The 72,089-nt window shown below is 47.1% G+C and overlaps 1 protein-coding gene and 1 pseudogene across 1 annotated transcript; both read right to left on the reverse strand.

Annotated features, from left to right (window-relative positions):
• Positions 1–31,459: 31,459 nt before the first annotated feature.
• LOC125532048 (uncharacterized) lies at positions 31,460–34,124 on the reverse strand (annotated as a pseudogene).
• A 13,741-nt stretch (positions 34,125–47,865) lies between these two features.
• On the reverse strand, positions 47,866–53,406 carry LOC125508250 (protein NRT1/ PTR FAMILY 5.2). The gene is made up of 3 exons (XM_048672882.2): positions 53,157–53,406; positions 52,827–53,044; positions 47,866–49,493 (listed from the first exon to the last, which is right to left on the reverse strand). The coding sequence occupies exons 1-3, from the start codon at positions 53,263–53,265 to the stop codon at positions 48,039–48,041; spliced, it is 1,782 nt and encodes a 593-aa protein (XP_048528839.1). The 5' UTR covers positions 53,266–53,406; the 3' UTR covers positions 47,866–48,038.
• Positions 53,407–72,089: the final 18,683 nt, after the last annotated feature.

Consider the following 72,089-nt stretch of genomic DNA (forward strand, 5'->3'; position numbering starts at 1 on the left):
TTTATTTCTGCACAAAAAATAACACCACGGTAGTTCTGCTGAAAACAGCGTCAGTCCGGGTTAGTTCCATGCAAATCATACCAAAACCATATAAAATTGTTGTAAACATGGCATGAATACTTCATAAATTATAGATACATTGGATATGTATCAGCATCCCCAAGCTTAATTCCTACTCGTCCTCGAGTAGGTAAATGAGAAAAGAAATAATTTATGAAGTGTGGATGCTAGCAAAGTGCACAAGTTTGATCAATGACAATTTCAACCACTTTCCTAGCATCATAACAACAATTCTTTCTTATAAAACTTCTCATGTTATAGTAACAACCAATTCACATGTTAAGGTTCAAACAATGAATTCTCTTGAAACTCAACAACCTATGTTCTTAGTCACCAAGCAATTGCAATTCAACTTATTCAATGGAGTTTAAGTAAGAGCCCCACATACTCAACCATCATATAGTCTTCTATGATTGCTAACACTCACCGCATACACATGAGCAAAACGTTTCAACGGGACACATAGAAAGATAGGGGCTTATTGTTTTGCCTCCCAACGTATTCACCTCAAGGGTGATGTCAACAATAATAACTCATGCTACCCATGTTCAACTGGACATATGTGCCTAGATCTTTCTTCACCACATGATGCTTGCCAAAGTAGAAAAATAAAAAGGAATAGAGAGAATAACTTTGACTCTTTGTATAAAAATAAATACTGAAAATTAAAAGATAGGCCCTTCGCAGAGGGAAGCAGAGGTTGCCATGCGCTTATTTGTTTGTATGCTCAATCCCTTAGTGCAAAAGAACGTCATGTTATATAGCCCCTTATGATAGCAACCTTTATTATGTAGTCTGTCTCTTTTATTGCTTTGCCATCATAAGTTTGTACAATGTTCAATTTTCTCTTACACTAAATGATCTAACACTTTTAGAAGCAATTTTTATTGCCTTATTGCATCGATGACAACTTACTTGAAGGATCTTGCTCAATCCTTAGGTAGGTATGGTAGACTCTTGAAAATAAGATTTGGGTTTAAGGGTTTTTGGATGCACAAGTAGTATCTCTACTTGGTGCGGAATTTTTGGCTAGCAAAGATGGGGGGCAAGCACCACATGTTAAAGGATCTATGACAATATGACTTCTATGTGAATATGAACAAACATAAATCATTATTTGTCTTCCTTGTCCAACGTCAACAATTTTTGGCATATAATATTTTGATGGGGGCTCACAATCACAAAATATTTCCATGATAGTGTATTTATATGTGAAAGTTCTCTTCCTTATACTAATTATTTGTGAATTGCTTGTATGACCAATATTGTGATTGTCAAGCCTCAAAATATTTCATTTTATAAACCCAATGTGAAGCTACCACTAGGCATGATATGATTTCAACTTCATGACATTCAATTTATTCAACAATTTACTCATAGGATATAAGTGAAGCACAAGATTAAATGACAAGCTACTCCGATAAGATATAAGTGAAGATCAAGCGAGTAGTTAAGTAAATAGGTGGCTAAGTGATGAATTTCTTTTATTTAAAAACTTCTAGATCTAAGTATTGTATTCAAACAGCAACAAAATAAAATGACATTCCAAGGATAGCACAACTCATGTGAAGAAGCAAAAACTTAGGTTCAACAGATACTAACCGATAATTGTTGAAGAAGAAAGGTGGGATGCCTACCGGCGCATCCCCAAGCTTCGATGCTTAAGGCTTCTTGAAATAATATTTTGGGATAACTTGGGAATCCCCAAGCTTGAGCTTTTGTTTATCCTTAATTCCTATCATATCACAGTTTTCCTAAATCTCAAAAGCTTCATCCACACAAAACTCAACAAGAACTCGTGAGATAAGTTAGTTTAAACCAATGCAAAAACCTTATCATTCTCTACTGTAGCAAATCACTAAAATTATTATTCAACATTGCATACTAAATGCCTCTGCATATTTAATACTCCTATCCTCAAATAGAATCATTAAACAAGCAAACATATGCAAACAATGCAAACATAACAGCAATCTGCCAAAATAGTACAGTCTGTAAAGAATGCAAGAGTTTCAATACTTCTTTAAATCCAAAATTTATGAAAATTTCCCACACTGTAGAAAATTTATCAGAGCTTATTTTGCAAAGAGTTTCAACATTTTATCACATTCTGACTTTTCTAGGGAATTTTTGCAATATCGATAAACTTTCTATTTTGAAACAGCAACATGTAGACTTGCAAAATAAGCATAGTAAAGGCTATCACTGCCACTTTTATTGAAATAAAAGATGTAAAACATTATTCTAAATAACAACAAGTAAATCCTAACAAAATAAATTGAGGCTCCAAGCAAAACACATATCATGTGACGAATGAAAACATAGCTCCAGGTGAGGTTACCGATAATGTTGGAGACAAAAGAGGGGATGTTTTCCAGGGCATCCCCAAGCTTAATTGCTTGGATATTCCTTGAATATTACCTTTGGGTGCCTTGGTCATCCCCAAGCTTAGGGTCTTGTCACTCCTTATTCTCCTCATATTGACATCTCACCCAAAACTTGAAAACTTTAATCACACAAAACTTAACGGAACTTTGTGAGATAGGTTACTATGATAAAGAGCAAACCATTTCACTTTTGGTACTGCCAAAGACAATATTCATAATTGTTATCACACAATGCCTACTATATCATATCATTTTTATAATTTATATCGATCAATATAAGCCATAGAACTAGAAAACAAGCAAACTATGCATTGAGAACAAAATTTGTCAAAAAAGAACAGTTGTAGTAATATGTACTCAAACCATACTTCTGCTACTCCAAAAATTCTGAAAAAATTAGTACAATGTGAGAAATTTGTCTATTAATCTTCTGCAAAAAGAATCAGCATTTTATCACGCTTCTGTTAAAAATGAGAATTGTTTTCCTGAGCGCAAAAGTTACTGTTTTTCAGCAAGATGAAATCAACTATCACCGTAAGCCATCCCAAAGGTCTTACTTGGCACTTTATTAAAACAAAAGTAATAAAACATGATTACTACAATAGCCTAATCATGTGAACACACAAAAACAGTAGGTAAAAGTGTAGTGGTGTCTCCCAACTAGTGCTTTTCTTTAACGCCTTTTAGCCAGGCATGATGATTTCAATGATGCTCGGATAAAAGATAAGAATTGAAACATTTAAGTCTAACGCACTTCCTATGCATACGGATTTTGTGAGCAAACAACTTATGGGAACAAGAATCAAATAGCATAGGAAGGACAAGCAAGCATAACTTCAGAACTTTCAACATAAAGAGAGGAAACTTGATATTATTGGAATTCCTAAAAGCATATGTTCCTCCCTCATAATAATTTTCAGTGGCATCATGAATGAATTCAACAATATAACAGTCACATAAAGCATTCTTTTCATGATGCATAAGCATAGAATTTTATTACTCTCCACATAAGTAAATTTCTTCTCATCAATAGTAGTGGGAGAAAATTCAACAAAATAACTATCATGAGAGTGAAAATTAAAATCGTGATGACAAGTTTCATGGTTATCATTATTCAATATAGCATACATGTCATCACCATAATCATCATATATAGGAATTTTGTCGTCATAATCAATTGCAACCTCCTCCAAAATAGTGGATTCATCATGAAATAAAGTCATGACCTCTCCAAATCCACTTTCAACAATATACTTATCATAAATAGGAGTCATGCTTTCATCATAATAAATTTTCTCATCAAAACTTGGGGGACAAAAAAGATCATCTTCATCAAACATAGCTTCCCCAAGCTTATGGCTTTGCATATCACTAGCATCATGGATATTTAAAGAATTCATACTAACAACATTGCAATCATGCTCATCATTCAAATATTTTGTGCCAAGCATTTTATTGACTTCTTCTTCTAACAATTGATCACAATTTTCCGAACCATCATTTTCAAGAAAAAAATTATAAAGATGATCAATAATATAATGCAACCTAAATTCCATTTTTATGTAGTTTTCTTCTATAAAACCAAACTAGTGATAGAACACGAAACTAAAAGATTCAATTGCAAGATCTAAAGATATACCTTCATGCACTCACCTCCCCGGCAATGGCGCCAGAAAAGAGCTTAATGTCTACTACGCAACTTTATTCTTGTAGACACGTGTTGGGCCTCCAAGCGCAGAGTTTTGTAGGACAGTAGCAATTTTCCCTCAAGTGGATGACATAAGGTTTATCAATCCGTGAGAGGTGTAGGATGAAGATGGTCTCTCTCAAACAACCCTGCAATCAAATACAAGAAATCTCTTGTGTCCCAAACACACCCAATACAATGGCAAATTGTATAGGCGCACTAGTTCGGCGAAGAGATGGTGATACAAGTGTAATATGGATGGTAGAAATATATTTTTATAATCTGAATAAATAAAAAAGAAAGGTAGCAAATAGTAAACAGGCCCAAAAACGGTATTGCAATGCTTAAAAACAAGGCCTATGGTCCATACTTTCGCTAGTGCAACCTCTCAACAATGCTAACATAGTTGGATCATATGATTATCCCTCAAAGTGCAACGAAGAATCACTCCCTAGTTCCTATTAGCGGAGAACAAAAGATAGGAATTGTTTGTAGGATACGAAACCACCTCAAAGCTATTATTTCCGTTTGATCTATTTAAGAGTTCGTACTAAAATAACGCAAAGCTATTTTTTCGTTCGATCTATCCTAGAGTTCGTACTAGAATAACACCAAAGCATATTCATATTCATAATACTCAATCCACACAAGGAACTACAAAGAGACCCCAAAGTTTCTACTGGAGAAAAACGTGCATCAACCCCTATGCATAGATTACCCCAATATCATGACGAGAATCCGCGAGTTGAATGCCATAACATATATCAAGTGAGTCAATACGATACCCCAATTGTCACCTCAAGTATTCATACCGCAAGACATATATCATGTGTTCTCATCTCTGAATATTCAATCCGACATGACAAAACTTCAAAGGGTAAAGATTCAATTCATCACAACGAGAGTATAGAGGGGAGAAACATCATATGATCCGACTATATTAACAAAGCCCATGATATAGATCACGAGAGAGAGAGAGATAAAACACATAGCTACTGGTACAAACCCTTAGCCCCGAGGGTGGACTACTCCCTACTCATCGTGGTGGTTGCCGGGATGATGAAGATGGCCACCGGAGATGATTCCCCCCTCCGTCAGGGTGCCGGAACGGGTCTAGATTGGTTTTCGGTGGCTACGGAGCCCTGCGGCGGCAGAACTTCTGATCTAGGTTAACCCCTGGGGGTTTTGGTATTTATAGTAATTTTTAGTGTTGGAATCACGCGAAGATGGGCCTCGAGGTGAGCACAACCCACCGACGCACGGACGGCCCACCAGGCGCGCCCTGGTGGGTTGTGCCCTCCACGTGGCTCTTCTGGACCTCTCACAAAGCGTCGGGGGTCTCTTTTGTTCCAAAAAATCATCAAAAAGTTTCATCCAATTCCGAGAACTTTTATTTCTGCACAAGAAACAACACCACGGTAGTTCTGCAGAAAACAGTGTCAGCCCGGGTTAGTTCCATGCAAATCATACCAAAACTATATAAAGTTGTTGTAAACATGGCATGAATACTTCATAAATTATAGATACGTTGGAGACGTATCAGTCAGCACATGGAATATGCTGGCAAGATCACACTATAGAGCAATGATGAACAATAGCTATCACTACATGCATATTTGGCTGGTGGAGGCTCTAAGTTTAACATTTGCATAAAGCTATTTTTTCCTACAACAAAGGAATGGATTTTATTTCACTACCAAGTTTATACCATTATTGGGAAGGTAACCCCAACTGAATCCCGAAATTAATCAAGTATCAATAATAATATTAGCAACCCAACAGATTTATTAAGTAAAGTGATGAGATCAACCAATGACTCAAATACCAGATACTCAAAATTGTCCATAATCGGGACATGGCTAATCATGATTAGTTTGTACACTCTGCAGAGGTTTGCGCACTTTTCCTCACAAGACTCGATCTCCTTCGTTAAATTCCTCGCACTGCTTGATGTTTGAGAAATGGATGATCAAGACATAGTCTTTCCGAAGAGGTCCCCTTAACCGACAGATAGGTCGGTACACCTACAATCCACCTACATCTGCTAGCCTATCATGGAAAAGTTTCCCACAACTTACTTAAGTATGCCAGAGCCCATAATGGCTTGTGGCTACACACGGAAGTTTCTAAGCATGAATAATCTTATGATCCCTTTGAGCATGGGTGGCATTCCATAGGATGATCACACGGATACCCCGGGATCTCCTAGGACAACACTGTATTCCCCAGGTGCCCGCAACCAATCCACCCAGATGTGTATGAAAGTAGCCACCTTAAGTTTCTTAGTTATTATCTCTCACAACTTGCATGATTCCCACATACCAATCCCCATCTATGAGCATGGTTAAGCAATATGAGCATAACGTATATTCCCGGGTGATCAAAGGTATTAGGTTCCTACCTCATCAACTACATAACAATAACCACATGTTCCCAATCCTACGCATGCAATGTTTGAGGGTGTAACTAATGCATAAAAACTGGGTAATAAAAGGGTATGATCAAAGTTTAACTTGCCTTGCTGACGATCGGAAAACCCTAGAGATTCCTAGTAGCAAGCTTCGCACTCCGGAAAATCTATCGTAGACAAACAATAACATACATAAGCACTCAAGCATGAAGATGCAAATAAAACCAAAAAAATATCTTAACAGAAAGTTTAAGTCAAGAACTTCGATTTGCAAAAAGAATCAACCAAATCGGAATTACGAAACTCAAGTTACAATCAAAAGAAATTCAAATTCAAATCTGTTTGAAACCAAATTTTAAACTTTCAAAAATATTTTTTAAGTTGGTTATCTGAATAGAGGGGATCATAACAAAGAATTTTGCGTTGGTTCTATTGTATTTGGACAAACGAGCAAAAAGTTGTGATCGTTTGAAGAACAGAGACTAATCTACAGAGAAAATAATTATGAATAGGTCCCTGGCCGAAAATAAACTGAAAAAAAATCTATCAGGTGAACGTCCGCTAAAGAAACTAATTAACGAATCTGTTCGTCAAAGATCCTAAAAGAATGAACATTCATTAAATAAAACCAATCGGGTTTTTAAAGAAAACCGACGAAAACCGTAACTAAAAAAATAAACCAGACCGGGGTGGTTTTTACCGGCTCGGTCTTCGACAGCAACGGCGGGCTCCGGCAACGGCGAGTCAACAGTAGCGGCGCGGGCGGCGGCGACTGCGAGCGGCAGCGGCGTGGCGGCGGCGGCTGCGGTGGGCGACGGCTTGGGAGAGAGAGGGGGCGGGCGGCGGCTTATAAGGAGGGGAGCGACTTGGAGAAGGGGCAGGGGAGGAAGAGTGTGGCGGGGAGACGGCGGCGGCGGACTCCTCCCTGGAGTCGGTCGCGCGGGGGACACGGGCGGCTGGGCTTCGGCCCAGTTCGGTCCAGAAACTTTTTTTAATAAAACATTTTTGCCAAAAATACAAAAAAATAGAAAAACACTATAAAAATATTTTTAAAAGTCGCAGAAAAATTCGCACGTACTTAGGGCCTTATTATTGACCTGGTGAACATTTTTCTGGGCCTAAATGCCTAAACTAAAAATAAACTTTTTGCACTAATAAAAAATAATTAAACACGCAAATAAAATAAAATAAAATATATTTTTGTTCAAAAATAAATTTCCAACATTTCTTTACTGTTTTTGAAGAAGTCATATTATCTTCTCTCTTTATTTTATTTATTTGAAATTATTGGAAATATATTTTGAATAAGACTCTTTGATCCAATTTGCCAGTTCTGAAAATTCAAAAATGGATTTTTGTGAAAACCTCCAACTCTCTCAATTGGTCCTTGAGTTGTTGAAGGTTTCTAGGATCAAAATTCAAATAATAAATAAATTCCAAAATGCACAAATGATGAATGCATATGAATGATCTAAATAACATCCAAATTGAAAATTAGGATGTTAAAACTTTACTAGTGTTCATAGTAACCCCAGGGTATTTGATACCGGTTCAGTTGCTAAGATTAGTAACTCGAAATAGGAGTTGCAAAATGAACAGAGACTAGTTAAGGGCAAGGTAACAATGTGTATTGGAAATGATTCCAAGGTTGATAAGAACACCATCGCACACTCCTTTTACTTTCGGGATTAGTGTTGAAACCTAAAATAAATGTTATTTGATGTTTGCGTTGAGCATGAGTATGATCGGATCATGTTTATTGCAATACAGTTATTCACTTAAGTCAAAGAATAATTGTTGTTCTGTTTACATAAATAAAACCTTCTATGGTCATACACTTAATATAAATGGTTTATTGAATCTCGATCGTAGTGATACACATATTCATAATATTGATGCCAAAAGATGCAAAGTTGATAATGATAGTGCAACATACTTGTGGCACTATCGTTTAGGTCATATTGATGTAAAGCGCATGAAGAAACTACATGCAGATGGAATTTTTGAATCACTTGATTATGAATCATTTGATGCTTGCGAACCATGCCTCATGGGCAAGATGACTAAGACTCCGTTCTCCGGAACAATGGAGCGAGCCACTGACTTATTGGAAATAATACATACCAATGTATGCGGTCTGATGAGTGTTGAGGCTCGCGGTGGGTATCGTTATTTTCTAACCTTCATAGATGATTTGAGCAGATATGGGTATATCTACTTAATGAAACACAAGTCTGAAACATTTGAAAAGGTTCAAAGAATTTCAGAGTGAAGTGGAGAATCATCATAACAAGAAAATAAAGTTTCTACGATCTGATCACGGAGGCGAATATTTGAGTTACGAGTTTGGCCTTCATTTAAAACAATGTGGAATAGTTTCACAACTCACACCACCTGGAACACCACAGTGTAATGGTATGTCTGAGCGTCGTAACCGTACTTTATTAGATATGGTGCGATCTATGATGTCTCTTACCAATTTACCACTATCGTTTTGGGGTTATGCATTAGAGACAGTTGCATTCACGTTAAAGAGGGCAGCATCTAAATCTGTTGAGACGACACTGTATGAACTATGGTTTGGCAAGAAACCTAAGTTGTTGTTTCTTAAAGTTTGGGGTTGAGATGCTTATATGAAAAGCCTTTAGCCTGATAAGCTTGAACCAAATCGGAGAAGTGCGTCTTCATAGGACACCCAAAAGAAACTGTTGGGTATACCTTCTATCACAGATCCGAAGGCAAGATCTTTGTTGCTAAGAATGGATCCTTTCTAGAGAAGGAGTTTCTCTCGAAAGAAGTGAGTGGTAGGAAAGTAGAACTTGATGAGGTAATTGTACCTTCCCTCGAATTGGAAAGTAGTTCATCACAAAATCAGTTCCAGTGATGCATACACCAACTAGAGAGGAAGCTAATGATAATGATCATGAAAACTTCAGATCAAGTTACTACCGAACCTCGTAGGTCAACCAGAGCACGTTCCGCACCAGAGTGGTATGACAATCCTGTTCTGGAAGTCATGTTACCAGACCATGACAAACCTACGAACTATGAGGAAGCGATGATGCGCCCAGATTCCGCAAAATGTCTTGAGGCTATGAAATTTGAGATGGGATCCATGTATGAAAACAAAGTATGGACTTTGGTTGACTTACCCGATGATCGGCAAGCCATAGAGAATAAACGGATCTTCAAGAAGAAGACTGACGCTGATGGTAATGTTACTGTCTACAAAGCTCGACTTGTTGCGAAAGGTTTTCGACAAGTTCAAGGTATTGACTACGATGAGACCTTCTCACCCATAGCGATGCTTAAGTCTTTCCGAATCATGTTAGCAATTGCCGCATTTTATGACTATGAAATTTGGCAAATGGACGTCAAAACTGCATTCCTTAATGGATTTCTTAAACAAGAGTTGTATATGATGCAACCAGAAGGTTTTATCGATCCTAAAGGTGCTAACAAAGTGTGCAAGCTCCAGCGATCCATTTATGGACTAGTACAAGCCACTCGGAGTTGGAATATACGCGTTGATAGTGTGATCAAAGCATAGGGTTTTATACAGACTTTTGGAGAAGCCTGTATTTACAAGAAAGTGAGTGGGAGCTCTGTAGCATTTCTAATATTATATGTGGATGACATATTGTTGATTGGAAATGATGTAGAATTTCTGGATAGCATAAAAGGATACTTGAATGAGAGTTTTTCAACAAAAGACATCGGTGAAGCTACTTATATTTTGGGCATCAAGATCTATAGAGATAGATTGAGACGCTTAATAGGACTTTCAAAAGCACATACCTTGACAAGATTTTGAATAAGTTCAAAATGAATTAGTCAAAAAAGGTTCTTGCCTGTGTTGCAAGGTGTGAAGTTGAGTAAGACTCAAAGCCTGACCACGGTAGAAGATAGAGAGAGAATGAAAGTCATTCCCTATGCCTCGGCCATAGGTTCTATAAAGTATGCCATGTTGTGTACCAGATATATTGTGTACCTTACCAAGAGTTTGGCAAGGGGGTAAAATAATGATCCAGGAGTAGATCACTGAACAGCGGTCAAAATTATCCTTAGTTACCTAAGAGGACTAAGGAAATGTTTCTCGGTTATGGAGGTGATAAAGAGTTCGTCGTAAAGAGTTATGTTGATGCAAGCTTTGACACTGATCTAGATGACTCTAAGTCTCAATCTAGATACGTATTGAACGTGGGAGCAATTAGCTAGAGTAGCTCCAAGCAGAGCATTATAGACATAGAAATTTGCAAAATACATACAGATCTGAATGTGGCGGGCCCGTTGACTAAAACTTCTCTCACAAGCAAAACATGATCACACCTTAGCACTCTTTCGGTGTTAATCACATAGTGATGTGAACTAGATTATTGACTCTAGTAAACCCTTTGAGTGTTGGTCACATGGAGATGTGAACTACGGGTGTCAATCACATAAAGATGTGAACTATTGGTGTTAAATCACATGGCGATGTGAACTAGATTATTGACTCTAGTGCAAGTGGGAGACTGAAGGAAATATGCCCTAGAGGCAATAATAAAGTTGTTATTTTATATTTCCTTATATCATGATGAATGTTTATGTGACCGGAAACTTGATACATGTGTAGATACATAGACAAAACACTGTGTCCCTAGTAAGCCTCTACTAGACCAGCTCATTAATCAAAGATGGTAAAGTTTCCTAACCATAGACATGTGTTGTCATTTGATGAACAAGATCACATCATTAGGAGAATGATGGGATGGACAAGACCCATCTGTTAGCTTAGCATGTTGATCATTCAGTTTTATTGCTATTGCTTTCTTCATGTCATATACATATTCCTTCAACTATGAGATTATGCAACTCCCGAATACCGGAGGAATACCTTGTGTGCTATCAAACATCACAACGTAACTGGGTGATTATAAAGATGCTCTATTGGTATCTCCGAAGGTGTTTGTTGGGTTGGCATAGATCGAGATTAGGATTTGTCACTCCGAGTATCGGAGAGGTATCTCTGGGCCCTCTCGGTAATGCACATCATAATAAGCCTTGCAAGCAATGTGACTAATGAGTTAGTTGCGGGATGATGTATTACGGAACGAGTAAAGAGACTTGCTGGTAACGAGATTGAACTAGGTATGAAGATACTGACGATCGAAACTCGGGCAAGTAACATACCGATGACAAAGGGAATTACGTATGTTGTCATTGCGGTTTGACCGATAAAGATCTACGTAGAATATGAAGGAACCAATATGAGCATCCAGGTTCCGCTATTGGTTATTGACCGGAGATGTGTCTCGGTCATGTCTACATAGTTCTCGAACCCATAGGGTCCGCACGCTTAATGTTGGATGACGATTTGTATTATGAGTTATGTTTTTTGGTGACCGAAGATTGTTCAGAGTACCGGATGAGATCACGGACATGATGAGGAGTCTCGAAATGGTCGAGAGGTAAAGATTGATATATTGGACGATGATATTCGGACACGGGAATGGTTTCGGAATGGTTCGGGTATTTTTCGGAGTATTGGGAGGTTACCGAAACCCCCCGGGGAAATATTGGACCTACATGGGCCATAGGGGAGAGGGGAGGCAGCCCACAAGGGGTGACCGCGCCCCCCTCCCATAGGGAGTCCGAATTGGACTAGGGGAGGGACGCGCCCCCTTTTCCTTCTCCTCTTCCCTCTCCCTTCCCCCTTTCCCGAGAGCAACTAGTAAACGAGCGCTCCTTCGGGAGCCTCACAACGATCAGCGCCACTTGGCGCGCTCTCAGCCATTCGCCACGTGTCGCGCTCTAGGCGCTCCCTCCGGATTTTATTTTATTTATTTTTCCGCACAAGTTTTCGCTTTTTAAACGTTTTTTCTGGGTTTTTTTGATGTTTTGGTTTTCCACCGGTCTTCCTCAGCTTTTCAATCAAAAAAATTCAATTTTTTCCATGAAAAAACGCGTTTTATTTTTTTCCCTTTCGCGAGAGTCACGGTTTTGCTTCCGCGCGAGGCACGGTTTTGCTTTCGCGAGAGTCACGGCCGTGCCTCTCGAAAACGAAATAAAAACGCGTTTTCTGTTTTTTTCTTTCGCGAGAGTCACGGTTTTGCTTCCGCGAGAGGCACGGGTGTGCTTTCGCGGGAGTCACAGCCGTGCCTCTCGGAAAGGGAAAAACCGTGTTTTCTGTTTTTTTTCTTTCATGAGAGTCACGGTTTTGCTTTCGCGAGAGGCATGGTTGTGCTTTCGTGAGAGTCACGGTCGTGCCTCTCGGAAAGGCAAAAAACGTGTTTTCTGTTTTTTCTTTTCTTTCGTGGGAGTCACGGTTTTGCTTCCGCAAAAGGCACGGTTGTGCTTCCACGAGAGTCACGGCCGTGCCTCCTCAGAAACAGAAAAAAAACGCGTTCTCTCTCTCTTTTTTTTCCTTCCGCGAGAGTCACGGTTTTGCTTTCGCGAGAGGCACGTTTGTGATTTCGTGAGAGGCATGGGCGTGCCTCTTTCGGAAAAGGAAAAAACCCGTGCTTCCGGTTTGGTTTTTCGTCCGGGTTTTTTCGTGAAAAAAGTTTGTCAAAATCTATCAACATGGGATCTAGTTTTGAAGATCTCGACGCAAGGAATCCAACGGTGAAAGAGGTTCGAGATTTAGACGCACGGTTTAAGAGATAAAATGTTTTGAATAAATGAATCTATGAAAAAGGAAAAACTCCTAGGTTGCGACAAGTGGCGTGATGTGCGCCACTTGTCGCAACCAGGAGAATTGGAGTGATCTTTGCAACGAGTACTCCTCAGTTAGTGATTTCGCCCTTTCCCCCTCCATGAAGAGGAAAAGAAGGGGGGTCGAATCCTACTAGGACTTGGAGTCCTAGTTGGACTCCCCTCTCCTTGGCGCGCCCCTGGTGGCCGGCCTCCTCCCCTCCTCCTTTATATACTGGGCAGTGCACCTGAGGGAGTCCTGGATTAGGGGGTGTCCGGATGGCCGGACTATACCTTCAGCCGGACTCCTGGACTATGAAGATACAAGATTGAAGACTTCGTCCCGTGTCCGGAAGGGACTTTCCTTGGCGTGGAAGGCAAGCTTGGCGATACGGATATGTATATCTCCTACCATTGTAACCGACTTTGTGTAACCCTAACCCTCTCCGGTGTCTATATAAACCAGAGGGTTTTAGTCCGTAGGACAACATACAGAACAACAATCATACCATAGGCTAGCTTCTAGGGTTTAGCCTCTCCGATCTCGCGGTAGATCTACTCTTGTACTACCCATATCATCAATATTAATCAAGCAGGACGTACGGTTTTACCTCCATCAAGAGGGCCCGGACCTGGGTAAAACTTCGTGTCCCTTGCCTCCTGTTACCATCCGGCCTAGACGCACAGTTCGGGACCCCCTACCCGAGATCCCCCGGTTTTGACACCGACATTGGTGATTTCATTGAGAGTTCCTCTGTGTCATCGCCATCAGGAAGGATGCCTCGCCACGTCTTTAAAGATGGCACCGTTGCTAAGGGAGCTTTGGCTATCAGCCAAACCCTCCGGCTAGGTGGTTTTCTTATGACCGCCTGTTCGGCTTCTGCGCCGATGATGACCTCTCGAGCCATCGAAAACAATCTTCATGTCAGCTCGGAACTCGCCGAGCAGTTAGATCCAATGGAGCTCTCCTCCATAAACGAGCTCTTGGATCGCATCGCCGCCCTGGGAGTCGCTACAGATTATGACCAGATTGCGCCTAAACCCGATCTGAGAGAGATTAACTCTCCCCAAGTCACCCATCATGTTGCCGTGGTAGAGGGACAGTGCGGCGACCCTTCATCTATCTTAAGGACTAGCTACGTACGGATTCCCGATCCCTCCAAGATGGATACCCGCGGAGGGGAGGATATCACTCAAGATCTGAACTTAGAGTCAGGCGACGGGCTGGATTCATTGGACAACATCCAGGAATCCAAATTTTTGAGTTCGGAAATTCCTCGGTCTCTGAGCCTCGGATTGGGTGAGGCTTCAGATTTAATTCCACCCACCCACCCGAACATAAGCGATCTATCCCAAATCAGGCAAGAGCCCGATGAAACAGTACATCATTACTGGGCCAGATTCCTCCTGGTTAGGAACAGGATAAGGGACTGCCACGAGGATGACGCAATCTCAATCTTCTGCAATAATTGCACGGACAAGGGAATCCTCAACGCCATAAGTCGCCGTGATATTACACACTTCACTGACTTAGCGTCCATTGTACGAAAGTACTGTGCGATGGAAAGCGCCTGGAAAACCGAAATAAAATTTTGGGATGATCCGGCCCTGAATACAAACCCAGTCCGAAATAAAAGGGTGCATCATCGCCAGACACCCGGGTCAAACACCAAAAAGCAAAAACCCTCTACAGGGCATGGAACCGTACTGGAAGGATGGCTTAATGGACCCTGTAAAATTCACAGTAGAGAGGACGCCACACCAACTCACAGCCTTAGAGCATGTTGGATACTCCGGCAGGTGGCCAAAATTAGCGAAGATCTCCTAATTCCGGAGGCCACGGAAAGCCACCCCAGAGACACCAATATGGTATTAATAGTCTTCGAGACTTTCGCATCAAATAATATGCGAAAAAGGACACTCCACAGCCTTGCCAAAGTCTACCAAGTAGCAACAATAAACCCATGGAGTGACACGGCTATTACCTTTAACGCCAGTGATGAACCTAAATTCCGAACATCCCGAGCACCAGCCGCATTGGTCCTTAGTCCAATAGTGGACGGCTTTCGTCTTACCAAGGTACTCATGGACGGCGGCAGCGGATTGAACCTCATTTATGAGGAAACCCTTCAAAAATGGAAATAGACTAGAACCGCATTGAGCGAAGCAGCACAACCTTTAGAGGAATAATCCCCAGTCGGGAAGTGCGCTGTACAGGAAAAATCACACTAGATGTGGTGTTCGGCACGCCGGATAATTACAGGTCCGAAGAGGTCACGTTCCATGTGGCTCCGTTCAGCAGCGGTTATCACGCCCTGCTAGGGTGGGAAGCGTTTACAATCTTCCAAGCAATACCCCATTACGGGTACATGAAGCTCAAGATGCCCGGGCCTAACGGGATCATCACTCTCGCTAGTGATCCGGACATAGCACTCCGCGCCGAAAACAAGACAGCCGCACTGGCCCTCGAGGCACTATCCGAAGCCCTAGCGGCTGAGGAACTGACTGCGCTGCGCTCCATGGTGAATAGGGACGATGTGGTACTCGACAAAAGATCCAAGTCCACCTCCTTTAAACCGGCGGACGAAATAGTCAAATTCCAGGTCCATCCAACGGACCCCAATAAAACAGCTTCCATCGGGGCACGGTTAAACCCTGATGTAGACGCCGCACTGCGAGAGTTCCTACGAGAGAACTGGGACATTTTCGCCTGGCACCCTTCAGACATGCCAGGAATCCCACGCAGGCTGGCCGAGCACAGCTTAAATATCCTAAAAGGATTCAAACCTGTCAAACAAGCTCTTCGGCATTTTTCCGAACCTAAGAGATAGGCCATGGGAGAGGAGCTAGCAAAGCTATTGGAGGCCGGATTCATCAGAGATATAAAACATCCGGACTGGCTAGCAAACCTGGTGATGGTACCAAAGAAGGACAAATCCTGGCGCCTGTGCGTTGATTTTAAAGACCTTAACAAGGCTTTCCCAAAGGATCCCTTCCCCATCCCCCGCATCGATCAAATTATCGACGCTACCGCAGGACACAATTCGTTGTGTTTCCTCGACGCATATTCTGCCTACCATCAAATCAAGATGGCAGAATCAGACCAAGCCGCAACGGCATTTATCACACCATACGGCCCATTCTGCTTCAACACAATGCCCTTCGGGCTCAAAAACGCCGGCACAACATATCAGCGCATGATTCAGACATGTCTGGCAAACCAGATCGACAAAATAGTGGAGGCATATGTAGATGATGTGGTCGTCAAAACAAGACATGTCGAATCTCTAGTAGACGACTTGAGGATCACATTTGATAACCTCCAAACATACGACATCAAGCTCAACCCGGAAAAATGTGTTTTCAGCGTCCCAGCCGGAAAGCTCTTGGGCTTCATTGTATCCGGTAGAGGAATTGAAGCAAATCCAGCCAAGATCCGAGCTCTGTCACAATTGGATATCCCAAAGGACCTCAACAAATACAAAAGTTAACCGGATGCGTGGCGGCTCTTAGCCGCTTTATCTCCCGCTTGGGAGAAAAGGCCCTACCCCTTTACCGCCTCCTTCAGCGCACCGAACACTTCGAATGGATGGATGCAGCCACGGCCGGACTCGACGAAATAAAAGCCATATTGGCAACAAACCCAGTCTTGGCCGCGCCAAACATTGGCGAACCAATGCTATTGTACATTGCAGCAACACATCAGGTTGTAAGCGCAGTGCTCGTCGTCGAACGAGAAACGGACGGACACAAATTCCCCCTTCAAAAGTCGGTCTATTATGTGTCCACTGTCCTCACTCCGTGCAAATCACGGTACCCGCATTATCAAAAGATTGCTTACGCGGTATTCATGGCATCCCGGAAGCTATGACACTACTTTCAAGAGTGTTCAATAACAGTAGCCTCGGAAGTACCACTTAACGATATTATAAACAACTGTGACGCAACGGGCCGGATTGCAAAATGGACCATTGAGCTCCTCCCGTTCGACATAACTTATAAGCCACGGCGAGCCATCAAGTCGCAAGTTTTGGCCGACTTCGTCGCAGAATGGACGGAGGTCGAACTCCCTAAAGAGTACGGCACATATTCAAATTGGATCATGCATTTCGACGGCTCCAAGATGTTGCCGGACTAGGGGCTGGCATCGTTTTGACATCCCCCACAGGAGACACAGTTCAATACGTAATCCAGATTATGTACACAGACTCCAACAATGCAGCCGAATATGAGGCCCTTTTACATGGTCTCCGGATGGCAGTATCCATGGGCATTCAACGCCTAGAGGTGCGCGGGGACTCGAACCTCGCAATATCCCAAATAAATGGAGACTTCGATGCCAAGGATCCAAAAATGGCAGCTTACCGCAACGCCGTCCTAAAAATGTCAGCTCGGTTCGAAGGGCTTGAATTTCACCATATAGCCCAGGAAAATAATCAGGCGGCAGATGTCCTGGCACGCATCGGCGCAAAACGCGATGTAGTCCCCCCCAACATCTTCTTGGAAAGGCTGTTCAAGCCATCCGTAGTGTGGGAAGGGGAGCCGAACAATAACAGCCCGGACCCAACCGCACTGCCCGACACCGAACATTCTGACACAATCGGAGGCTCTGCCAATGAAATAACACCTTTAGCCCATGTAATAATGGTCGTCATCGCCCCGTGGACAGAACCATTCCTCACCTACCTTACTAGGCAGGAACTCCCCGAGGACCAAAATGAGGCACGCTGCATAGTGCGACGATCCAAAGCCTACAAAGTCCACGAGGGAGAGCTTTATAAGAAAAGCACTACCGGAGTCATTCAAAGGTGCATCTCCGAAGAGGAAGGGCGGAACCTCCTGGCTGAAATTCATGCCGGACTCGGTGGTCATCACGCTGCAGCTCGGTCCCTTGTAAGCAAGGCCTTCCGTACAGGATTTTATTGGCCGACGGCCCGGGCAGACGCCCAGGACTTAGTCCAACGATGTGTCGGTTGCCAGCTCTTTGCAAACCAAAGCCATATGCCACCCACCGCCCTCCAAACTATCCCCATCACTTGGCCCTTCGCGGTCTGGGGGCTTGACATGGTTGGACCCCTTAAAGGCGGAACCTACAAGAAAAAATACTTACTGGTCATGGTGGATAAGTTCACCAAATGGATAGAAGCCAAGCCTGTTAAGACGGCCGAATCCGGACCGGTGATAGACTTTATATCCGGGGTTGTGCACCGTTACGGTGTCCCCCACAGCATCATCACTGATAACGGCACGAACTTTATGGCCGACGAGGTAAAACTCTCGTGCAAAAACATGGGCATCAAGCTCGATTATGCTTCCGTCTATCACCCACAAACTAACGGCCAGGTTGAACGTGCAAATGGTCTTATCATGAGCGGCATCAAACCCAGATTAGTGCGGTCCCTCAAGGAATCTAACACACACTGGGTAGAGGAGCTCGACTCCGTACTCTGGGGGCTGCGGACCACGCCGAATCGCACCACCGGATACACACCATTCTTTATGGTGTATGGCGCAGAGGCAGTTTTGCCTTGCGACATAATTCATGACTCACCTCGAGTGCGCATGTACGAAGAAAGAGAAGCCGAGCTCGGTCGGCAGGACAGTTTGGACGCATTGGAGGAGGAGCATGATGTGGCAAAAGCCCGTTCCGCATTCTATCAACAGCAGGCTCGAAGATACCAAAGCAGAGAAGTACGGGACAAAAATTACAACGTTGGCGAATTAGTTCTACGCCTGCCGGACAAGAAAAAGGACAAACTCAAGACGAAGTGGGAAGGTCCCTTCATAATTGACCAAGTCCTGACTGGTGGAGCGTACCGCCTGCGAGATGCATCGGATAACCGACTCGAGCCGAACCCATGGAACGCAGCCCGTCTCCGAAGATTCTATGCCTAGCGCCGGACTCTGTGTTCGTCTCCTTCCTTCGTCCATTTTTTATATACTGTCTGTCTTACATTTCTCTCCTTCTCCCCTTCCTTTCTCTTATAGCCTTTAAAGGCTCATCAAATGGCGTGCTATTCGCACTCATTAAACCTGGGGGCTTTTTTTAACAGAAGCTTATTTATACGGGCTTCATGCCCAACACATGTGTTACACTTCCGCATATACCTTTTATTTCACCATTATATGCATTGATATGACTTAAGTTTTGGCCAAGCTGGGTTGCCTGGCTCCTATGCTTACCCCTACGTTCCCGATTATTTGGCTAGGCGGTAAAGGGAGCACCTCTGCGATTGTTACTGCCGGATCAACCGGATGTGTACCTCAGACTGGATGAAGCCGAAAGCTAGCGTTCTTAAGGGAATATTTGGTCGGTGACCTAAAAGATGATCTTTTCACTTATTTATTTATGCGCCCCCAGATGCTTTTTCCCGCGTCTTTTTCGCAGAATGGGCATGCACTTTAGGGCATGCCTCCCAGGGAAAGGAACCCCTAATGGAACTATTCTCCTTGGAAGATGTTTCTTACTAACCATGTAATATAACATAACTAGTCGGGCACTTGTCTGTTCACGCACTAATGACCCCTACGCCTGGTATCCATGCATTCCCCGGTTCTTATATAACCGCATGGGAATTCGGACACACTCCAGACCATCAGGTCCCGAGGCTGAAGCGAAAAGGTCGGCCATGACAAACGATCTACAATCCGGCTAGAAGGCATTATAAATGTCAATTAAATTACATAGTCATTCTGACTGATTGTATTCCTCTTCAATACCAGCTAACAGGCTGTCTAATTTACAGTCCTGCTGGGAATACTTTGCGGCCAATTCTACTTGGCCATATACTAAGCTTACAGGGATCTCCTTCCCATCGGGCCCCACAGGACCGACCTCGGCCATGTGGTCGGGGTCAGCCTTTGTGTACCGCGTCTTCACCATGGCCCAGGCCTCCCTAGCGCCTTGACGACAGGCCGATATCTTCCACAATCGGAAGCGCCGCCGTGCTCCCTTTAGCTTCTCCACAAGCTCTCCAAGACCTTCGGGCATGGAGATGGATGGCCACAAGGCCTGGGCGACGCCTTGCATCGCCTGCCGAACTCGCTCGAGAAGTTGCGAGAGCTCGGGAAGAAGATCACCCGTAGAACCGGACATCTCCTCTGCAGGACGACCTGTTAGCACACCTACAGACATTACTCTGTTAGTCAACTTCCCCACCAAACTTTTTTCAAAGGTTCGTTCAAGCACTTACTAAATATGCCGCGCCGAAGCCGCTGATTCTCCTTAACGGAGTCTGATAGCTGGGCACGAACATCTTTCAGGTCGACGCCCAGCTTGGTGTTGGCATCTTGGAGATCGTTCTTCTCCCGCCTCACCTTTGTCAGCACCTTCTCACTAGCCTTCAGCTGGCGTAGGAGTTGTTGCCTTTCCGGACTCAATCCGGCGCCATCTGCAATTTCATTTGTCAGATTCGCACCCATGCCGTGCTTCGCAAAATACTTATCTTTCGAAGTGTATATTACCAGAGGGGGTCTCCTTGGGCTCCCCTGCCGCGGCTAGTGCGGCCTCAAGTTGGGCTTTGCACTCTTCCAGCTCCTGGGACAGTAGGGAATTCTTTTCTGTAAGAACCTGCATAACAAATGATCCTTAAATCAGTTATCCTAACTGTTTCAAGTCTCGGGGGCTACTGGTATATATATATAATTACCAAAATTTTCTTACCCGTATGTCTTTTACATATTGCTCCGTGGCTCTGGCTAGACCATTTTGAGCGGCACAGAGGTACGCATCTCCCGAATTGAAGGCATCTAATGCCTCTCGGGAGAAACAAGCGTCGCGAAGAATTGTTCGGTGACGCCTGTGGTTCATGGCACTCTCCACCTCAGAGTTGGTGGCAGGCAACATGTCCACATCCTCCGTCGGAGGAGCGTCCGGTGCGCGCCTTGTGTTCGCCTCCGCCTCCGGACCAGGCTTTGGAGCCTGGCTGGTGGAGGCGTGATTGGCAGCCTCTCCGGATATAGTCCGGCGAGGTCTCTTTGTCCTGAAGAGAGCACGAGTGTTAATATGCCTTGAAGGTATAACACCTGGGATAAGGGGGGCGCGCCATACCTTTGCGCTGACGCCTCGGTCCGGACTGCACCTCTTTTCTGCCCACGGGGCCCTGCGGCCCCTCGTTGGCTTGTCGCCGCAGGTTCGGCCTCCCGTCTCAAAAACCTCCCCTGCAAAGCTCGGTTGTAATCAGGAAACTGAAAACACGAGAGGGCGGACCCCTATTCGGGGTACTGGGACTTCGATCTCAGTTACCTAGGAGGCCGAGATTAGCCTTGGGTAATCGGCCGTAATGGCCACCAAGGCGTTGTCCTTACTCAATTGATGGAACACTCCATCAATCAGCTCCACAGATAAGTCCGTATCCTCTTGAGAGGCCGGGTCGAGGGACCGTCCTGGGTCCTCGGGTTGTGGAGGAGGGTTGTTTATTTCTTTAACAGCCTGGCGCAGTTCCTGCGTTGAAGTCGTTAGACTGAATATTTAACAATGGGAATATAAAATGGATGGGCAAGTAAATGTGACCACTTACCCAGCTTGGGGGATTGTACATAGAAAATCCACCCTGTGGGTTGACGCGGAGAAATTCCTCCTCTTCTCCCGTGTACAAAGCGGACAAGGTCTTTGTTAGGGCCGCAGCCGAATCCGGTCCCTTACGGCCGTAGCGGGTGGCGTCGTCCTCCCCATTGAAATCCCACATGGGGTGGCCTCTATACTATAGCGGCTGCAACCCTCGCATGATGCATGCGGCCATGACCCCGATCATGGTCAGTCCGAAATGAGCTAACAATCTTATCCGGCCCATTAGGTAAAGGACGTCCTTGTCACTTTCCCTCTGAGGGCTCCGTGGACGCCAACTTAGGCGCTTCTTTAGTGGAGCACTGTCGAACTCAAGGAGGCCGATCTGTACAGGATCCGGCAGCGGGACGTCCTCTATGTAAAACCATTTCGAAGGCCAGTCCTCGGACGCCTTCTTTGGGGTTCCGGATAGATATCCGGTCCCGGCGATGCGCCACACTTCGGCTCCGCCCACTTGATATATTGACCCCTTCTGAGAACGGGGCACAAGGCAGAATAGCTCTTTCCACAACCCGAAATGATCCTCAACACCCAAAAACAGCTCGCAGAGGGCTACGAAGCCCGCGATATGCAATACGGAGGCAGGCGTAAGATTGTGTAGCTGGAGGCCATAGAACTTCAGGAGCCCTCGGAGAAACGGATGGATTGGAAATCCGAGCCCTCTTATTAAATAAGGGACGAGTCATACCCGCTCTCCTTTGGAGGGATTAGGGGCACTCTCCGCTTGCTCTCCGCCATTATAGATGGCAAGACCGGCTCGAACCGGGACCATATAGGCCGGGGGGAGAAATCCCTTGGTCTGGAGCGTCACTAGCTCGCTATGCGGGATGGAGCATCTCTCCCAATATCTAGGCTGAGGGCTGGAAGGGCGAAAGGAGGAGTTGCGACGGCTGGCCATGGTGGTATGGACCTTTGTCGGATGCGCTCTGATGAACACTCTCGAGGGGGAGAAGGTGTGGTTTGGATCTAAATCCTTGTCCCCTTAAATGGGCAGCTCATTTACGCGGCTAGGGGTGTGGATGTAAAAACACTCAGACTTTTCATATTCGTTTGACACGTGGGAGACGACCATTATTGGGCGTAGAAGCCAAGGAGCGCAACATTTACAAGAAGCCGGACTTTATTCAACAGGTACATGGAATTTGGAGGAGAACCCGCCTTGCAATGCCGAAGACAATCTGCGCGCCGGACTCATCGTCATTGAAGCCTGGTTCGGGGGCTAATGAGGGAGTCCTGGATTAGGGGGTGTCCGGATGGCCGGACTATACCTTCAGCCGGACTCCTGGACTATGAAGATACAAGATTGAAGACTTCGTCCCATGTCCGGAAGGGACTTTCCTTGGCGTGGAAGGCAAGCTTGGCGATACGGATATGTAGATCTCCTACCATTGTAACCGACTTTGTGTAACTCTAACCCTCTCCGGTGTCTATATAAACCGGAGGGTTTTAGTCTGTAGGACAACATACAGAACAACAATCATACCATAGGCTAGCTTCTAGGGTTTAGCCTCTCCGATCTCGTGGTAGATCTACTCTTGTACTACGCATATCATCAATATTAATCAGGTAGGACGTAGGGTTTTACCTCCATCAAGAGGGCCCGAACCTGGGTAAAACTTCGTGTCCCTTGCCTCCTGTTACCATCCGGCCTAGACGCACAGTTCGGGACCCCCTACCCGAGATCCGCCGGTTTTGACACCGACAACACCCCTTGGAGACACACCTATTGTTCCAAGCCATGTGCGGCGTCTCCCTCCACTGTTTACTCCTCCGGTCATATTCACGTAGTGCTTAGGCGAAGCCCTGCGTGGATCACATCACCATCACCGTCAGCACGCCGTTGTGCTGACGAAACTCTCCCTCGACCCTCTGCTGGATCAAGAGTTCGAGGGACGTCATCGAGCTGAACGTGTTCTGAACTCGGAGGTGTCGTACGTTCGGTACTAGATCGGTTAGATCGTGAAGTTGTTCGACTACATAAACCGCGTTAACCTAATGCTTCCGCTTTTGGTCTACGAGGGTATGTGGACACACTCTCCCCTTCTCGTTGCTATACATCTCCTAGATAGATCTTGCGTGATCGTAGGATTTTTTTTTTGAAATTGCATGCTACATTCCCCAACACAATGCACCGCGAGGTAGGTAGCGCTGGCGAGGAGGGTCCCGCGTCCTTCATTGGGACGTCAGTGGCCTCCGGCTGCTCATTGGTCTGTTAGCCGGCAGCAATGGCAGCCATCTCCTTCTTCTGCTCTGGCGATAGCCCGTCCCACAAAGTTTAGGCGTGCGAGGAGGTCATGATGGGAGTGGTGCAAAAGAGAAGAAAGGGACCAGAGGAGGATGAATGCGGCTATGCCCGGGGCTGCAGCTTATATAGCGGGCGAGGCGGCAATAGTGGGTGGCAGAGGGACGAATGGGTGGCGTCGGAGTAGGTTCCTCGTCAACCGTGTGTCATTAATGCAGGCGGCACACGAACGGACGGGCGACCGTGGTGTAGTTTGAATGCGAAGCAGTCACATGCACCGAGAAGCGGCTCGGGCGGCGCTCTCTAGGTCGGTGCGTCGCTTCAATGTCAGCGCTAGTGAGAGGTCACGTCCGCTCTGACCGGACATGAATGTGGCACTAGTGTTCTGGAGCGGCGCTAACCGTTTCAGGTGATAAGCACGCGCAGGTGGGGGAGGGGGTTTGGGTTGACCAAGGTGGCCAGACGCGGTCGTGGTAGCGGCCCGGACTCCCGCAAAGCCCCCCAACATTTGTCTCCGATTTGCGGGAGAAAATGCGTCTGAATTGGGCAGATACAAACCCACGTTAGATGGCATAACACGCTCGGATCTGGTTAAATAAAACACGTCTGAACAGCATGATCCTATTAGCGATTTGAGGGTCCGTGTTGGACTTAAGCTATATTAACCTCCATACATCAACAAGTTACCAAATTAAGTACTCCGATAAAAAGCTAAATATCCGGGAGAGTTACAGATCAAAAGCAATGAACAAAACGATGAGGAACCGTAATGTTAGACTTTATGGGGACTGGCTTAGCATGTTAATTTTGGTCCGCCGAGAGGCACTACATTCAACAGCCGAATAACGATCTACTTTTCAGTTGCCAATCGAGTCTTTGGACCTGTGCTAGCTAAAAGTAAACAAATCCAATTGTTCTCGGTCAAGCCTCCCACTGATTGATATAGGATGATGCACGAAGTGAGACTTCTGGACAGCACGAGTTCGACCGTGATTCGCCGGACCCGTCAACCTCCCAAGATTCTAGATAAAGAATCTGATCCATATAGCCAGGGAGAAAAAGACACACCGAACTTCGGGCAAAGCTAACTCAAAAGTTCAGTAACCAGCACAAGAAACAAAGGAAGAAAAAAAAAGGTAAGCATAAAAAATCAGCTCCTAGAACTGTCCCGCACGTGAGTATGCTAGTAGTACTGTATATTTCTTTTTCTGAAAAGGCTCCTCGCTTTGTAGGGCTGCCAATCTGCTTCGCTTTTTGTTTGAGAGGTGTAAACGGCTGCTAATCTAGTAGATACTCTTTCTAAAGACATCTCAAAGGCATAGTAAATTTGATAATTATGACCCGGAAAATAGTCAGTACAGTACAATGGACAAAGACATAGAACGATCAGTAAAAATAAAACTATATTCAAAATCATATTAGCATTCTTCTACTTATCATTGTACGCTGTAGTCCAAGATGAAAACTTACACTGAATAACAGCAAATAAAGATTAAATAAATAATTTAGTGCCAAATGACACTTTGAACATAGAACATAGCCAACAATCAGCTATAGGAAGTTGTCAAGTCACATATAGCAACCTAATAGCAACATGTCTTATTATTAGTTACTCCTCCGTTCCTTCCTACAAGCTGTATTTGTATTTTCAAAAGTCAAATGGCTACATGTTTGACCGAGTTTTTTTTTAAAAAAAATATCAATATCCACAATATGAATTTGTTATCATTTGATCCATAATTAAAAATAGTTTCATATTTTATCTATTAGATATTGCAGATTTTTTTTAAAAAAAGAAGGACGACTCCCGGTCTCTGTATCTGGGCGATGCATACGGTCACTTTATTAATTATTCTCAGAAGACCTTACAAAGTCATACAACAATAAGACTAAAGCCGCCGTCTAAGCAACAAATTATCGCTACACCTATCCAGTTGATGAAGGAGCGCAGATAGCCTGAGCCTAATACCAAACAGACATCGCAGCCAAGCCTAACATCTAAGTCCTGAGACCCCAACCTAGCCACTTGTCGGGTCTGGGGTACATAATGGTCTGGCGTGCTCTCAGAGGCCGCCGCCGCCAACTGCCACCGCTCCATCTTCAGAACTGTACTGCTGCATCAACCTTACTCAGTCTAACTATCATCGACGCCACCACGGCGCCCAACGGCACCTCCTCTCTGCGCGCAAACAGCTGAGCACGTCGCGGTCGTCACTGATACACCTCAGTGCCATGCTGTCAAGTACCACCAGTCGACACAGCTTGAAGTCCTTGGAAGATCTGTCATGCGTAGCACCTGCCGACCAGGCATGACAAAGCGTAGCACCTGTCTGTCAGGCATGACTTGACATCTCCACCGAAGCTCCGTGCAAGACGAAGCCACTCCACCTCCTGCCTCTCACTTCCAGCGCTGCTCCAAAAACGATGCTCCCAAGAGAGAAACGACACCGCAGTGTCGTCATCGTCTGATCTGGAACACCAGATCCTAAGGTTTCCCCGGGAGCAGCACGAGTGGGTCGACAATATTTATTAGATATTGCAGATGTTGTTATTTTATTTTATAATTTTGATCAACCATTCAAATGGTTGACTTGCACGAAATCAATACATCTTATATTTTGAAAGGGACGGACTACTAAGAAATACCACACTACTTTATTAATATATGACTCATATTACACTCTCACAATGTTTTTGAAAATCTGTGTTGCAGTTGGTTATTAACCCAGCCCACTTCTCTTCTTTTCTCTCTTCTTTTTTATCTAACTCAGCAAAAATAATATTTTAATCTTTACAACCCGCTAATTGTGTCTTAATATTTCCACGACAGAAAAATTGTGTCTTATTAGTAGACTTTGCTCTAATCCTAGTAGATGAGCTATTTCTGTGACCTATGACACACCCTATCAGTTGCCTAGAACATTACCAGCGGACGAGGGCACACAAAGACAAAGCTTCGTTCAGCACTAAATTAGTCAAACATGTCTATTAGGAAACTATTTAGTCAAAGACAATGCCGTGGAAGTCTAACCGGATCTGTGACAGCGACCTCTTTTGACAAACTCGTGGCCAACTTTTTCAACCGCGAAAGCCACATAATCGTATCCAGAGCAATAATACTAGCCAGGTGCGCCAACTGCTACATACACGAGTATCAAGCAATGCAGCTCAAAAACAAAAAGAGTATCAAGGAATGCATACTCTTATAAGCAGGTCAGGGGAATCTTAATAATCAGCAGCCAGCACCTTATATGAGTTGCAGATCTAATCGTGCTTATCTACTCTAGTTAGTCACTCAATCAGGATCATCAGCTGGCTGCACATACACGTGGATTCACATTATTGTCCTTTAATAGGAGATCAAATCACAGTTATCGAGAAATAAAATCGTTTTATATTGCAACTGCCGTACGCGTGTTACTGACAGCCAGACTCTTTAAAACCGACTTTTTTTCTCTCTTTAAAACCGACTAACAAGAGGTAGATAAATTTTTTTTTGAAACGGAGGCAAAAGATTTGCCTCATATATTAAATAAGGAGGAGAGAGAGTTTGTTACAACACACATCCAAGTTACGGCATGACAATTATTCTCGCAATAAAAAAGACCCTAGTTTTTTTGCCCTAGCTTTGATCCAAGGGTTTGCCTCGTCTTCAATGATGCTGAGCAAGATTTGCGGAGGTGCACTCTTTTGCCTGAACACTCTTGCGTTGCACTCATTTCAGATGACCCATGACACTAGCATGGTAATCGATGCCTTTGCTTTTCTGTCGGTGGTGCCCGTGGTGCATGTGCTCACCCACCAGGCATGAACGGAGTCAAACAGGTGCCATGTGGACGTGTCCATGTCTGGATCCGAAATTTCTGAATAGCCATGTTCCAAAGCCTGAGAGTGAAATGGCATCTGAAGAAAAGATGAGGGCCACATTCCTGCACCCGTCGGCACAAGGGGCAGGGGCCACAGTTAGGCCATCCTCGCTTCTCCAATCTGTCCGCAGTCCAGACCCTATCCTGAAGCACGAGCCAAGCAAAGAATTTGAATTTTGGTGGGGCCCAAGCCTTCCAGACCATTTGGTCCATGGGGGAGAGGACCAAGCCCAAAAATTGTGCCCTGTAAGCGGAGGCCGCGGAGTAGTGCCCAGATTCCGTGTGCTTCCATAGGATGTCATCCTCGGTGAGCTCATCCAGGTGCACCTCGTGCAGTAGCATCCAAAGGGTGAAGAATTGCGCAACATGCTCGATGGAAACAGATGTGGGCGGTCTGATTTTGAGAATCCACGCGTTGTCCTTGAGGGCCTCCCGTACCTTCCAGTGCTTCCGGGAGGAAGTCTCATAAATGAGCGGAGCAATGTCTTTGGGCTTGCGACCAAGGAGCCAAGGGGAGTCCCAAAATGGAGTCTTCGCACCGTTCCCAACCGTGATGGTGGTACAGGCATAGAAAAAGTTGAAGTCCTCCTCATCGCACAGATTCCCACTCCCAACCCACAACTTTGTGGGCTCCTTCCACTCGTACCAAGGCCACCGCAAACGCAAAGCCCGTGCGAACTTGTTGGTGTTGAGGACCCCGAGTCCACCATAGGCGAGCGGCCGGCTGACAACATCCCAATTGACCTTGCACTTTGCCCCGGATGTCGTATCCGACCCCGACCATAGGAAGGCCCGCTCAAGCTTGTCGATGTTTTGCAGAATGGTGGGTTGAATGACAAGTGGCGTGATGAAGTAGATCACTTGGGAAGCGAGGACCGACTTAACAAGGGCCGCGCGACCAATGGTGGTGATGTTTTGGCCGTCATATGTAGTCAGTCTACTTGCCACTTTATCGACAAGAAATTGTAGGTCGGCGAGCTTCAGCTTCCACACAGATAGCGGGAGTCCCAGGTAGCGGAGCGGAAAGGAAGCCCTGACAGCTGGTAGCCCTTGTGTGATGTGGCCCAAGTCAAGGTTGCCGCACCGAATGGGGACCATTGAGCTCTTATGGAAGTTGGTGCAAAGGCCGGTGACTTCACCAAAACCTCGCAGAATGGCCGCGAGGTTGTCCACATCTCTTTTGATCGGCGCTACAAACACAGCCGCATCATCCGCATAGAGAGAGGTTCGCACCATGACCCCTCTCCCTCGGACCTTGTGAAGAAGGCCCTTCCTTGTCGCCACATCAAGGATTTGCTTCAATGGGTCAATAGCTATCACAAAAAGGAGGGGAGAGACGGGGTCCCCTTGCCGTAGTCCCTGGCCATGCTTGATGGGGGTACCAGCTACCTCATTCAAGAGGATCCTCGAAGATGAGGAGCATAGCAGAGCCACAATCCACTCTCGAAATTTGCTTGGGAAACCTCGCCTCCGTAGGAGGTCAAGCAAGTACTCCCATTTGACAGAGTCAAATGCCTTGCGGATGTCCAGCTTGAATAGGAGAGAGGGAGTCTTGCTCTTGTGCAAGCGTCGCGCAAGGTTTCTAACATACATGAAGTTGTCGTGGATGCTCCGCGTTTTGATGAACGCACTTTGAGCGTTGGAGACGAGGGCGGACATGTGCGGGCCAAGTCGGATAGCGAGTACCTTCGCGATGATCTTGGCGACTGCATGGATGAGGCTAATGGGCCTAAAGTCGACGATGCTCTCCGCCCCATCCTTCTTTGGAAGCAACACAATATTCGCAGAGTTGAGCCAGTGTAGGTTTGTTGTGTGGAGGGAGTCAAAGCGTTGAATCACCCTCATGAGGTCGTGCTTGATGATGCCCCAACACTTTTTGAAGAAGAGGCCGGTGAAGCCATCTGGCCCAGGCGCCTTGTCGCTCGGCATGCTATTAATCGCCTCGATGACCTCCGCCTCAGAGAGGGGAGCGTCAAGCTCACGCAGGTCATGCGACTCTAGATTGAGCTCCTCCCAATTGAAGTCCTTCGTGCTTACGCTTCCTCTTTTCATTACTTGCGAGAAGTGGTCATGGATTATCTTCTCCTTGGCATTGTGTTCGGTCACCCACCCTTGATCCTTCATAATCCGGTGAATATAGTTTTTCCTCCTTCTCGCGTTAACGCGACGGTGAAAGAATTTGGTGTTGGCATCCCCTTCCTTAATGTTTGCGATTCTAGCACGCTGCTTTTTACGTGCTTTCTCCAGCGCGGCCAAGCTTATGACCCTTCTCTTAAGCCGAGATCCAAGGTCGCGCTCCCCCGGGGAGAGCAACCTTCCCTCCTGAGCAATGTCGAGGCAGAGGATCACCAAGAGGGCGGCATGGAGGTGGATCTTGGCTTTAGAGAAGAGGCCTCTACTCCATTCCGTGAGACGCTTCGCCGTTTTCTTGAGTTTGTGGAAAAGGATCATGTATGGGTCGGTATGCTCAACTGGCTTGGCCCAGGCCTTGTGGACCATGTCATAGAAGCCTGGCATAGAAGCCCAAAAGTTCTCAAATTTGAAGGTCCTAGGCCTCCTTGGCCCCTTATCTTCAGCAAGCAGAAGCGGGCAGTGGTCGGAGAGGGACGAGGAGAGCGCATGTAACACATGGTCGTTGAATGTTGTGTCCCACTCCGCATTGCAAAAGAAGGAGTCGAGCTTGCAAAGGGTAGGGTTGGACCTCTCATTGCTCCATGTGAATCTCCTATTCTGGAGGTGGATTTCTTTGAGCTCACAACTGTGGAGAGTTGCACGGAACCAATTTATACGGCTGTAGTTCACGTTCCTCTTGTTTTTATCCCTTGCCCGGTAAATTTGGTTGAAATCCCGGAGGCTATCCAAGCCACACCAGCGGGTGGCTTTTGGCTAACGAGCTCGGCAAAGAACACATCCTTGAGCGAGTGGTCGGTGGGGCCGTAAACGGTGGTTATCTTGAAGCTCACGCCTGAGTCTCTGACACGGACCATGGCTGAGAGGCAGAAGGTGGTGATGGTGATGCTAGACATCTCCACCAAAAGGTCATCCCAAAGAAGAAGGATACCACCCCTGGTGCCATTTGCTGGACGTTGTGCGAAGCTACGCAGCCTATGCCCCCCAAGAAAGCAGCCGTGAACTGATCGATATTGTCAAGCTTCGTTTCCTGGAGGCACACTACATGACAGGAGGAGGAAGCGATAGGAGCATTAACTGTCGACCGCCGGTTCGGACAGTTAAGGCCCCGGACATTCCAGCTCAGAAAGTTTACTGGTTGTGATGACATAAATTAACAGCGAGGACCCTAGAGCATAGCCACTGAACATAGGCAAGAAGAAACATGGCAGCATCTGAACTGGCAGCGAGAACAACAATTTGTGTGCACACATATGCGACATCCAACACCCACGGTTGCATAGATAACCTGATACATGGCGCATATACAGCACACCCACACACTTTGCTACCAAGCTGAAACTTGAACCATCACCTAACCATCCGACAACATGCAAATAGTTGTACTAACATAGCAACTAACAACCCAGATTATGAGTAGCGGCTCAGGACGCTGCCTACTGCAGCACGGCCTCCTCGTCGGCCCTCTCCAGGTCTAGCGCGCCTCCTCCTCCATGCTCCAGGAGGGCTTCCTCCACAGCATCTGCATTGGCGTCGTCTAGCTTAAACAGGCCTCTCATGGCTGTGAGCACCTCCGGCGACAGATGCTCCTTGAAGCGGTCCGCGAAGGCGTCCAAGGTTGCGGTAGTGACGTCCTCTCCATCCTTGACGATGCCGAGAGAGCGACAGACCAGGATTTCTGCCGCGCGAGCCACGGGCGCGGCCTTGGGGCGGCTTGCCGTCTTTGTCTTGTGCAGCGAGAAGGTGACGCCGACCCCGGAGATGGAGACTCTAGCCATTGTTTTGCGGCGCGTCGTAAGAGCCCGAGGCGGTGTTGGAGCCAGGGTGGGCGGGATGGCCTCCTGCCTATATTCAAACAACGGCGCAAGGCACTACAGGCCAACAGCACCAGAAGCATCGACCCTACGGCGCCGCACGGGCGAAGGGGTGCGGCGCACCGGCCCACTGGACGGCAGTGGCGGCGTTGGCGAGGCCTCGAACCCAGGGGGTCTGGACGGGGACGACACAGGTAGTAGCATCGTCGTGGGCGCACAGAGCTGTGGCAGCGCCCCACTTGGCTCCCCCGGCAGCAACGTGGCCGACTGAACTTCATTCCTCTTGGACCTGGGTGACAGCGGCACAATGGAGGTTGGTGAAAGCGGCGGCGAGGCAGGCGGCGTGAGGGCTTCTTGAGAGCGACGCCGGGCAGCATGTGGCGAGGGATGCCTTGTAATGTTGCGGCCGCGCCCAGCCTCCAGCGGCACGGCTTGTAGAGGCTGTATCTCAGAGGCACGAGCCGCCGCCACGCTTGGGGATCCGGAGCCCAGCAAAACAGCAAGCGCGTCAGCATCACGATGGTGGCCGCCGCGGTCGCGGCCAGCATCATCACGACCGCCGACGCGCCCAAGGTCGCGGCCATGATCACGTGAGGCGTCTCGCGGCTGCCTAGAGAGGCTGCGCCTGATGCGCACCCCCACCCTTCTCTGTTGCGCGAGTTGTCGCGACCCCTGCGATCCCGGGTGTCGCGGCGCCTGTCATGGTCGTCATCCCGGTCACGCCGGTGGCTGTTGTTCGGCCGGGAGATGCGCTCACTTGGGTCGCGGGCTTGCCGCTCGCCGTCGACGACCCCCTTCATGAAGTCGTACCCCTTGGAAACAATCCTTGTGCCTTGAGTTGGATCCTCGTGGATCGACCGGTGGATGATGACCCGCCGCTCCAGGCCACGCCGCCCAAAAGCTGGCTGGCTGTCCGCGCGCGCCGGCAAGGTCACCCAATTGACGCGAGGGACGTTTGCCGGCGACGCCGTCCATGCCCAGACCCCAAGCACCTCACAGTCCGTCTTGAGCCTTGAGTCCGGCTCGATGTAGTCGATGGAGCAGGCTGGCCCAATGGCCTGCCCGACGGTGTGCTCGTCCCAGGCCTGCAGAGGCAGGCCGTCCATGCACAGGCGGACGTGGTGGACGAGATCAACGGTCTTGGAGTGATCCTCTAGCCGCCATGGGCGCAGCTGCAGCCTCGTCCCGCGGAACGGCAGGTCCCGGCGCCTCGTCGCGTCGATGCAGTGGTGCCACTGGAAGAACCTGACCAGGAACGCCTTCGGAAAGTGTTTGACGATGGAGATGTCATCCGACAGCATGCCGAGCTTGGAGACGATGGCAGCAGCGATGTCGTTCGTGCTTGCCCGTAGGTCTTGGTCCAGCCATGCAACCAACGCATGCGAGCCCAGAAGAGCCGCCTCCTGATGCATGGCCGGCGTCCCATGGATGACTGTGAAGACCTCCGCATGCCGCTGGGAGTGGTCGCCAGACCAAGCCATGCGCGGGGAAGGGAGCGGCCGGCACGCAGGGCGCGAAGAAGGCGAGGGGCGGCCGGACGGCGCGCGCGCAGGGGGCAGGCGAAGAGGATGCACGGTCGGGACGCCAGGTCGGAGATGAGGAGCTGGCTTGTTGTAGCAGGATTTAGCACGGTGGCCCGGATGGAAGCAGCGGCGGCAGACGATCTGGTTTGTGCACTTGGCTTGGCGATGTCGAGGTTCAAGGAAGCGGAAGCATAGGCCTTTAATCCACTCCGGCGCGGGCTGGCGGGGCATCAAATGGGCGCCAGGCAAAGCCGTCCGGCGCGGCCGATGGGACGCGACGGTGACCCATCCCGCCGCGTCTGCAACCTCGAGCCCCGCGGGCGCCACGCGCGTTGAATGCGCTTCCAGGGCTCGGCCGCCCATGCCCTGGACGACCTCGGCCCAGCTACCATAGTTATTGCGCGCCGCGGCAGCATTGAAGGAGGGGGCGCCCAGCCTGGCCCTGACGCAGAGCAGCTCAGGAGGCGTCTCCGGAACGACCGACACCTCGCGCGGGTCATGCAGCGGCCGACCAGGCGGCGGAGGGGGCGGGGTGGCCAGTTCCCGATCTAGATCTCGGACTGAAACAGAAGGGAGCTGCAGCCTAGCGGGCGGGGGCGAGGGGAAGCCCCAAAGCAGTGCAGGCGGAGCGGGGGCGAGGTGCGGAGGCCGCGGCGAGCCGGTTGGGTGGCCAGCGGCGCCGGAGTGGCGCCCGCCGGGAGGGGTTGGTGGACTACGGCGGGGGGATTTCGGCTGTCGCGAGAGCGCAAGCGGGGTCGGGCCATGCTGGTCTGGTCTTGACCTCCGAAAAAATAATCTGCAGAGGCAGATAATTATGTAGGCGCAAGGGCATCTCCAACGCAACCTGTAAATTTTTACTTGCAGTTGTTCACGGACAAGAGGAAACCAGTATGCGGATATGGATGTGGGAGGACGTCATTTAACACTAGCCGCATACGTTTTGATAATAACTCAAACTAATCGGACGAAATTCGTTCAAACGGACGGATTTGATATAAACATGATCGAATTTTATATAAACATGACGGGTTTCATTTAAACATGATGGATTTTTTTACATTTACATCAATTAAGTGGAGCTCGTCTGGCTAGGTCTAAATGGTCGCCGATGTCCGTTCCCCATGTCATGCCATAAGCCCCGAGAACTGAAGCTTCACCGTCTTCAGTTCCGCCTCAGCACTCTGCAGCTCCGGTTCGTCGTCGGTAATGTCCTCCATTGGAACGTCGCCGTCCTTCGGTTGCCTGCCGGCCAGCAAGGCAGGAAAAATGGCGGCCGTCTCCTTCTTCTGGTCTGACGCCAGGCCATCCCAGAGAGCTTTGGTCGGGGAGAAATCCATGGTGGGAGTGGTGCAGAAAGGGATCGGAGGTGGATGACAGCGGCTATGACCGGGGCATCGGTTTTTATAGCAATGCTGGCCAGTAGAGGGATGGATGGGTGGCGCCGGAGAAGACACCTCGGCAACCGCGTGCCATCAATGTGAGCGGCAGACGGACGGACGGACAACCGTCGTGTCATTGGAACACGCGACAATCGCCTGCACTGAAAGCTGCATGCGCAGCGCTCTCTCGATCGGCGTGTCGCTTCAATGCTGAGCGGCCGTGTCCTCTCTGGCCTGGTATGAATGCGGGCGGTGACACTCCGGAGCGGCGCTAACCAAAAACGCACGGGAGAGGGTGGGTTTTTGGTGGGCCAGGGCAGTCACAAGCAGGCGTGTGATCGGTCTGAACTCCCGCAAAGCCCCTCCTCATTTGTCTCCGATTTGCGGGAGAAATCGCGTCCGGACCGCCCCACGAACCAATACAGACGCATGTTGGATGGCTTCCGCTGTCCGGACAGCACGGTCCGGACGCATGCCAGAGGTTTACGGGTCGGCTAAGGGCATCTCCAACGCCGACCTGCAAACCTCCCGCATCAGTCCGGCCCACGAAAGCCATCCAACGTGGTCTTGTATCGATCTGCGGCGTGGTCCAGACGTGTTTTCTCCCGCAAACCAAAGACAAACGTCGGGAGGTTTGCGGGAGTCCAGACCGCTGTCGCGCCCGCTTCTGACCGCCCTGACCGACCAAAACCCCCTCCCCCTCCCGCATGCGCTTCCCGCCAGTCGCTAGGTGCCCGCATTCATACTGTTGTAGAGCGCGCTGCTCCACATTGAAGGCGGCTTAGGGTGGACTTGACTCTCACTGCCTCCGCCATTGAAGTGGCGCGCCAGCCGAGGGCGCCTCCCGCTGCACACCCGGATGAACACTCCTCCTCGCCGCATTCAAACACCCCCATTAAACCCATGTGGAAGCCAAGAAATTTACTCCGGCCACACATTAGTTCACGAGCGGCCGACATTAAACTCAAAGCCAGGCAAGCTCCTCCCGTCCGCCCTCTATGTAAACGAGGCCAAACACCGGGAAGAATCTCACCAGTCCAACAATCCCCCACCACATCCTTCCACCATTTCTCCACTCTTTCGATGGCATGTGACGAGCAGAAAGAGCAGTTCTCCGGCATAAAAGCCGGTTGGGTGGCCCGCCGAGCCCGGCGGATACAAGCGAGGCAGCTCGCTGCTCCACCTTCCTCGCATAGTCTGATGGAGCAAGTTGTTGTCCCTAGTCGGCGCGTGGTTCAGCAACTCTCCGCTCCAAGCCGGCTCGTGAAGGAGTGGCGAGTTGCTCCAGGCCGACACAACGGGGAGCATGGCGGCACAAGCATCGTCGCCTCCAGTGCATGTGACTGCGCCATCCGCTGTCGACGCGCACGTAGCCCCGTCATGCAGGCACAGAAAGAAGACGGCTACGCGGATGTCGATGAGGTGATGACACGCACGTCCGCGCCCGCGGCCATCATCGAGGAGAAGTAGAACACGGGAGGCCGCTACCGCTTGGGTCCCGGGAAGGCCACCACCGGTGACCTGGTCGGTTCTTCTTTATCTCATACCATCCTGGGCACCCGTCTCAGCTCCACTGAAGCATCCTTCCCCTTCGGCTGAAGCACGCTCCTTTGCCACTCCGATGAGTAGCGCATCTGGACATAGAGAAGATACAGGGGAAGAATATGCCTCTGGGACTCCCGACAGTCCGGTGGGCTGCCAGACATGTGGAAGACAAAGGTATCCACCGCGGCCGGCCGTAGGCTAGTGTAGTGTATCTATGTTGTGGGAGTAGAGCTCCGTGTGACCGTATGTGCACATAATTTTACATTTTTAGTTGAAAATATGTCCAAAATGTAATCGTTTTGTTTTTTTTGACGAAAAAGCAGCATGGTGCTGAATTTCATTGATGTAGAGGTAGGAGCAAACAGTTACAGGGAACTGGGAAAGGAGAAAAATACGAAAGAGGAAGAGGCAGAAACATGGTAGGCGCCAGATGCCCAGCCTAAATACACTGGCCAAGCGACCTCGAGCTTAAGGCGGCTCAAAGAAAGTGGCCATGGGTGCCAGCCCCGCCTGTACCCACATCTTGGCTTCGTCAATGATTTTGGAGTGTACTTGAGACGCCGTGCCGGTCTTGGCGTTGAAGATCCTGTCGTTCTGCTCCTTCCAAATGCACCAGGAGACCAGCAAGCAGGTGGCCTTCCAGGTAGCCCTTTTGGCGCGCGGGGGTGACCGTGTCTGTCTTCTGAACCGCGTCCGCAATCGGGTATCAGTAGGCATCGCCAGGTCCGAGAAGGGGCTGCCCAGAGAGCTCGCCGTTTTTGATCAAACCTGCATAGAGAACGGGCAGGCCGCGATGAGGTGGTGCACCGTCTCCGTTGCCGCCCGGCAGAGCGGGCAGACCGGGTCATGCGGTATGTGCCATCGTTGGAGGTTATCCGTCGTGAGACACTTTCCTCGCAGTAGAATCCAGGCGAACGTTTTGGCACGCGCCGCCGCCTTGGCCGACCAGATGATCTCATTGTCGTTGGTTGGGATGGCACCCTGGAACATCTTGTGATATGCCGAGGCAGCCGAGTACTTGCCATCCGAGGTCCATTTCCATCTCATGCTGTCCTGCACCCCGTCGCCGAGCGTGATTGCTGAAGCTGCCTCCCAGAGCTTGCAAAGTTGGTGCAGCACTGTGGCGTTTGGGTTAGGTTTGACGTACCTCAGCCAAAAGTTGCCCTCGACGGCCGCACGGAGCGTAAGCCGTCACCCGTTGCAGTGCGCAAAGAGCTCCGGCCAACGGTCAGCCGGCCTGCACCCCTGTGCCCAGTGCGAGCGCCAGAAGCTCGTTTTCCTTCCGTCGCCGATGACTATCTCCGTGGATGCTCTGAAAATACCCTCAGCCACTGGGTCATGGGGTAGCACCAACTCGCGCCAAGGCCTGGAGTCATCGATCCAACTGTTCCAGTACCAGCGAGCGCAGAGTGCGGCCCCTTGGCGCTGTAGATCATGCACCCCAAGGCCACCAAACTCGCGCGGCCTGCAAACCTGCTTCCAGCTCACGAGGCACTTGCCGCCCGGCGAGGACTCGTCTGCCGCCCAAAGGAAGTCTCGTCTCAGCCTATCGATCATTTTGAGGAACCAAACTGGCGGCGCGATCGCCATGATCCGGTAGATGGCCATGGCAGTTAGCACCGATCTGACCATTCGATCCTGCCCGGGAGCGCGATCAGCTTGGCCTTCCATCCTCTCGGTCTCTTTGCAAGGCTGTCTATAACCGGCTGTAAGTCCTCCCTCCTCAATCTTGTATCCGAAAGCGGCAGGCCGAGGTATGTGATTGGGAAGGCATTGGACTTGCAATCCGTTTCTACCACTGCCTCCCCGATCTGATCCTCCGTGCACGCTATTGGTGTAGCCGCGCTCTTTGCCCAGTTGGCCCGTAGCCCAGCGACTGACTGGAAGAGATCCAAGAGAGTGATGGCGGCGTGCATCTCATTCCACGAAGGGTTAATGAAGAGCACGATGTCATCAGCGTACATCGAGATTCTGTGAGGCATAGGGACCGTGCTAATTGCAGGGAGGACCTGGGCTCGGCTGGCCGCTTCTATGAGCCTAGCAAGCGAGTCCATGACAATGACAAACAGGAGCGGGGAGAGGGGATCGCCCTGGCGGAAGCCTCTGCGGTGGTAGATTGTGTCAGATAGATCACCGTTGATGCCAATTTTGGTTGACGATGTTGCTAGCAGGCCTGCAATCCAATTGGTCCATCGGCGGCCAAATCCTCTCGCACAAAGCAGATCGATCAAGAACTCCCAAGAGACAGTGTCAAAAGCTTTTGCAAGGTCGATCTTGAGCAGAATGGCCGGCGTTTTCTTCATTTTCAGGGTTTTGATCATAGCATGCACGTACATGAAGCTGTCTAGGATAGATCTCTTCTTGATGAAGGCGCTTTGACATGGGGCAACGAGCCCCTCCATTGCTGGCTGTAACCGTCGAGCAAGGATTTTCGCTATGAGCTTTGCCACGCTGTGTATCAGGCTAATTGGTCTGGACTCTGTCAGTTGCGAGGCACCTTCCCTCTTGGGCAGTAGGATCATGACGGCCGTGTTGAGGGCCTGCAGGTTCGCAGAGTTGCACCCGGCGAACTTGGAGATGGCAGCCATCAGATCTCCCTTGATGATGGGCCAGCATCTCTGGTAAAACAAGCCCGTAAATTCGTCCGGCCCAGGCGCTTTCTCTGCGTTGAGATCATTGATCGCATCTAACACTTCCTGCTCCGAGATGTCGCTGTCCAGGTACTGCAAAATCCCGTCATTGGGCAAGTACTATAGGGCCTCAAAGTTTAGAGTCGCCGACCGTGGCGCAAGCTGCCCTAGCAGGTCGGAGAAGAAATCACAGGCGAGTTGAAGCTTCTCTCCTTGCTCAGACACATGTTGGCCCTGGTGTAGGAAGGATTGAATGTAATTCTATCTCCGTCTTGAGGAGGCCTTCATGTGAAAGAACTTGGTGCAAGCGTCCCCTTCTCTGACCTAGATCACACGCGCGCGCTGCCTCCAGAACGATCGCTGCAGAGCGCTGATGCCCAGCAGCCGGACTTTCAGGTTGTTGTGGAAACGGTGCTCATCAATCGTCAAATCCCTCGAGTCTCTGGCCTTGTCTAATCTGTAGATCAGCTCGTTGATCACGTCTAGGGCGCTGCTCATTTGGTTCAGGTGCCGGCTGTGCCACGCCTTCAGAGCCCGGGCCACCCGTCCCAGCTTGGTGTGCAAGACCACATACGCGTCACGCGACAGAACCGGCTGCTCCCATGCCGCCGCGACCACACTGTCAAAGCCCTCGATCTTGGCCCAGAAGTTCTCAGATCAGAATTTTCTGCTGTGCTTGAACTCGGTGTCACAGGATAGCAGCAACGGGCAGTGGTCACTGACGGCCGAGGATAGGCCCTGCAGAAGGCAGGAGGGGAATAGGTCGTGCCATCCCTCATTAAATAGCACCCGATCGAGCTTCACTTTCGTTGCATGCTGTTGCTCGTTGCTCCAGGTGAAGGATCGACCATGGAGATACAGGTCCTTTAGCTCCATGTCGGAGATGAAATGGCGGAACGCGTTCATCATCTTGCGATTGACCCGATTGTTGGATTTGTCAGCCGCCTGACAGATGAGGTTGAAATCGCTAGCGCAGATAGTTGGTCCAGGGTTCGCAGTCATCACGGCTCTTAAGTCGCCCAAGAAGCTGATCTTGTCTGCATCAGCCTGCGGTCCGTAGACACCAATGACACGCCAGGCCTTCCCTGACCTCCGATGACAGCAAGCAGCGGAGATGAAGGACGGGGTGCAGTGCGACGAGGAGACATTGATCTCGTCGTCTTTCCAGGCCATGATAATCCCTCCCCGAGTACCAACAGCCGGCTGGAAGCAGAAACCGGTGAAAGCAGGCCCGCAGCACTCTGTGACAAACTCTTTGGAAACCTCTGAAACCTTGGACTCTTGAAAGCACACGAACGATACATTAAACTGCTGCACTAATCTCCGAACCACACCTCTCCTAGCAGCCGAGTTCAAACCTCTAACATTCCAAATTAGCAAAGGACAGCTATCCATGGGAAACTACAATAGATGGACGCAGAACGCCGATGGCTGCCCTAGACGGCAGGGGCAGAAGCGGCACCAACCACAGTCGCCCTCACTCCCGGAGCAGCAGCCAGCGCCGTGAGGGCCTCAATCTGGGCTAGGGTTAGCAGGCGGTCGAAGGAGAGCTCGTAGCGGCGCATGGCGTCTTCCCCGGGCGCTCCAATGCCAAGCTTCTGCATGATGAGGTGCTGCGGCCGGGCCACCGTTGAGGGTGGCGGTTGCTTGGGAGGCCAGGTGCCCACTGCGCCTAGGGTTGGAGATCGGCGAGCGCCGGCGACGTGGCGCCCTCTTCTGAAGCGTGGGGCGCGGTAGGATGGGAGGAGCCAGCGGCAGAGCGACATCAGCGACGAGCTGGTCTACCGCCGACCGTGGCCCCTCCACACCCCCTGCCAGCGGGCCCTGGCTCTCCGGGCCCAGGGCGCATGCACGGTCGAGACGATCCGGCACATGCATGGGCGAGACTGCACCTGTGCCCTCGTGGGCCCCTTCGGACAGCGCCCCCTCCGGGGCCACCAGCTCCTGGCGTCCCGGTGCAAACGTGGCCGTGGCCACGGCCGAGGCCTCTGGGGCCCCTTCCGTCAGCGTCAGCGGCCCCATGCAGCTGGCCGGCTCGTTGACCTGGGCCTCCATGCCTGGTGAAGTGAGGGCTCCCGACATCTGGATCAGCCTGAGGGCGCTGAACAGGGGCGCCACAGGGTCCACCTGACCATGCAGGGCTGGCAGCACAGTAGCACCTGCCCGAGAAACAGCGCCCGCCCCCCTAGACGAAACATGAGAAGGGATTGCTCCCTCTTGGCTGCTGAGGATGGGCCCATGAGGGTTTGCCCGAATGGGGTCAGCGGACGCTGCCAAGTGTCAGCTCGCGCCTGGTCGCATGGCGCATGCGCATGCACGTCAGGGAGGGCGCCGCCCGTGGCCGCGCTAGGGCAGACCGCAGCTGAGCCATCCGAGCCCGCCGCGTCCAAGCCCGCCGCCGCCAAGGGGGAGATGGCCGAGCCATCGTTGAGGAAGCCCACGATCTTGTCGTCGGAGATGATGGCCACCTGCCGGCCTTGGTATGGTCCACCCCCCGCGGCCTCCAGTCGGGAGAAGACCGAGGTGCGCCAGGTAGCCAAGCGGGAGCCGTCGATGCTTCCCCGCGCCCACGGCAGAGGACGCACGCCGAGACGCTCCCCCTCCCGACCAGCCCGCGGCCCACCGCCGGTCACTGGGGCGGCGAACTCCTCGAGCTCGTCCAGATGCACCAGCACCAGACCGGCCTGGACGCGCAGACAAAGGGGCAGGGGCGTGGAGTGGTCGACGGTCTGGAAGAAGCCGGCTGGGAGGCGGAGGTGGTCGAGGGGGTCGATGTTGCGGCGTGGTTCGTGCGTGCCGAGCTCCACCCAGCGCGACAGCTTGTCCGGTGTCTCCACCCAAGCGTAGAGCACGAAGAAGGATGTCTCGATTTCGTGGAGCGTCTCCACTTCAACGGCGTCGATCCGGACCATGGGCAGCATCTTAGCGACCGCCGCGAGCGACCAGGACTGCAGCGGCACGCCCTCGAGGAATAGGCGGGCCCGGAAGCGCAGCGTCTTGAGCTCGGAGCGGGTGCGTCGCGACCAGTCCTTGACCGCGAACAGCGAGCCCTGGTTGTCGTGGAAGACGCCGCGCTCAAAGACGGTGTCGCGCCAGACGGGGTCGGTGAAGCGGGCGATGAAGGAGTCGAAGTAGAAGGAGACGAACACTGTTGTCGGGGGCAGCTCGGGGAACTCCGCCATGATGGCATCCTTCACCCTGGCCGGGTACATCCCCTCGGCGACCACCGAGATGAGCAGGGCGGTGGCGCGCAGACGGACCTCCCGGTCCGCCATCTCCTGGGTGAAGTCGAGGAGGACTGTGGAGCCGAGCGGCCGCCGCTCCGGGGCGCCAAGGCCAGGCTCTGCCGGGGCCTGGGACGAGGCGGCGGGGAGGGACGACGCCATTGCAGCCGTGGTGTCAGGGAAGACGAGCCGCTGGTGGATCGGCGGACGAGCGGCCGACGAAGGGCCGGCGGGAGCCCGGGGGCGGGGTTGGCGGGGGCCGCGAGATGGTGGTGTTGGCGGGTTGTGGCGCAGAGAAAGTGGTGGTGGTGGTGGCAGACTACGGAGCGGTGGGAGCGGGTGGCGTGGGAGGTGCTTGGAGCGACAGCTCCGGCGCAGGTGGCCGAGGCGCCCGCAGTGGATGCAACGGACACGGCTTGAGCAGCGAACGGTGGGGTGGGCGGATTCGAGGCACCTGTGGCAGCGGCCGGCAAGGTCGGCTTTGTAGGAGTAGTGGAAGTGGTGTGGCGTCGCGGCTGTAACTGTGGAGGCGATGCCTTGCCCCGCCTACGGGAAACCAGCTGCCAGGCCGCCCCCCCCCCCCATCCCCATTGATGGCCCTGGGCGGATCAGGCGCAGCAATAACCATCGTCGCAGGCGAAGATCCAGCGGTAGCCGAAGACCCGGACGCGTGGGGCGCCGGCGCGGCTTCAGAGGCCGGGATCTCGGTCTCTCCCATGCCGAACCGGACGACCGACGCATATGACCACGGGGTCGAAGGCGAGCCGTCTCCCTCAGATCCGCTGTTTGAGAGGCAAAGGCGTGCCTCCGAGCCAGGCGTGCCCGGGAAGTGCGGCGAGGCTGGCAGCGCGGGGCTAGCCATGCGGCCTGTTGACCGGCAGGCGGGGTACGGCACGGTGGGAGTCGCCGTGGCCAAGGTGGCCGCGGGCGGGGAGCGGCGACGCGGAGCGGTGCCGTGCTGAAATGCATTTGTTTGGTTTGTATGAAATCCGGCCGAATTTATATGAATTTCATCCGGTTTGTTCAAAAAGAGTTCGAAATGTGTGCGACTATGATTGGATGGCGGCCTTCCACATACATACTCGCGGACTGGTCTTCTTGTCCACAGACGGATGCAGGAGAAAATTTACGGGTCCCGTTGGATATATACTAAGTCCCAAAGCCTTCTCTCGTTCGGATGCAGGAGTATAATATTTATTTGACGATTAATGTCATTGTGTTTTGACCAATGAAATATTACGTACCCAATCCCTAGAGGAAGAAAACCAATAGTTCATCTGTCGACTGGTTGTTTTCTTAACCTGAATCCTCTGGGTTGTAATGAACTCATGATCTGTTCCTAGCGTTATCACAGCGTCAGCTCTAACATCTTACGTAATACTCCTACTAGCCAGTTAGAGAATGCACCACGGTACCGCTACCGCGACCTCGATCCATGTACTGTACTTATCTACAGGCCATCACCATCGTAGCCGGTCAATAGGTCACCGGTCAAAGCAGCTGACTTTGCAGCTGGATTGGCGTGAAGTCCACGTCCGTGCCGAGCAGTCTCGCGGCTATAGGTCAAATATACGTAACCCAGGGCCCCTCCACGATGACAATAATGCAGCATGCGTTTCTACTAGCAACTTGGTTCGAAATTTGGCATGCGGCTAGGCAGCTTGTTTTTTGTTCCCCAAAGAGGTTAAAACTCGGTGTACTCCAACAAAGTTTGACTTTCCAACAGAAATGCACTTTTTCAAGGACGAAGGAAGTATATCATTACGCTGTACACATCACTTTAATCAAAGACTATCTGTCTGTACTTGCAACGGAAGAAAAAAATATGATATACAACAATAAAAATTAGATGTGCATGCAGAAACAAATACAAAATTGAGGTTTAATTAAAATGGCGGCCTTGTCTAATTAAACCTCAATTGTGGAGGGGCCTGAGTTTAGGTTGCCTTGTCTCTCTTTTTTTTCGTGTGTATCATCATGTCTCACAATCCTGCCTTTGGTTACTGTGATTAATGATTTTGATGGTGCATTGTCCTCCTTACATATTCATGGCAGCCCTCACACACTCTTTGAGAGTTAATTTCTTGTGGTCTTTAGACCGTAAATAATTTCTTTCGGGTTGTGATTTAATTTGCTTGAGCCATACATGTCCCCTCCTTTATCGAGTATTTCTCTTTGTTCTCTTTGTTTCTTGGATTTATGAGAAGGCTTGCTGATATTTCAAACAATTTGCAAACGTATGTAAATTGATGGGATTAAGTGTAAAGAATTGAGTTGGTACTATTAATTGGCTAACGAACCCTCTATAGTAACACAATTCTATCCTTTGGCTGGAGCCTTCTTTTCGGTAGGGGAGATACTGAGTTTGAATCGTGCACGGGTCGCTTTTTTCTTTTGGACCTTGATAAGTGCCATATGTATGGTACTTCGGAGTACAAAGACATGGCAATTGTAAACGGTTTTTATGACAAGTTTAGTGCGCAAGGATGACAACTGTCTTTTGGATGACAAGTTTAAGTTTCTTTTGAATTTATATTTTAGTTTGGAATGGCAATTTTAGTTGTAAAAAACGTCAGGACCGAAGTGCTTCGTGACACACGTGTGGTACTTATCATTTCTGTTTCTTTTCCCTGCGGCCCAATCAAAAGAAAAAAATAGATGCGCCGGACCTTCAGCTCTTGCGTGCGTGTAGCTAGCCAGTCGGCCTGATGACCATTTCATGAATACAAACAGCGAGAAACATTAAAGAACTAAACAACAGCAACAGCAGATCCGACTTTTTTAAAAAAAAAATCACAGACAAACATTTGTCTAAATCACGAACAGTTTTATAATTTTCAAGATTTTTTTATAGACTGAAAATATTTGGAGCTCACAAACAAAATTTAAAAAGCTAACATTTTTGAAACACAGGGTTTTTATTGAAAACCCTGAATAATTTTTGAAAATGCGAACATTTTCTGTATGTGAATCACTTTTTGAAAATGCAAAAAAATTAAAAGGAATACAATTTTAGAAAAAACGATCATTCTTTGAATATGTGGTTTTTTTAAACGGGAATATTTTTTGAAACTCTCGAACAAAATTTGACAACGTGAACATTTTTTGAATATGTGGAATTTTTAGAAAAATAAAACACTTTTGAAACTCCCAAAGGAAAATCGAAAAGGCAAACATTTTTTGAATGTGTTGACAATTTCTAAAAGGGAACATTTTTTACAATTTCATGTTTTTTTAAATCGTGTATATTTTTTAAAAAACAAGATCTATTGAAAATTCTGAATATTTTTAAAATAAAAAAACGTGGAAAAATGAGAAGTAAACATAAAAATGGAATAGAAAAACGAAAATAAGAAGACCGGTTTACGAACTTTTTTCCCAAAACCGGCAAAAACTGGTTCAAAATTTTCTAGATGGTTACCAAAATCGGAACTGACAGTTGTAGGTACGTACACATGGGCTGGCCCAAAAATCTGTCGCTGGTATGTGCGATACGTCAACTTTTTGATGAAATATGCGTCAAATAGGTTTTCCGGTCCCTTGGCCGGCGTAGGGGACTGACTCCCTGCGGTCCAATCAAAGTAAACAAAAATATGCGAAATCACTAATTAAGGAGTACTTGTTGCAAAGAGTACTCCACCTTTTCAGATCGCGACAAGTGACGCACATGTAGCACGCCATTTGTCGCAATTTGAGAGTTTTCTCTTTTTTCGTAGATCCGTTTATTTAAAACGTTTAATCTCTTAAATCGTGCGTTCAAATCTCGAACCGTTTCCATTATTGGATTCCTCGCGTCGAGATCTTCAAAACTAGATCCCATGTTGATAGGTTTTGACGAATTTTTTTTCACGAAAAAACCGGATAAAAAAACTAGGCAAAAAAACCGGACCGGAAGCATAGTTTTTTTCCCTTTCCGAAAGAGGCACGTCCGTGCCTCTCGCGAAATCACAACCATACCTCTCGTGGAAGCAAAACCGTGACTCTCATGGAAGGAAAAAAACAGAAAACACGTTTTTTTTCCGTTTCCGAGAGGCACGGCCGTGACTCTCGCGAAAGCACAACCGTGCTTCTCGCGAAAGCAAAACCGTGACTCTCGTGAAAGAAAAAAAAACAGAAAACGCGTATTTTTTCCCTTTCCGAGAGGCACGGCCGTGACTTTCGCAAAAGCACACCCGTGCCTCTCGCGGAAGCAAAACCATGACTCTCCCGAAAGAAAAAAAACAAAAAACACGTTTTGTTTTTCCCTTTTCGAGAGGCATGGCTGTGACTCTCGCGAAAGTACAACCGTGCCTCTCGCGGAAGCAAAACCGTGACTCTCGCGAAAGAAAAAAAACTGAAAACACGTTTTTTTTCGTTTCCGAAAGGCACGGCCGTGACTCTTGCTAAAGCACAACCATGCCTCTCGCGGAAGAAAAACCGTGACTTTCGCGAAAGGGAAAAAGAAAAAAGAAAACGTGTTTTTTCGTGCAAAAAAAATCGATTTTTTTATCGAAAAGCTAAGAAAGATTGGGGGAAAACCAAAATGTCGAAAAAAACCCGGAAAAAAACCGTTTAAAAAGCCGAAAACACGTGCGAAAAAATAAAAAAAAACAAAATTCGAAGGGAGCGTCCAGAGCGCGACACGTGGCAAATGACTGAAAGCGCGCCAAGTGATGCTGATCATTGCGAGGCTTCCGAAGAAGCGCTCGTTAACTAGTTGCTCCCATTAGCAACTCCCTTGACTGCACGGTTTGGAAGCCCAGCCCAAAAATTTATTTATGGGCGGTTTGAAAGCCCAGCCCAAAATTTTATTTATGCGTGAACAGATAAATTTTCTATTACCACTTTAGATAGGTAGGAGAGTAAATAATTTTATACGATCAACGAACCAAAAAAATCAGTGTCACATCACATAGGCTTCAATAGACCTTTCCCCCACAGACAAAGAAATCATTCTTGAAGCTAGAGTCAGCTTGAAGCCAAACGATATAAACTGCTCGACAGTAGAGCTGCCAGTCCTGGGTGAAACTGCTCCAAAAATGAATTTGGTGTAGTGAGCTGATTTTGATGAAGACGAGCAATCCCAAACAAACCTTAAGACAACTTCTACCACTCATGAGAAAAAACTTAAGACAACATCTATGTTGTTTGTTGGATGTGAACCATAAATGCTCCCATATTCTCATGCTAAAAATTATTCAATTTGGGCAGCAGATCAAATCTCTGTTATTATAGTGGAATTGATCGTCGTACATTCGCCTCCACGGCTCCACCCCCCCCCCCCCCCCTTCCTCCACGTCACACGTTTTTTTTTCCTTCGATTTGAAATCAAATTGTAATTAATTATGCCGTCTCCATGTTAACAAATCAAATCATAATCTGCCAACCAGTACTTACCAATCATAATCATGCTTCCAACACAAAACATGATGGTTCTAAAAAAAACCGATATGCACTTACTAAATTTCATGATGGTTCTCAAAAAACATTCCGCACTTACCAATCAGCATGTCCGTGAAACTACCAAATTTAAATTAAAACAAATATTTTTATTCTTTTTATTTCTTTTTTCATCATATGTAATACAAAGCCCTTCAAATCGAGTTCTATCAAAATCTAGAATATGGTGGAAGTAAGGTATATTTTGGACATGATCGATGTTGAATCACTAAAATATGTTTGCCTCCGTTTCAACATATGTTGGATTAGCTATGTCTATCTACTAATTTGAATTAAAACCATGACGAATAATTTGGAACGGAGGGAGTATGTATTTACATGTTTAGTCTAGTCACAGCCTCGCAGCCATTTGAGATACATGATGATTTCAGTAATGAGTATATATCGTTAACAGAACAGACCACTTCATCGACATTCTTATGTTCATTAGCTAATTATACAGGTCGGAATATCCATTTTTTTCATGCCACTGGTGCTGGCTCTGAATGAAGCCTTACCGGGCCGCCCTGCACGTCGACATCAATCGTCTCCCTCGACTCCGATCGATACTTGTACCTTCCGCTCAGCGCAAGGAACACCGACAGGTTCACCGCGGCGAGCACGGTGAGGAGCGCGTAGTAGTAGTCGAGCCGCGAGGCGTTGAGATTGTTGGTCACCCACGGGCTCCCCCTCTTCGCAGTAACACGCCCGACCAGGGAGAGGATGGCGCTGCTGAGGACGTTGCCGGCGCCATAGGCTATGAGGGACAGCGCCGTGCCAAGGCTCTTCATGCTCTCCGGCGCCTGGTCATAGAAGAACTCCACCTGCCCCACTACCAGGAGCGCGTCGGCGGCGCCCAAGAGCACGAACTGAGGCAGCAGCACGAAGATGGTCAGGGGAAGCACGCCGGCGGCGTCAGGTCCATGGCCCCTTGCGAAGCTCAGCCTCCGGTTCTCGATCCCTGCCGTGACCACCATGGTCACCACCTGGAGCAGCATCCCGGCCCCGATCCGCTGCAGCAGCGTGATCCCCCTCGGGTTCTTGGTGCGCCTCCGGACGGCGGGCACGAAGACGCGGTCGTAGAGCGCGACGCAGATGAGCATGGTAAGCGTGATGAACGCGCCGAGGCTCGCCGGGGGCACCAGGAACGCGCCCAGGCGCCGGTCCAGCGTCGCGCCCTGCTTGACGAAGAGCGTGTTCGCCTGCGCGACGAGCGTGCACGGGACGACCAAGGTGAACAGCAGCGGCACAAGCTTAGCGATCTGCTTCGTCTCCTCCACATGCGTCACCGTGCACAGAGTCCACGGGGGAAGCCGGGCCGGCGCCAGCCCGCCGTCGGCGTCCCCGGGATTAACCTTGACCGCCGCCTTGTTGAGGAACCTCATGGAGTCGGTGGCGTCCATGCGGAACCTCCTCCTGCTGGTGTAGTGCTCCAGCTCTAGCTCGTGGAGCTCCTTGGCGTCGTCGGGCAGCGCCATGCCGCGCTTCCACACGGCCGCGGCGATCACCCTTCCCATGCTCGTGAACGGACTGCCCTGCGGCGCCTTGTGGCGGTACATGGGCGTGCCAGCAAGGAAGATGACGACGGAGACGAGTAGCCCAAGCGTGGGGATGCCGTAGCCGACCGTCCAGCTGACGTTGTCCTGGAGGTAGACGAGGACGGTGCTGGAGAAGAGGATGCCCAGGAAGATGGTGAACATCCACCAGTTGAAGAAGGAGAGCTTGTGCAGCTTCTCCGCCGGGTCGAAGTCGTCGAACTGGTCGGCGCCGATGGTGGAGATGTTGGGCTTGGTACCGCCGTGGCCCAGAGCGATGGTGTACAGCCCGCCGAAGTAGACGCCCAGCTGCAGCGCGGAGGCGCGCGGGCAGGCGGCGCCGTCGCACGCCGGCGGTTTCAGTGCCGGCACGGTGACTGACAGCGTCAGCAGGATCATGCCCTGCGTTCGGTTCAGTAATTCAGCCATGTCAAAGCAGATACGGTATGAATTTTGACAACGCATGCATGGTGCAGCAATTCTTCAGGAGATTTCAAAATTTCTGATAAATTTGACAGTAGACTGACAATACTCGAATAGGGACATATGCTACGTGACACTATGAGCTTGGGATTGTCGTCTGCCGTGCCATCTGAATTTGCTTATGTTTGTATTTTTATTATGTTTTGAGCGGGGCGTATTTGTTTGTACTCCCTAAGTAATAATCTAAACAGTCTTATATTTCTTTACAGAAGAAGCATATAGTATTTGCTACATGGCTTCCGATTTTTAACTGCAAAACGGTGAAATAAAAAGATAAAATATATGTGATACCCTTGGTGGATTCCATTTTCAGTATCGAAACACTTCCTGCTAAAACAAATACTCCCTCCGTTCACTATTCCAAGATGGTTTGGATATTTTAATACACGAATTGAAATAAGTGAATAAACACGTTAAAATGCATCTATGCACATTCGATTAAAAATATATTAAAACATTTTATAATAGTAAATGGAGGGAGTACTTCTTACATATGTTTTACTCAAAGATTGCACAATCATGTATTATCTATACTTCTTTTCAAGGGTTCACTAGTTATCTGCACCTTTTTCTTAGTTGTCTTTGTCTTTGTGGCATGGTTACCTAAAACGTCTTATAAAAGCTCATGGAGGGCATGTATTTGAAAAGGGAAGGACAACCGCCCGATGTGGATACGGCCCCAAAAGATTCTTATGGCAACTAGACGGTATATATTATAGGAATGACACTTGTGCTTCTACGCCCAGGGCCAAGCCAAATCAAAAGGGGAGCAACGCATTAACGTCGAATAGTTTCATCAACCTGGGTCTATACACATAGAAAAATCACCAAAATGTACACTTTAATGTGTATTTAATATGTACTACTCCGCCCGTTCACTATTATAAGATGTTTTGTATATTTCAATAGAGACTATATACGGACTGAAATAGATGAACAATGAAATACATTCAATTTAGAAAAAAGTCAAAACATCATATATTAATGAACGGAGAGTAGTCCTAGCCATGAGCAGCCCGGCCCGAAAAAGCCCGACTCGGCCCGGCCCGATGCTGCTCCCGGACCGGGCTCAGGCCTAGATTTTGAGCCCGATGGCCTGGCCGGGCTGGGCCCGGGCCCGTCGTTTTTGCAGTTTTTTGAAGGGGCCCGGCCTGAGGCTTGAGGCCCGGCGGGCTTTTACGTGTTCAGGCCGGGCTTGGGCCCAAAAACTAGGCCCGATGGCCGGGCTGGGCCGGGCTCGGACCTAGATTTTTTGACTCGGGCTTGGCTAGGCCCGGCCTGAGGTTTGGCCAGGTATGACGGAGAGAGTACAACTAAATTCACACAGTCAATTTTTTGAACTCTGACCAGACATACACTTTTTTGACATGTGAAAATGCGGTGCTCACTTTTTTTGACATCAATGTGATGCTCAGTTTGGTTATAAAAAGTACTTTCATCTCATTATTCTCGGACAATATTATACTCCCTCACAATGTTAAATTTGAAATTAAAACTAAAACAAGTCACTTATTTCCAAACAGGGGCAATAATAGAATTTCACTACCCGCTAAAATTAAAATGAAATAGATGGAGCAGCAGTCACACTCATCCAGATCTACCATTTCGTTATTTTTCTTCTTTATGCAGTAAGTCCCGCCTCTTGGTTAAAAGGGTGATAGTCAGTCACCCCCAAAATAAGAAAAATGGTAACATGGAGGCCACTCCACCAGAATTGGAAAAATATTTTTAAAAAGTCAAAAAGATTCAACACTTTCTGATTTTTTTAACAAACATAACCTAGTATATTACTCATGCAGAAAGCTTCGCAGAAGAATGATTCCTGTGGTATCCTCAACAAAAAGACATCACAAGTCCAAAAGTATGAACAGTAACTTTTATATAGTGCTATGTATTGATTTGTTTTTCCCCTCCAGAGTACCACCTTTCAAAACTTTCACGCAAGTATTACACTAGGTCATACTCTCTCAGTCCCAAAATATAAAATGTTTACTGTTGGATGGAAGAAATATTTGTTATAAAAAGTTTCAGATTTTTTTGACTCTTTTTTATATTTTAATTTTTTTCCCAATTCAGGTGCAATGAGACGCGAGACCCATTGGTTATCTCAGTATCAACCGGCTTTAAATGCTGCACCAAGAATCCAACAATTCTACTACTCACTTGTTTCTAAATATAGGTCATTTTTAGATATTTTAATACAGACTATATACGAATGTATATAGACATATTTTAGAATATAGATTTATTCATTTTGTCCATATGACATGCCCAAAAGATAGATCCTTGTTAATTATTGAACCCGGGTCCTGCGGTCAAGTATGAGAGGACCCATTGCTGTTGCTTCCTGTTGATGCCATTTTGTTTCGTCAGATCTACTCCCTTCATTCCTAAATATTTGTTTTTTTAAAGATTTCAAATGGACTATCACATACAAATGTATATAGACATATTTTAGAGTGTAGATTCACTCATTTTGCTCCGTATATAGTCATTTGTTGAAATGTCTAGAAAGACAAATATATAAAAATGGAGGGAGTATTAGACTCGCAGTTTGGATGGGTCTCAAATTTCACGCGAGTATTACACTAAGTTATACTCTCTCAGTCCTAAAATGTAAAATGTTTATTGTCGGATGGAGGAAATATTTGTTATAAAAAGTTTCATATTTTTTTTTACTCTTTTTGATATTTTTAAACTTTTTTTTTTCAATTCGGGTGCAATGGGACGCGAGACCCATTGGCTATTTCGGTATCAGCCGGCTTTAAATGTCGCACCAAGAATCCAACAATTCTACTAATCGCTCATTTCTAAATATAAGTCTTTTTTAAGATTTTAATATAGACTACATACGAACGTATATAGACATATTTTAGAATATAAATTTATTTATTTTGTTCCGTATATAGTCTATATTGAAATATCTTTAGATACGGAGGGAGTATTAATGCCCATAGGACATGTCCAAAAGATAGATCCTTCTAATTATTGAACCCGGGTCCTGCGGTCAAGTACTACGAGAGGACCCATTGCTGTTGCTTCCTGTTGACGCCATTTTGTTTCATCAGATCTATTAGACTCGTAGTTTGGATGGGTCTCAAGTTTCAACTTTCCTGGATTGTTTTTGTTGCTACGCGGAAAAGGGTCAGACGTACGGCTGCGTCACCCAAGAAAACTGCAATGGCTATCTCGGAAGATTGGAACAGGCGAGGATGAAGACTGAAATGTACGTAGTACGTGTGCGTAGAATACCATGAGGTAGATGGCGGAACCGGCGACGAAGGTCCAGTAGCGGCCGAGGTAGGCGTCGGCGAGGACGGCGCCGATGAGCGGCGTGAGGAAGACGGTGCCGGACCAGTTGGTGACGTTGTTGGACGCCTCCACCGTCCCCTGGTGCAGCCTGTTGGTCATGTACATCACCAGGTTGGACGCGATCCCGTAGTACGCCATCCTCTCGAACAGCTCGTACACTGCAGAGACAACGCCGCCGCCGCCGACGGCATAAACGCAACAAGTAAGCCGGTGAGAAGAACGTGCTATGTAGTACTCCTACTAGACAAGAATCTGTTGCCGCGCGCGTACCGACGATGAAGGCGCAGGCGGTCCAGCCGCCGCGCTTGGAGCGGAGGACGGGGTTGCCGCGGAGGTCGACGGATCCGTCCTGCGCGTACGCCCCCTCGCCGTTCTCCATGGCCTGCTGGTGGTGGCTATCTCTCTGTGTGCTGGGTTTAGCCACAGCGCTTGTCTGGCGAGCCAATTCAATGGCTGCTGCTGCCGCCTGCCGCAATGGGTTCCCCTGACGAGCTACTTATCATGGATGGCCGCATTGATTTGTGTACGTAGGGGCCGTTTCTTTCTGGCCCCCTCCCTTTACTCATCCACTCCCTTCTGACCGGTGTCGCTTAATTACGATTATACCCTCCAGACAAGTTTTTTCCCGTGAAAGGGCCTTGACGGCGAGTCGCACCAGACCGACCCAGATATGGGCTGGCTAAACTTTCAAAAAAAAAAAGATATGGGCTGGCTAAACAGTGGTGGTAACACTGTGCATCGAGGGCAACCACAGCTGCGATGCAACGTCGCCCAATGCTCAAACCACCACCACAATCACCATAAGTGGCCGAATGTCTGGTGGCCGGAATCGATCGGCGCGGCCAGATCGAGCGCTCCTACTGTGGGGACCACGCACGGAGTCAACGGGTCGCCGGCCGGCCGTCGAGACTTTGTTCCTTGATGATGATCGATCCCACGTTTCCCACCAATCCGCAGAGCTCCTTCCTGGGGCGTATGGATGGATGGATGGATGGATGGATGCCCGGGTGCGTAGGAATAAAACGGCATCGTGCATTGTTGCTCCATCTAGCCCGCCCAATCGGCATCGGTTTATTCTGCTTTTTCTACGCTACTCCTGCTGGGATGGATAATACACTATGGTGGGATGGGATGATAGAAATTGAACAGCTAACAGTGTTTGTTGCGGCGACATCAGGAATCAGGTGCTACAGCCCACGCCGCATTATGGATGGTGACTTTGGGCTGGGGCACGTCGCACGTGGACGTGGGATTTGGATATGAGCCGTACGTGTCGGCGGTGGCCTCCGCAAATCCCAGCACCCCGGTGCGCTCATGGTCCTTCTTCTGCGGGAGCATGTGTACGCTCTACCCCACAACTTTGAGGCTTCTTTGTTCAACTTTTCGTGCCTTTTCTTTTTGGGCTGGGATTTTTTTATAAACCAAGGCAAAACAGTTGTCTCATCGATTAATCAAGCAGCAGAAAATTGGCGAGTTAATTAACGAAAAGTGGGGCAAAAACCATTAGAGATGTACCACATACGGACTACTCGCAAAGCCTAAAACCGGATGACCACACAATCAACCTCACAAACATCCATAGCATGCAACAAACATAAGCCATCACATTTCTACATCGTGAAAGAAATCCCAACAAGAACACCCCGGCTAAAGATAACTAATACCACTAATTCTTTGGCCCATGGTTTCGCTGCTTCGACTATGAGCACACGAGAGCAGTTGCTGATAGCTGACGTGCCGAATAGTCTTCGACCCCTTATGCTCTATGAATGTACTGCTCCGTTTTGAGTAGGCACTCTGTTCTAAAAAAAAGACTACAGTGATAAGCCAAACCATGAACATGCACCAAGAGACCGAACATCCATTAAGCACCTGCGGTCGACTTCCCTATGACTCACTCTTCTTTCCTTGACTCCCGAGAGACTTCTCCACCTTTTTTTGTTTTTCTTTTCTTTTGAAGATGTACACCCGTAGACATACACTACTTGTATTCACAACAGTAACGATACAAAGATGATACACATACAAGCAACATAAGACAAGGAAGATACAAGCGGTTGTACTGCCGCATACAGCGGAAGATAAACTACACTAGGCATGCTAGAAAGTCAAGGAACGCTAGAAGTAATGTACGAAGACAAATAGCAACAAGGTAGGACATAACAGTTTAGGAAGATAGTGTGAAGACAAGGATGTAATCAGAGGAAATGTCTTCACACAAAGTCTTCAAACAGAACGAGCAAGCAAGAGCTTCACGAAACTAAACAGTAAGTAAATTAGTGAATTGATAGAACTAGTTGATCGGTGAAGAAAAATAATTTGTTCAGCCAGTTCTAGTTGTGGTGACTACTACTTCTTGAGCTTGCATTGGTTTTTTTCTTGAAGAGAAAAGGGTGATGCAGCAAAGTAGAGATAAGTATTTTCCTCAGTTAGAGAACCAAGGTATCAATCCAGTAGGAGGTACAAGCAAGTCCCCAATCTATGCACCTGCATAAATAATCAAACACTTACACCCAACGCGATAAAGGGGTTATCAATCCCTTCACGGTCAATTGCAAATGTGGGATCTGATAGAGATAGGTATAAAAGATTGCTAAAACATAAAACAAAATAAAAGTAAATAAATTGCAGCAAGATATTTTTGGTTTATAGACCTGAAAATATACAATGGAAAATAGACCCGAGGGCCATAGGTTTCACTAGAGACTTCTCTCTTGAAGGCAAATAATACGGTGGGTGAACAAATTGTTGTTGAGCAATTGATAGAAAAGCGCAAAGTTATGACGATATCCAAGGCAATGATTATGCATATAGACATCATGTCCATGTCAAGTAGACCGACTCCTGCCTGCATCTACCACTATTACTCCACGCATCGACCGCTATCCAGCATGCATCTAAAGTATTAAGTTCATAAAGAACGGAGTAATGCCTTAAGTAAGATGACATGATGTAGAGGGATAAACTCAAGCAATATGATGAAAACCCCATCTTTTTATCCTTGATGGCAACAATACAATACGTGTCTCGCTACCCCTACTTTGTCACTGGGTGAAATCACGCAAGATTGAACCCAAAACTAAGCACCTCTCCCATTGCAAGAAATACCAATCTAGTTGGCCAAACCAAACCGATAATTCAAAGAGAAATACAAAGATATCAAATCATGCACATAAGAATTCAGATAAGATTCAAATAATATTCATAGATAATCTGATCATAAATCCACAATTCATCGGATCTCGACAAGAACACCGCAAAACAAGATTACATCTGATAAATCTCCAAGAACATCGAGGAGAACATGGTATTGAAGAACATAGAGAGAGAAGAAGCCATCTAGCTACTAGCTATGGACCCGTAGGTCTGAGGTAAACTACTCACGCTTCATCGGAAGGGCAATAGGGTTGATGTAGATGCCCTCCGTGATCGAATCCCCCTCCGGCAGATCGCCGGAAATGGCCCCAAGATAGGATCTCATAGGTACAAAAGGTTGCGGCAGCGGAAAAGTATTTTTGTGGCTTGTTTTGAGGGTTTGGGAATATATGTGAATTTATAGGACAAAGAAATAGGTCGTGGACTCCCGATGGGGCCACAAGCCAGGGGCGCGCCCCTACGGCTTGCGGCCGCCTCATGGGTCTTCTGACTTGGACTCCAAGTCCTACAGGTGCCTTCTGGTCCAAGAAAAATAATCACGAAGGTTTTATTCCGTTTGGACTCCGTTTGATATTCCTTTTCTCCGTAACTCAAAAACAAGGAAAAAAACAGAAACTGACACTGGGCTCTAGGCTAATAGGTTAGTCCCAAAATAACATAAAATAGCATATTAATGCATATAAAATATCCAAAACATATAAGATAATAGCATGGAACAATAAACAATTATAGATACATTGGAGACGTATCAAGCATCCCAAAGCTTAATTCCTGCTCGTCCTTGAGTAGGTAAATGATAAAAAAACAGAAATTTTGATGTGAAATGCTACCTAATATGTTTATCCATGTAATTTTCTTTATTGTGGCATGAATACAGATCCATAAGATTCAAAATAAAAGTTTAATATTGACATAAAAACAATAATACTTCAAGCATACTAACAAAGCAATCATGTCTTCTCAAAATAACATGGCCAAAGAAAGTTATCCCTACAAAATCATATAGTCTGGCTATGCTCCATCTTCATCACACAAAGTATTAAATCATGCACAACCCCGATGACAAGCCAAGCAATTGTTTCATACTTTTGATGTTCTCAAACTTTTTCAACTTTCACACAATACATGGGAGTGATGAAGGAAATATGCCCTAGAGGCAATAATAAAGTTGTTATTTATATTTCCTTATATCATGATAAATGTTTATTATTCGTGCTAGAATTGTATTAACCAAAAACTTGATACATGAGTGAATACATAGACAAAACAAAGTGTCCCTAGTATGACTATACTAGACTAGCTCGTTAATCATAGATGGTTAAGTTTCCTAACCATAGACATGTGTTGTCATTTGATGAATGGGATCACATCATTAGGAGAATGATGTGATGGACAAGACCCATCCCTTAGCTTAGCATAATGATCGTTAAGTTTTATTGCTATTGATTTCTTCATGACTTGTACATATTCCTTTGACTATGAGATTATGCAACTCTCGAATACCGGAGGAATACCTTGTGTGCTATCAAACGTCACAACATAAATGGGTGATTATAAAGATGCTCTACAGGTATCTCCGAAGGTGTTTGTTGGGTTGGCATAGATCGAGATTAGGATTTGTCACTCCGAGTGTCGGAGAGGTATCTCTGGGCCCTCTCGGTAATACACATCATGATAAGCCTTGGAAGCAATGTGAATAATGAGTTAGTTACGGGATGATGCATTACAGAACGAGTAAAGAGACTTGCCGATAACGATATTGAACTAGGTATAAAGATACCGACGATCGAATCTCGGGCAAGTAACATACCAATTACAAAGGGAATGACGTATGTTGTCATTACGGTTTGACCGATAAAGATCTTCGTAGAATATGTAGGAACCAATGTGAGCATCCAGGTTCCGCCGTTGGTTATTGACCAGAGAGATGTCTCGGTCATGGATACATAGTTCTCAAACCCGTAGGGTCCGCACGCTTAATGTTCGATGACGATTTGTATTATGAGTTATGTGTTTTCGTGGCCGAAGATTGTTCGGAGTCTCGGATGAGATCACAGACATGACGAGGACACTACTAGGAAAAGGCTTATACATAGAAGTTTACCAGTAGCGTGTGTTTTGGTGCCCATGCTACTGATAATTACCAGTAGCGTCTATTATAAAGCGCGCTATTGGTACAACTTAGCAGCAGCGTGGGTCTCTAGAGGACACGTTGCTGGTAAGTTTGCCACACCACACCACCCGACCAAAAAATATTAGCAACGTTTGTAGTCTAACCAGCACTACTGTTAAGGAAATATCTGTAGCGCCTGTTCACCTAGACGCGCTACTGCTATTTCTTCTATTTGTAAATTTTTATCAGTAGCGTGGTTTTTGAACAAGCGCTATAGATAGTTTTACTTACCACAAGATATTTTGGCTCGCACTCATAGCAGTAGCGTGCTTTGGTGCCCCGCGCTACTGCTATGGTCGCCAGCCAAAATATATGCCACCTTTTCCCCCTCTTCTTCCTCTTCCTCCCCCATTTCTTTCTCTCGCCCTCCCTCTTGCAATTGCTAATGCTTCCCCTCTTCTTTGCCCCTCCACCACCCCCTCCATTAATGCCCTCCCTCCTTCCTCTTTCTTTCTTTTGCTCCTCCTTCCCTTCTCTTCTTTGCCCCTCCACCACCCCTCCATTAATGCCCTCCCTCCTCCCTCTCTAGCTCTCTCTCTCTCTCTCCCTAGCTAGTTGGAGCTATATATATGTAGGTACCTCACTATCTAGAGCTACTAGCTAATTATAAGAAGGTGCTCGATATCCCTCTCGACAAATAGGTGAGCAAAAAAAGAGTTGTGCAAGAATGGAAATATGTGTGTGTGCGATTAGGACCAAAACTATGTGCGATATGAACATTCCGAATTGTGTGTGGCATGTGAGTGACAAGAGTTGCCTATGTTTTGCTGAAATGTCGATTCAATTCCGTTTCGGCGAATTTCGGGAAAACTCAATATGTACTATGTTTAGGGAAGGTCATGCAGAATTTCTGTATGAATTTGATCCATGCATGCATATATACATGGTTATAATATTTGCTCCACGCGCAGGTGATCATGAAGGTCAATGCAAGGATGGTGGAAAGATACTGGCAACCCGCTGTGGACGACATGTATGAAGAAAGACTGAAGGATGTTGTATGTCTGTGTCGAAAATGTAAAGGAATAGTCAGGCTCGACCCATTTGAGGGTGGTACATTCAAGGCGCACCTGCTCATGCATGGTTTCATGGATGGCCATACTCGATGGATAAGTGAAGATGATGATGATGATGATGAGGATGTCGACGGGGCAAGAAATAACGACATGGGGCCACCAGACGAAGAGATGACCGATTATGTGCCCGAAGAGGAAGACGGCCTCGGAAATGTCGAGGGCGAATAGACAGTTCAAGGCGGAGAAGGCGCGGACACGTCGCCGTCTTCGTCGCTACTAAGTTCAGCCATGCGGGACCCGTATGTTCGAGACCTGCTACGCAAGAAGACGACTAGCGACAGGGCTACTTCTAGTGAGGAGGCCAAATTGGCGCAACTGGAGGTAGACTCAACGACTCCTTTGTATGATGGTTGCAATCCCGAGGTGACCCACTTGAGTTTCACACTAGAACTTCTAAAGACAAAGGCAAAAAAAATGGACAGATGCAAGCTTGGATGAGCTTCTGAAGTATCTAAAGAAGGTTCTTCCCGCGGGAAGCCTGTGTCCTACTAGTGTCGAGGAGGCAAAGAAAATCGTGTGCCCTCTTGATCTGCCACACATTAGATATCACACATGCATCAATGATTGCATCATATATCGGAACGAGCACGCGGAAAAAATCATCTGTCCAAAGTGCAATGCTTCATGATATAAAAAGGCCGGAAAGAAAGCTCCACAGAAAGTTGTATGGCACTTTTCGATCACTCCGCGTCTACAGCGGTATTTCGTAGATCCTAAGGAAGCAAAGCTTATGCACTGGCACACAGAGAGGGTGAAGCCAGATGACGGAGATGATCTGAAGATGAGACACCTTGCAGATGCTAGCTAGTGGAGAGCATTAAATTCTGAATTTGATTTTTTCGCAAATGATCCAAGGAACATCGTGCTTGTGCTAGTAGTGATGGCATGAATCCGTTTGGCAACTAGAACACCAATCATAACACATGGCCCGTGTTTGTATGGATGTACAACCTCCCCCCTGGTTGTGCATGAAGGAAAAATACATACACATGGCTATGCTTATTCAAGGGCCGAGACAACCGGGAAATGATATAAATTTGTATCTCAGGTTACTGAAAGAGGAGCTACAGACCTTATGGACAACGCCGACCAAGACATGGGATGCAAGCAAAGGAGAGTATTTCTACATGAGAGCCGCGCTGATCACAACGGTGCATGACTATCTCAGTTACGGCTATCTCTCCGGCCAGGTGTGCCACAGATATTGTGGATGCACAAGGTGCATGGATGATACAACTTCCCTGCAGCTATCGAAAGATGGCGGGTCTTCGAAAATTGTGTACACGGGGCATCGAAGATGGCTCGAGAAGGATGACAATTGGAGATCTATTCAACGGTAAGGCTGAGCATCGAGGTCCTCCACGTAAGCGTAGCGGTGCAGAAATATATGAGTTATTGAAGAACTAGGAAGAGTGCCCCTCGTCGGGAAAGACGAAGAAAAAGGCCCCGGAGCCCCTGCTGAAGGTATGGAAGACGAGATCTGTTTTCTGGGACTTGGAATACTAGCCCAAACTCAACACGCCTCATAGCCTTGATCAAATGCATATCACAAAAAATATCCTTGAGAGTTTGCTTGGAACATTGATGAACATGCCGGAGAGGACCAAGGATGGGCCGAAGGCAAGAAAAGACTTGGAATTTTTGAATATCAGGAAAGATCTCCAAATGCCCGGTAAAAAGTCGTCAAAGGAGACCGAGACGGAGATGGAGACGGAAGATAGGGGCAAAAAAGTAAACAAGAAGGAAGAACAATATTGCCCCCCTCTTGCTTCTTGTTTACTTTTTTGCCCTATCTTGGGCTAAGAATGTGGGAAGATATTGCCCCGATCAAATGGGCTAAGAATGTACAGAAAGAATGTACAATATTGCCCCGAAGGAGGTCGATCAATTGTTCAAGTGCCTTGCCGGAATCAAAGTTAGTTTCGGATACTGTGGGAAGATAAGCAGATATCTAGACACTAAGAAAAAAAAGGTTCAGCGGGATGAAGTCTCACGACTGTCATGTGATCAAGGTTGTCAGAATCGTGATTTTGAATCGGATCGGAGATTTGATGGTAGAATCGCAAATCGTATAATCTTCACTATTAGGATCGTAAAAACGTAGATTCTATGAACTAAAATCATAGAATCAGAGGGGTTAGTCTGGATCGTAAAGTCGTAGAATCGTATAACAGAATCGCGATTCTGACAACCTTGCATGTGATGATGACGCAGTTACTCCCGGTTGCACTTAGAGGGATTATGGACACACATGTGCATGAGACACTTACTGAACTATGCCACTTTTTTGATGCTATCTCTCGAAAGTCAATAAGTGTGAAACAACTCCATAGGCTACAGGAAGAGATCATTGTCATACTGAATGAGCTAGAGATGTACTTACCGCCCGCGTTCTTTGATGTCATGGTGCATCTATGTGTCCACATCGTGGACGACATCATCGACCTAGGGCCGCATTCCTGCACATCATGATGCCGTTCGAGAGGGTGAATGTTGGGGAACATAGTAATTTCAAAAAAATTCCTACGCACACGCAAGATCATGGTGATGCATAGCAACGAGAGGGGAGAGTGTTGTCTACGTACCCACGCAGACCGACTGCGGAAGCGTTGACGCAACATAGATGAAGTAGTCGTACGTCTTCCCGATCCGACCGATCCAAGCACCGTTACTCCGGCACCTCCGAGTTCTTAGCACACGTACAGCTCGATGACGATCCCCGGGCTCCGATCCAGCAAAGCGTCGGGGAGGAGTTCCGTCAACACGACGGTGTGGTGACGATCTTGATGTTCTACCGTCGCAGGGCTTCGCCTAAGCACCGCTACAATATGATCGAGGTGGAATATGGTGGCAGGGGGCACCGCACACGGCTAAGGAACAATCTCAAGGATCAACTTGTGTGTCTAGAGGTGCCCCCCTGCCCCCGTATATAAAGGATCCAAGGGGGAGGGGGTGGCCGGCCAGGAGGAGGGCGCAGGAGGAGTCCTACTCCTACCGGGAGTAGGACCCCCCAATCCTAGTTGGAATAGGATTCCCCGAGGGGGAAAGAGAGAGAGGGGGGCCGGCCACCTCTCCTTGTCCTAATAGGACTAGGGGAGGGGGGAGGCGCGCGGCCCACCTTGGGCTTCCCCTTTTCTCCTTTCCACTAAAGCCCACTAAGGCCCATATAGCTCCCGGGGGGTTTCGGTAACCTCCCGGTACTCCGGTAAAATCTCGATTTCACCCGGAACACTTCCGATATCCAAGCATAGGCTTCCAATATATCAATCTTTATGTCTCGACCATTTAGAGACTCCTCGTCATGTCCGTGATCACATCCGGGACTCCGAACTAACTTCGGTACATCAAAATGCATAAACTCATAATAACTGTCATCGTAACGTTAAGCGTGCGGACCCTACGGTTCGAGAACAATGCAGACATGACCGAGACACATCTCCGGTCAATAACCAATAGCGGGACCTGGATGCCCATATCGGCTCCTACATATTCTACGAAGATCTTTATCGGTCAGACCGCATAACAACATACGTTATTCCCTTTGTCATCGGTATGTTACTTGCCCGAGATTCGATCGTCGGTATCCAATACCTAGTTCAATCTCGTTACCGGCAAGTCTCTTTACTCGTTCCGTAATACATCATCCCGCAACTAACTCATTTAGTTGCAATGCTTGCAAGGCTTAAGTGATGTGCATTACCGAGAGGGCCCAGAGATACCTCTCCGACAATCGGAGTGACAAAACCTAATCTCGAAATACGCCAACCCAACATGTACCTTTGGAGACACATGTAGTACTCCTTTATAATCACCCAGTTACGTTGTGACATTTGGTAGTACCCAAAGTGTTCCTCCGATAAATGGGAGTTGCATAATCTCATAGTCATAGGAACATGTATAAGTCATGAAGAAAGCAATAGCAACACACTAAACGATCGGGTGCTAAGCTAATGGAATGGGTCATGTCAATCACATCATTCTCCTAATGATGTGATCCCGTTAATCAAATAACAACTCTTTTGTTTATGGTTAGGAAACATAACCATCTTCGATTAATGAGCTAGTCAAGTAGAGGCATACTAGTGACACTTTGTTTGTCTATGTATTCACACAAGTACTATGTTTCTGGTTAATACAATTCTAGCATGAATAATAAACATTTATCATGATATAAGGAAATAAATAATAACTTTATTATTGCCTCTAGGGCATATTTCCTTCAGTCTCCCACTTGCACTAGAGTCAATAATCTAGATCACATCGCCATGTGATTTAACATCAATAGTTCACATCTTTATGTGATTGGTTCACATCTCCATGTGACTAACACCCAAAGGGTTTACTAGATTCAATAATCTAGTTCACATCGCTATGTGATTAAGACCCAAAAAGTGATCATGTTTTGCTTGTGAGAGAAGTTTAGTCAACGGGTCTGCCACATTCAGATCCGCATGTATTTTGCAAATTTCTATGTCAACAATGCTCTGCATGGAGCTACTCTAGCTAATTGCTCCCACTTTCAATATGTATCCAGATTGAGACTTAGAGTCATCTGGATCAGTGTCAAAACTTTCATCGACGTAACCCTTTACGACGAACCTTTTGTCACCTCCGTAATCGAGAAACATATCCTTATTCCAGTAAGGATAATTTTGACCGCTGTCCATTGATCTACTCCTAGATCACTATTGTACTCCCTCTCTTAACACAGTGTATGGTATACAATAGATCTGGTACACATCATGGCATACTTTATAGAACCTATGACTGAGGCATAGGGAATGACTTTCATTCTCTTTCTATCTTCTGCCGTGGTCAGGCTTTGAGTCTTACTCAACTTCACACCTTGTAACACATGCAAGAAACTTTTTCTTTGACTGTTCCATTTTGAACTACTTCAAAATCTTGTCAAGGTATGTACTCATTGAAAAAAAAACTTATCAAGCGTCTTGATCTATCTCTATAGATCTTGATGTTCAATATGTCAGCAGCTTCACCGAGGTCTTTCTTTGGAAAATTCCTTTCAAACACTCCTTTATGCTTTGCAGAATAATTCTACATTATTTCCGATCAACAATATGTCATTCACATATACTTATCAGAAATGTTGTAGTGCTCCCACTCACTTTCTTGTAAATACATGCTTCATCGCAAGTCTGTATAAAACTATATGCTTTGATCAACTTATCAAAGCGTATATTCCAACTCCGAGATGCTTGCACCAGTCCATAGATGGATCGCTGGAGCTTGCATATTTTGTTAGCACCTTTAGGATTGACAAAACCTTCTGGTTGTATCATATACAACTCTTCTTTAATAAATCTATTAAGGAATGCAGTTTTGTTTATCCATTTGCTAGATTTCATAAAATGCGGCAATTGCTAACATGATTTGGACAGACTTAAGCATAGATACGAGTGAGAAACTCTCATCGTAGTCAACACTTTGAACTTATCGAAAACCTTTTGCGACAATTCTAGCTTTGTAGATAGTAACACTACTATCAGCATCCGTCTTCCTCTTGAAGATCCATTTATTCTCAATTGCTTGCCGATCATCGGGCAAGTCAACCAAAGTCCATACTTTGTTCTCATACATGGATCCCATCTCAGATTTCATGGCCTCAAGCCATTTTGCGGAATCTGGGCTCACCATCGCTTCTTCATAGTTCATAGGTTCGTCATGGTCAAGTAGCATGATCTCCAGAACAGGATTACCGTACCACTCTGGTGCGGATCTCACTCTGGTTTACCTACGAGATTCGGTAGTAACTTGATCTGAAGTTACATGATCATCATCATCAGCTTCCTCACTAATTGGTGTAGTAGTCACAGGAACAGATTTTTGTGATGAACTACTTTCCAATAAGGGAGAAGGTACAATTACCTTATCAAGTTCTACTTTCCTCCCACTCACTTATTTCGAGAGAACCTTCTTCTCTAGAAAGGATCCATTCTTAGCAACGAATGTCTTGCCTTTGGATCTGTGATAGAAGGTGTACCCAACAGTAACCTTTTGGGTATCCTATGAAGACACACTTTTCCGATTTGGGTTTGAGCTTATCAGGATGAAACTTTTTCACATAAGCATTGCAACCCCAAACTTTAAGAAACGACAACTTTGGTTTCTTGCCAAACCACAGTTCATACGGTGTCGTCTCAACAGATTTAGATGGTGCCCTTTTAACGTGAATGCAGCTGTCTCTAATGCATAACCCCAAAACGATAGTGGTAGATCGGTAAGAGACATCATAGATTGCACTATATCCAATAAAGTACGGTTATGACGTTCGGACACACCATTATGCTGTGGTGTTCCATGTGGCATGAGTTTGTGAAACTATTCCACATTGTTTTAATTGAAGACCAAACTCGTAACTCAAATATTTGTCTTCGCGATCAGATCGTAGAAACTTTATTTTCTTGTCACGATGATTTTCCACTTCACTCTGAAATTCTTTAAACTTTTCAAATGTTTCAGACTTATGTTTCATCAAGTAGATATCCCCATATCTGCTCAAATCATCTGTGAAGGTCAGAAAATAATGATACCTGCTGCAAGCCTTAATATTCATCAGACCACATACATCAGTATGTATGATTTCCAACAAATCTGTTGCTTGCTTCATTGTTCCGGAGAACGGCGTTTTAGTCATCTTGCCCATAAGGCATGGTTCGCAAGCATCAAGTGATTCATAATCAAGTGATTCCAAAAGCCCATCAGCATGGAGTTTCTTCATGCGCTTTACACCAATATGACCTAAACGGTAGTGCCACAAATAAGTTGCACTATCATTATTAACTTTGCATCTTTTGGTTTCAATATTATGATTATGTGTATCACTACGATCGAGATCCAACGAACTATTTTCATTGGGTGTGTAACCATATAAGGTTTTATTCATGTAAACAGAACAACAATTTATTCTCTTACTTAAATGAATAACCGTATTACAATAAACATGATCAAATCATATTCATGCTCAACGCAAACACCAAATAACACTTATTCAGGTTCAACACTAATCCCGAAAGTATAGGGAGTGTGCGATGATGATCATATCAATCTTGGAACCACTTCCAACACTCATCGTCACTTCACCTTTAACTAGTCTCTGTTTATTCTGCAACTCCTGTTTTGAGTTACTAATCTTAGCAACTGAACTAGTATCAAATACTGAGGGGTTGCTATAAACACTAGTAAAGTACACATCAATAACATGTATATCAAATATACTTATGTTCACTTTGCCATCCTTCTTATCTGCCAATCACTTGGGGTAGTTCCGCTTCCAGTGACCAGTCCCTTTGTAGTAGAAACACTTAGTCTCAGGCTTAGGACCAGACTTGGGCTTCTTCACTTGAGCAGCAACTTGCTTGCTGTTCTTCTTGAAGTTCCCCTTCTTCCCTCTGCCCTTTTCTTGAAACTAGTGGTCTTGTCTACCATCAAAACTTGATGTTTTTCTCGATTTCTACCTTCGTCAATTTCCGCATTACGAAGAGCTTGGGAATCATTTCCGTTATCCCTTGCATATCATAGTTCATCACGAAGTTCTACTAACTTGGTGATGGTGACTAGAGAATTCTGTCAATCACTATCTTATCTGGAAGATTAACTCCCACTTGATTCAAGCGATTGTAGTACTCAGACAATCTGGGCACATGCTCACTAGTTGAGCGATTCTCCTCCATCTTTTAGCTATAGAACTTGTTGGAGACTTCATATCTCTCAACTCGGGTATTTGCTTGAAATATTAACTTCAACTCCTGGAACATCTCATATGCTCCATGACGTTCAAAACGTCTTTGAAGTCCCGATTCTAAGCCATTAAGCATGGTGCACTAAACTATCAAGTAGTCATCATATTGAGCTAGCCAAACGTTCATAACGTCTGCATCTGCTCCTGCAATAGGTCCGTCACCTAGCGGTGCATCAAGGACATAATTCTTCTGTGCAGCAATGAGGATAAACCTCAGATCACGGATCCAATCCGCATCTTTGCTACTAACATCTTTCAACACAATTTTCTCTAGGAACATATCAAAATAAACACAGGGAAGCAACAACGCGAGCTATTGATCTACAACATGATTTGCAAAAAACTACCAGGACTAAGTTCATGATAAATTTAAGTTCAATTTAATCATATTACTTAAGAACTCCCACTTAGATAGACATCCCTCTAATCCTCTAAGTGATTACGTGATCCAAATCAACTAAACCATGTCCGATCATCACGTGAGATGGAGTAGTTTCATTGGTGAACATCACTATGTTGATCATATCTACTATATGATTCACGCTCGACCTTTCGGTCTCCGTGTTCCGAGGCCATATCTGTATATGCTTGGCTCGTCAAGTATAACCTGAGTATTCCGCGTGTGCAACTGTTTTGCACCCGTTGTATTTGAACGTAGAGCCTATCACACCCGATCATCACGTGGTGTCTCAGCACGAAGAACTTTCGCAACGGTGCATACTCAGGGAGAACACTTCTTGATAATTTAGTGAGAGATCATCTTATAATGCTACCGTCAATCAAAGCAAGATAAGATGCATAAAAGGTAAACATCACATGCAATCAATATAAGTGATATGATATGGCCATCATCATCTTGTGCTTGTGATCTCCATCTCCGAAGCACCGTCGTGATCACCATCGTCACCGGCGTGACACCTTGATCTCCATCGTAGCATCGTTGTCGTCTCGCCAATCTTATGCTTCCACGACTATCGCTACCGCTTAGTGATAAAGTAAAGCATTACAGCGCGATTGCATTGCATATAATAAAGCGACAACCATATGGCTCCTGCCATTTGCCGATAACTCGGTTACAAAACATGATCATCTCATACAATAAAATTTAGCATCATGTCTTGACCATATCACATCACAACATGCCCTGCAAAAACAAGTTAGACGTCCTCTACTTTGTTGTTGCAAGTTTTACGTGGCTGCTACGGGCTTAAGCAAGAACCAATCTTACCTACGCATCAAAACCACAATGATAGTTTGTCAATTTGACTCCGTTTTAACCTTCGCAAGGACCGGGCGTAGCCACACTTGGTTCAACTAAAGTTGGAGAAACTGTCACCCACAAGCCACCTCTGTGCAAAGCACGTCGGGAGAACCGGTCTCGCGTAAGCGTACGCGTAATGTCGGTCTGGGCCGCTTCATCCAACAATACCGCCGAACCAAAGTATGACATGCTGGTAGGCAGTATGACTTATATCACCCACAACTCACTTGTGTTCTACTCGTGCATATAACATCAACATATAAAACCTAGGCTCGGATGCCACTGTTGGGGAACGTAGTAATTTCAAAAAATTTCCTACGCACACGCAAGATCATGGTGATGCATAGCAACGAGAGGGGAGAGTGTTGTCTACGTACCCACGCAGACCGACTGCGGAAGCGTTGACGCAACGTAGATGAAGTAGTCGTACGTCTTCCCGATCCGACCGATCCAAGCACCGTTACTCCGGCACCTCCGAGTTCTTAGCACACGTACAGCTCGATGACGATCCCCGTGCTCCGATCCAGCAAAGCGTCGGGGAGGAGTTCCGTCAGCATGACGGCGTGGTGACGATCTTGATGTTCTACCGTCGCAGGGCTTCGCCTAAGCACCGCTACAATATGATCGAGGTGGAATATGGTGGCAGGGGGCACCGCACACGGCTAAGGAACGATCTCAAGGATCAACTTGTGTGTCTAGAGGTGCCCCCCTACCCCCGTATATAAAGGATCCAAGGGGGAGGGGGCGGCCGGCCAGGAGGAGGGCGCAGGAGGAGTCCTACTCCTACCGGGAGTAGGACTCCCCCCCCCAATCCTAGTTGGAATAGGATTCCCCGAGGGGGAAAGAGAGAGAGGGGGGCCGGCCACCTCTCCTTGTCCTAATAGGACTAGGGGAGGGGGGAGGCGCGCGGCCCACCTTGGACTGCCCCTTTTCTCCTTTCCACTAAAGCCCACTAAGGCCCATATAGCTCCCGGGGGGTTCCGGTAACCTCCCGGTACTCCGGTAAAATCTCGATTTCACCCGGAACACTTCCGATATCCAAACATAGGCTTCCAATATATCAATCTTTATGTCTCGACCATTTCGAGACTCCTCGTCATGTCCGTGATCACATCTGGGACTCCGAACTAACTTCGGTACATCAAAATGCATAAACTCATAATAACTGTCATCGTAACGTTAAGCGTGCGGACCCTATGGTTCGAGAACAATGCAGACATGACCGAGACACATCTCCGGTCAATAACCAATAGCGGGACCTGGATGCCCATATTGGCTCCTACATATTCTACGAAGATCTTTATCGGTCAGACCACATAACAACATACGTTGTTCCCTTTGTCATCGGTATGTTACTTGCCCGAGATTCGATCGTCGGTATCCAATACCTAGTTCAATCTCGTTACCGGCAAGTCTCTTTACTTGTTCCGTAATACATCATCCCTCAACTAACTCATTTAGTTGCAATGCTTGCAAGGCTTAAGTGATGTGCATTACCGAGAGGGCCCAGAGATACCTCTCCGACAATCGGAGTGACAAAACCTAATCTCGAAATACGCCAACCCAACATGTACCTTTGGAGACACCTGTAGTACTCCTTTATAATCACCCAGTTACGTTGTGACGTTTGGTAGTACCCAAAGTGTTCCTCCGATAAACGGGAGTTGCATAATCTCATAGTCATAGGAACATGTATAAGTCATGAAGAAAGCAATAGCAACATACTAAACGATCGGGTGCTAAGCTAATGGAATGGGTCATGTCAATCACATCATTCTCCTAATGATGTGATCCCGTTAATCAAATAACAACTCTTTTGTTTATGGTTAGGAAACATAACCATCTTCGATTAATGAGCTAGTCAAGTAGAGGCATACTAGTGACACTTTGTTTGTCTATGTATTCACACAAGTATTATGTTTCCGGTTAATACAATTCTAGCATGAATAATAAACATTTATCATGATATAAGGAAATAAATAATAACTTTATTATTGCCTCTAGGGCATATTTCCTTCAGTGAATGGGGTCATCAAAGGATTCGTTCATAACATGGCCCGTCCAGATGGAAGCATAGCCCAGAGATATCTGACCAAAGAATGCATCTCTTTTTGTGAGAGTTATCTAGTAGGCACCGGAGACCCTGATGTTAGTTTGCCCGGCAACAAGCACTGTGGAAGGCTCGAAGGCGAAGGTCACACCAATGGTCATAGGGGTGTGAATGTGTTACGCTCGGGTCGACAAAACAACCTTGACAGGGCAAACTTAGTAGTGCCACAACACCTAGATGTGCTAGAAGATTTTGAGACACTACACAAAGAGACCATCACAAAGAAGTACCGTGACCGTGGGGTGCACAGGACAAACGCTGAAGTTATTAGAGAGCACAACTCCACTTTCTTGCGTTGGTTCAAAGAGCGAGTTCTGGCTAATCCTCTGGAAGAGGGTTGTCCGAATGGAACGCTCATATACGCCTTAGCACATGGCCCATTGACCAACTTCGCGACTTATCAATCATACGATATCAACGGATACACGTTCTACACGGAGGAGAAAAGATATAAACAGTGATGACCAAATCTCAGGGGTGACGATGGAAGCCATGACCAGGAATGTAATTGAAAGATATAACGGAAGGGTCGAAAAGATATGGGAGCTTAACTACTCTAGATTGCATAGCGCGACGATGTTCCGTGTCAAATGGGTTAAGAATGTACAGAGAGAAAACCGACATTTCACTACCATGTGTATACCCGACTCCGATAGCGGTACCATCAACGCCATCGCCAAAAATGAGCCATGGGTACACGCTAAACACGTGACATAATGTTTCTTCATAACTGATCCGATCGATCCCAGCCGTGTTGTCGTGAGGAGAAGCAAAAGGAGCATCACCAGAATGGATGGAGTCGCCAACGAGGAAAACTACGACCAGTACGGTGATCCGATGAGGGAAGATGATGCTGATGACGATGAAACATACGTCAAAAGAAGAATGAAGACTACATTACCTACGAAAGATCGTAATCCCTTGAGAAGGAAAAGTCATGACCATGGGTTCAATTATTCGACAACGAACAAAAGAGGGAAGAAGATCAGTCTGAAGCTTCGTCGTCGCCCAAGCTGACAAACTAATCCACAAATTTTGTGTGTGTCTATTTTGTATACCGCCGTTAGCGGTCAAATGATGTAATATAAATTATACTAATTATTATCTGGAGGGTAACAATTGTATTGCTCCAATGACAGACCAAATTAAACCCTAGCTAGTTAGAACTATATATACCCCTGCTATACAAACTTGTACAAATGCAAATGAAAGATAAGAAAAAGAAAAGTGCAAATAAAAGAAAAAGAAAAAGAAAGGAAGTTTTGCAAAATAAAATTAATGAAAGAAAAAACAAAAAGGAATTAATAAGTTATGGAAAATGAAATGAAAGAAAAATAATAAGAAAAAGAAAGGAAGTTTGTGGAATATGAAAAAGAAAAAGAAACAGAAAAAGAAAAATAAAAGAAAATAAAAATAAAAATAAAAGAAAAAGAAAAAGAAAAATGAAGGAAGTTTGTGGAATATGAAAAATAAAAATATATGAAATAAAAATAAAAATAAAAATAAAAATGAAATAAAAATAAAAATAAAAATAAAAATGAAAGGAAAATAAAATAAAAGAAAAACAAAAGGAAAAATAAAAGAAAAAGAAAAAGTTAGCAGTAGCGCAGTTTGTGCTGGGCAGCGCTATACCTAAGTTAGCTATAGCGCGGGGCGTTTTGCTGCTCC

This window comes from Triticum urartu, chromosome 1A, assembly GCF_056163025.1.
Source record: "Triticum urartu cultivar PI428250 chromosome 1A, HENAU_Tu73, whole genome shotgun sequence".
In the NCBI taxonomy this organism is placed as follows: Eukaryota; Viridiplantae; Streptophyta; class Magnoliopsida; order Poales; family Poaceae; genus Triticum; species Triticum urartu.

What these genes read in the sequence shown, in the direction of transcription:
- LOC125508250 (XM_048672882.2), bottom strand. Translation starts at nt 53,265, where the DNA reads ATGGAGAACGGCGAGGGGGCGTACGCGCAGGACGGATCCGTCGACCTC. An exon ending in CGCCTGCGCCTTCATCGTCG is followed by an intron (nt 53,045 to 53,156) that starts GTACGCGCGCGG and finishes TTGTCTCTGCAG; the next exon opens with TGTACGAGCTGTTCGAGAGG. An exon ending in GTTCCGCCATCTACCTCATG is followed by an intron (nt 49,494 to 52,826) that starts GTATTCTACGCA and finishes AACCGAACGCAG; the next exon opens with GGCATGATCCTGCTGACGCT.